The sequence below is a fragment of the Mustela putorius genome, unplaced genomic scaffold (assembly GCF_011764305.1).
Source record: "Mustela putorius furo isolate JIRA1106 unplaced genomic scaffold, ASM1176430v1.1 tig00000759_pilon_pilon_pilon, whole genome shotgun sequence".
Lineage (NCBI taxonomy): Eukaryota > Metazoa > Chordata > Mammalia > Carnivora > Mustelidae > Mustela > Mustela putorius.
The window spans coordinates 2,737,644-2,809,732 of record NW_025421467.1 but is presented as its reverse complement, the minus strand read 5'-3'; the positions used below and the strand labels follow the sequence as shown (position 1 = coordinate 2,809,732).

The window sequence follows — 72,089 nt, the reverse complement described above, 5'->3', positions numbered from 1 at the left end:
TATAGAGTCAGCTGATAAGAGAGTTTTTCTTTAAATTTAGGAGGTGTTTGTTTGAGAACCCTGGGATCAAGTTCTTTTTCTTGAGCTTTTAATTAAAAAATATACCATTTAACTATCCATACATTCTCATGGAAAAATAACTGAATAACTACAGTGGATTATTTTTGTGTTTCTGTGTAATTGTAGCAAAGTTTAAAATAATAGCATTGTTTATAATTTCTTTGTTTCATTATTTTTATCATTCAGAATTGTTGTATTATTTTCATTTAACATTAGCTAGACCTTCCAAGGGCAATGCTTACTAGTAATGGTGAGAGCAGGTATCCTTATTTCTAACCTTTATTTCCAACTTCCTAAGAGAGCATTTCTCTTTCTCTAAAATTAGAAATGGATGTCATCAAGAGCTACTAAGATAATCATCCTTTCACCTTAAATCTCATAATATAGCCACAAGCTATACCAAATGCTATTTCTGGGGTGAACTAATCCTGGTCATGATGTAATAAACTTTTAGTCTTTTCTTGGATTCAAACTATTAATATTTCACTTATTTTTTGAAAATTTTTAGAGATTTCATGTATTTATTAAAGAGAGAGAGATTAAGCATAAGCAAGGGGAGTGTCAGGCAGAGGGAGAAGCAGACTCCCTGCTGAGCAGGGAGCCTGATGCAGGGCTTGATCCCAGCCGCTTAACCTACTGAGCCATCCAGGCACCCCTCACTAGTTTTTTCCCCCCACATTTATTCACATATATGTTTGGGATGAAAGTTCTGTGTGTGTGTGTGTGAATGTGCATGTGCACATGTGATGTATTCATGTCCTTTGGTAGGTTTTCACAGCAGAGTAATGTTATAGCAAATTAAAAGATTAAATGATTTTTTTTATGCTATGGAATAACTGAGATGATAATAATTAACAATCCCATGAAGTTTTGATAAACCTCACCTATAAATCTACCTTGATGTGATGCCTCTTTTAGTAGACCCTTGGTTATATTTTTACATTTCTTCTGTGTTTATTGGCCTATTTTTATATTTAAGTTTTGTATTTTTATTTTCTTGGACCAACTCTGATCATTTACATTTTCATGGAAAATTTTCTAATTCATTTATTTGTAAAATATATTGAAATGAAAGTATCCTGATTGGTCACAGAATCTTTCAATACATTTATCTCCAACTTTGTCCCTGTTCCTCTTCTTGATGTTATGCCTATTCATTTTTTAATTATGTGGTCTGATTAGTAAGAAGGAAAAAGATCAACTTTTAAAAATTTTCCCATTTTATGAAAAAAATTTCTATTTTCCATTTTTATGTATATGTAATTAATCAAATTAATTTGAGGCTTTCATTTTTCCCCTAGTTTCTTGAATTACATACTTTGGTTATTACTTTTTCATCCTTCTTATTTTCTAATGTGAATATAATATGTCATTTTTCTGCTCTTCTGTCAGTTGACTAAATCTTATGCTTAGGTCATCTGGAATTTGAATTCCAATTTATTATTTACTTTTTATATAGTGAATCCACAAACTTTATACTAACTGTTATCCTCTTTGCTTCTTTTATTTTGCTGTATATTCCATACCATTTTTCTTGTAATCCATGTTTTTCTTTTCTTTGGATTCATATTTAAATTTCAATTTGTTCTGTTTTGTCACTCTTTCAGAATTGTGTATTTATTAGAAACAAAATAAATTATTTCATTTAAAAAATGTATGCATTTTATCCTTGCACTTGAATGCTGATTTGACTTTACATGGGACTTGGGATTTAAAATCATTTTCTCCAGGAATCATTGTGCCCGATGGCTTCTTATATATAGCTTTTGTCTTATAGCTTCTAGTCAGTGAGAAACCAAATATTGTCTGTTTATTAATCTTTAGTAAATAGTCTTTACATTTTTATATCAATGCTAAGCTATTAATACACTTTTTCTATTGTTTATTTTAAAATTCCACTCATGTATTTTAGTATAAGTATATTTTTTTCCATACAAATTGGTGAGCCCTTTTGATCTTTGTTATCTTTTCAACTCTAGAAAATTTTTTGACAATATTCATTTTTTTTTCTATTAGTTCACTTTTTACTTTCTTCCCTGCATTGTGTCTATGCTTTCCTCCCAGAAATCTTACTGAATGGATATCAAATCTAAATTTATCTTCTGAATCTCTTGAATTTTCATGTTTTTAAACCTTATATCTTTTTATGGTTTATTGCAGAAGATCATCTTTACCTCATTAACTAGTTCTTTTGTTTGACCATTCTGTTTTTAAATTTGTCTTTTTTCATACTCATTTTGCTAATCAAACAATTTAATTTCCAACATTGCTAATTATTTCTTGTACAATATGTCTGTATGTATTATAGATGCAATATCCCTAAAGATAACCCTTCTTTTTCCTTTTAAAATTTCTCTCTTCAAAAAATACTTTTCAGTTTTATACGTCTTTGTCATGATGCTGGCTTTCCTTAAATGTTTTTTGATGCTTGGCTGTCCGTTGGTAGTTTATTGTAAAAGACTTTTTGCCTGTCTTTGGATGCTGGTTACAATTAGAGGAATTTACCTGGCTGGAGAGAAAACACAGACATGTTTGTGGTGGGCTTTTGTAATGCCAGGAGAGTCCATGGCTACTTGAGCATGTTTATTGAAAAGTTCTATTATCTTTACAATAAAAATTAACTTAATTTGTATGTATTTAGTCAAAATATCCATTGAAGATAATTTAATGAATCAGAATACAAATAATTTACGATTTAGTTTTGTACTGTAATCAAGTGTTAAAGTAGAATTTACTATACAGTATAGTAGGTAGACAGTCTCCAGGTTTTAGAAGTGAAAATAATTAAGTCTGAATCTTAAACACTAATTCTCTCTATATTTCCAGCTCTGAAAATTTGAGCAAGTTACTTAACTTTCTTGGGTTTGTTTTCTTACTGGCAAAATGTGATTATAATAGTAATTAGTCAATATTTGGTATAAACATGAAAAGGTATGTTATAACCACAACAATGTATAAATCATATTTGGTGCTCAATGTTAGTTACCATACATTTAGGTAGATGAAAACAGCATAATCTATATAAGAAAGTGGTCTTTCTCAGCTTGGTGAGTAAGAACAGGTCTCCTATTATGAATTTAATTTTATTAAACTCATAGATACATCTGTTATTATATGGATAAAAAGGCTTAATTCTTTGACATTTATGACTAGAATATTGGGGGAAAAAAAAGAATAGCTACAAAATTACCTGTCAAAACCTGGATGTCAATTTATAAAAGCTAGTTTCTAGATATAAGAGTTATTCAGCAGATATTTAGTGAATGACTAGTATGTTCCAGGCACTGTTCTGAATTCTGGAAGGGTGATGTATGAGTGCGTGTTCTCCTTGATTTAATTAAGATACTGTTTAGAAAAGTTAAAAAGTAGATTCCAAGTTTGCCGTTATTCCTATAAATAGTATGTGATCAGATTTCCAGTATCATATGAGGGATACTGGAAATGCCCCCTTCCCTAAAATATTATCCCATATTGTACATAGATATTCACCAAATATTTATGTTTTATAAATACCATGAACTCATCCTGTTGTGTTAAGCTTCGCCATTGAATGCTCACATTTATAAAATGTAAATATTTAGTGAAATGCTGAAATATATAGTAATCACAGGTTAATGCTAATTGATTTGCCATTTAATTATCTTTCCTTATGTCAGTGGAGACCTAGGGAAGCCTGAAGGCATTAAGTTATGAAGGAAAAAAAAAAAGCTGACAATCAGTAATGAAATGAACAAAGGAGATACAGCATGGCCCTATGATGGTTGCAAGAATTGTATTGAAATACAGATTTTACTCAACTCATAATTACTGAATTGTTTCAGAGATCGAGTCCATGTAAGGCTCATACATGGGTCTCCTTTCCTTACTTCTGCCTGGCCACCAAGGGATTAGAAGATCCCATTCTCATTTTTGACCTTTTATCCTCTTTCAAAGCACATGGGTTTATTTACCCCTTTAGAGTTCACTAAAACAAAAGTAACAACCTCACTCCTAGCCCTAAAACAGGGGATTTATTAGATTTATTAGAAAGGATACCATGCAGTAGAGATAAAATATGTGGTTAACTGCAGGCAAAGCAATTCCAGATGCTGTCAGATTGGCCATTTGGCCTCCTTGAAGGGTCATTCATCGGTTTCTGCCCCAGTTGTCATAGCTCTGCCACCATGTCTTGTGAAGGGCAGTCAGAGGGCTCAGAGGGTAATACTGCAGATCTAATTCCTGGTTTGGGTAGGGCCCCTAAGGTCTCTCTGCACTGGGGTCCCGCCTCTCCTCTTCTCCTCCCAACACTGTCACACACTTTGCTAAGTATGCACTGCAGTCATTCTCCAAATCAATAAATGTGTGAGAACTGGAGCAAAAAGACCATTATTTTCTGGGTTTTTGAAACATGGGAGAGCTGTGAGCAGTTACCTTCTACCCAAGCAGCCCTTCTTAAATAGATTGTGGATATAGGGAAGTGCTAGGCAGCTGAGATTGCACAATTTATCCAAGAGCACAAGATTCAGGAGGACAATAAATCATTGTTCCCATAATCTTCTCAGACTAAAGCCAGGACATTTCTCTGTTTACAAAGGCAGACTTATTTGGTAAGGGCAGAAGAATGTGGCATAATGAATGTCTTAAAGAAAAATATCAGTGTGTGTTTGATAAGTATTTAAACTAAGCCTCTTGGATGACTTCACATGTGTTGTTCGCCATCTCTCTTTGTCTAGAAGGAAGAGTGTATCAAGAACTTCCCATTCTAAAGAAGAGTGATACAACGGACCTAGGAATAAATATCTGTTGATCCAACCTTCTTAAAACATTTCCTTTCACATCACTTATAATTTTGATTTGAATGTTGTAAGATATGCCACAGATTTAAAGTACCTACGGGAATTATGATGACTCACTTTTTTTGCTTGCTATTAATATTTTTTCTTGTAAAAATATTGTTCCCTTGTTAGGTGAGTCACAATAGTCCAGATTATGCTGCATAACTGAAATCTCAATGAATTAGCACACAACAACTAAATGTAAACTTTGCTGTAAATACCAAGGTTTCCTGGGGTAAGTCCCTCATGATGGATCAGAAATCCAATTTACCCCCAAATTTGGCTCCATGATTTTAGTATGTGGCTTCCAGGTCACCACAGCAGGAGCAAAGAGTGAGTATAGACTCACCACTTCTCTTAAATGTCTGAACTCATAAGTGACACACATTATTTCTCTACACAGTAACGATTACATAATTCCACCTAACTGAAAAGGATGGGGAAATGTGGGGCAGTGTATAATTATTTGTTAAGTGATAAATGCCTCTACCTTACTTGGGCAAGATGTTTTTTGCTCCTTTGCTCCCCAACATTTATCATATCTTTAAACCATTTTTCCATGTTAGTCTCATTATTTATATGGGGAAGGATAATAAGTTGAGAAACTTGTCCATCAATCTATTTATAGAAGCCAATTATTACTGATGACAATTAGTAATGAGATCATTTAGAAAAAAAATAAAACTTTTCCATATGATTCTATTCTATAAGATATATACTTCCAAATAACAGAAATGAATGATGATCAAAAAGAACACCTGGAAATTTATTTTGAATGTTGAAGATTAAGATGATAGACCCCAAAAAATAAGTCTCCATTGTGCTCTTAAAAAAAAAAAAAAGAATCAAATTCAGTTTTAAAATTCTCTTACTCATGGAAGTCTGAGCAACTCTCTTTTACTTATCATTCTTGATGATTCACATTTATATAGATGATATCTTGGCTTTCCAGCTCCTTATTATCTCATTGTCAATGATTCTTTCCTTCAACCAAATTATGAACACATTTCTGTGGTCTCATTCAGTGGATTGTCAACACCAGAATATATATTACATGAGAGTTCATAAATGTAACATTTTTAAGGTACTCACACAACTTATTCAAACTTGGAAAATCTTGAGAATGAAAGGATGTGCTATTTATCATTTTACCAATCATATACTAGGACAGCAAGTAGAAATATCTTACATATTTGATTCCTCAGCCACATCTTTGTATCTCTTCTCTTTAAGGCTGCCTGCTATACTCTAAGACCTCATCATTGAGTTTTTTAATCAAGTAGCTCTATTTCCTTTCTATTCTTCAGCTCCTCCTGCATTTAATTCTCTCATTACTCCTAGATTCTATGTTTCATCACATTCATCTCCCTGATCCTTATTTTCCTCTATTAGGCTTGGGGAGAAAAATCCCAACTCTGTATCTTTTCAACATCTACCTTCTATCAGTATGGTCAGTTCCACTGAAGAAAATAACACATATGACCATTACTTCATGATCTCTAAGCTTGGGCCTTGACACGTTGCCCAGCAGTCCTACTTTTCACTTCTCTTCTGAGCATCTAAATAACCTTCATGCCACTAAATCCAAAGGACATTTTTCCCCTTGCCATCCGTCTTATCTTCTCTATTTCTCCCAGTGGCTGACAACTCCAAAGGGTCACTACAATTTCAGAGGTCTCTGTGGGAATCACTCATTGAGAGAACATTAGCCCGATTTCTCCTTCTGCCAATCTAGCACCCTCATTTTCATTGTACAATGCTATGCTTCTGGATGCTCATCTCCCTCCCCGTCTGCTTTCTAGGAATATACTTTGTGACACTGGCTTAACCTTTTTTTTTCAGGTCTCAGCTTCATGCTCTTTCCAATGACAGCACGTTCCTCTTTGTCCATTCTCACATATATCCCAATTTCTCCCACAGTAATCTTTTCACATGGTAATCTGTTGTTTCTGTTTACAATTCTTATCACACTTTGTTACTCTGTATTTACATTTCTTATTTATTACCTCTTTCTTTGCCTTCTGAGGAACAATGCTTGTTCTATTTTCCAGAATATCTGTCCCCAGTGCCTAGCACAGACCTTAAGTATTTGGGGAAATGATTACCTTCCCAGCGCTGATTGTTGGCACCCAACGTATTTTCTGGGTATGCAATATTCTGAAATAGGAGCTAAGAGGGAGAGGAAATAGGTAATTGGGGGGAGAAGAGAATGCAGTCTAGTTGTTTGTTTATCTCAGAACGATTTTGCACATAATGCCCATTAAAATCTTGCAGAATACCAGAGTCTTTGTAGTATAATTTAAGCAGCACTGAGTTGAATCTCTAAGTGTGTGTTATATTAGAATACTCAGACAATGGACATAACTATCATCTCTTTTGAAGGATTAAGCCTATATTCTTTCTGAGTAAAGAAATATTTCCCATATGTGCTTCATGTAGGAAAAAAAATTACAACCAGTAACCTGCATTAGTGATTAATTGGATCTTTTTGAATAATTAACTATTTATTTTCATTAAGTAATGTACAATAACAACGGCAATAAGCGTCACAGTTTGGACAAAACAGATTTTAATGAAGTAATTCGTATCTTGTTCTTCACTGATTAGATACTAAATGACACAAGAAGTTTTAGATAATTTTCTGCAGAAAAAGTGGAAAATAAAATATTCCTGATAGATTCAAATGATAATAATGTATAATTGTGTTTAGTGCTTTTTGTTACATGCTGAGCTTCTTAAAGGTGTTATAAAGATTTGACTCATTGTTGAATCTCCAAATAAGCCCAATATTTGCCCTGTAGTTAGCATGTAATTAATGCTTATTGAATGAACATACTAACAAATCAATTAAAAACTATGTAAATGTATGTGCTTTCATATGCATTATTTCATTTTATTCTAACAGTAGAACTGTGAGATAGGCAGTGCACTTGTTATTAAATCCATTTAGCAATGAGACAACTGGAGAGAGAGTTTAAGGAACTCAATGTTTTAGTCAGGAATTGTTGGGTGAAATGAACAAAACCTCCCTAAGTCTAGCTCAGGAAGAAAGGTAAGTTTTTCCAAGGACACAAAGAAATATGGAAAAATGGGGCTGGAAATAGAGTCAGGACTCATGCAGTTGGAAAGTCACTAGAGAGTTCTCTCTGTCCCTCTGCATCTCCGTCTGTCTCTCTCACTCTCTAGGTACATACTCTTTTATCTCTGCTTCTCTTATTCTATCTATTTCTTCTCTCTTAGAACAATTCTCTGCTTTCTCTTGGTTGCTATTGCTCAATGACTTTGGCTTCCTGGTATATTTATTTGCCTTGCCATGGTTCCAAATTGGGCTTTGATGGACTCCATATAACTACAGGCTACTACCATTAAAATGAAGTCTTTTGATCTAATTATGGTAAGAAAATCTGTGACTCTTAGGCATACCAATGAAAATGAAGAATGTACTATTCAGGTATAATCACCCATGAAGCTGAGTCTATAGAAGTGCCCCTTCTCTGGTCTGAGGGTAAGACACACACACTGGTCAACGTTGAAACTGCTAGGAAGTAACCAAGTAAAATTGCATGCACAGATTTCAACTCCTGGCTTAGTCCTCATTCAAAGGTAGCATGGGTTAATGAGCAGTAGCTGTGTGCCAGGAAATGTGCTATGCAACACGCTCAGCAAATGCTTGGCAAAGCCAGACTCTACTCCTATGCTCATTAATCGAGTAAAGGAGGTAGGGATTAAAAGTGAGATTAAAAAAAAAAAAAAAGGATAAATGTGATAAACGTAATGAAGAAAAGGTACTTGGGAGCTTTGTGATAAAGGCAAGAGACAACCCCAAGGTGGCTGTTATAGGATACACAGAAAGGGATGTTAGAGCTGATAGATTAGAAGGTGATGGATTTTGAATGGGGAAGTAACATGACAGTGATTTATTTTGAAAAACTTACCCTAAAGGCCTTCTGTAGGACAGACAGGAGGCCAGTAAGTGGAAGGAGAAGAGTGGAGGTTATTTCAGTGGTAACTGGGACGTTCAGATGAAGTCATGCAAATTAATGAGAGGCGTTGAATGATTGAATGATTTCCACAGGATGCCCTGGCATGCTGAGATCTAGTGCACAATCTGGTTGAGGCTCCTTTCCTCTACTGAGTGACTATAATCTTATTAGTATTATTAATAAATGTTGTAATATGAAGAATTTACTAAAACATTCTCACAGAAATCCAGGAGGCATTGAATCACAAAGTCCTTGTGGGGAGGCAGAATGTTTAATCATTGTTGATTCCAACAGAATTTTTAGAATAAAGGGTTTGAGGCTTAGTGGAAATTCAATTTTCCATAATGCCAAATAACTTTTAATAAAGTTGTGTTTCCCAAATTTGTTTGCAGTCATTGATCCTCAAACTTCTAAATAAGAATTGTGTATTTGTATATGAAACTTGAAGTTTACATTTTTTTTTGCAATTAAATCTGATCTTTTACTGAGTTAGAGTAGAAATTTACTTCCAAAAGATTATTTTCCATTAGATCAGACTTCTGTAGAGAATTTTTTCCCACTGAAGCAGAAAGCAGATTGCTCATTGTTGTTGTTAGTGAACATATTGTAAACCTTCACACTAATCATAGAAGAATTATGTCAATATTTTACTATCTAAAAAACAACAACAAAAAAGCCATTGTAGTATTTTGGGTCAAAAGCTTTCTTATTAAAAAGTGCCAAAATAGGAGACTCCACAATTAGAGAGTAACAGCTGCAGTTGAGCTTTTTCAGGCTAATGGATAAATAATCTGTTGTCAGAATTAATTCTTATATAAGCATATGTATTTAGATGATAGGCCAAAGTGACTTTGAAGAATCATCATGGTCTATTGGATAATTAATGCATTTAAAAATAAGCATGATATGCAAAATCACATATATCCCAATGACAAGAAATATGCTTTAATTCTATTTAATTTGGTACATATTAATATATTTACTGAGACCTGACCTTGTCATTAGATTACGCAGACTTGTAGAAAAGTGTAAAAAGAAAAAAAAAAAAGAACACCTTTCTATTAAAGTGTATTTAAAATGTGAAATATATCAATTGAGTTGCATAAGCTCAAGATGGCAACAGAAACGAAATATAACCAAGATCAATAAATCAATTAACAAATTTTTATTGATTAACAATTCTGTGCACAGTAGTGTTTTCTCACTATTAGGTACTATTTTTAGAACCAGAGACAAAATAGAAAGCACCGAAGATAGTTGGATTGTAATGTAATAAAAAATTAAAAAAAAAAAAAAAAAAAAAAAGAAATATGTATATTCACATTAGCTTTAAACATAAAGCTTATTTTTAGAGAATCAAGACTGATTCTCTAATTTTTAAACATGGCAAATTCAGATGAAAACTTGGCTTCAGGGATGTTTGGAACTACCCTTAAATAATAAAGATATGGTCTAAAAAAAAAAAAAAAAAAAATATATATGTGTGCCTAGCTCAGTGCTGACAAACTTGATTTAATGTAAATCATACTCTGCTGGGAGTTTATAAAAAGGGTTTGAAAATATTTTATAGGAAGGATTACTGTAACTATCAAAAGAGATATTTATGCTAAAGAGCTTTGAATAGAAACTACATATAAATATGAGACATTTTATATTAGAAAAAAATCCATGTTATATTGAAACTTAGTTTCTTCCTCATATGTTATTAGTATGACTTGGCCCTTTCATTCCTTAAATGACTGTGTTTATGCACATTTTCTTTCTTTCTTTTTTTTTTTTTTTGAGTTAGATTTTTGCTTTTAACCGTTCATTTCACATTGCTCATCATGTGCTATATTAAAGGGTTCTAGTTTCTCACTTTCCTCAAGAAAAATGAATAAAAAAATTCCTAGTTTCCTCTAGAAAATAAGAATTACTTTTTCACTGATAAGGGATTAAACACATCAAAAAATATTTAGTTTTCTGTGACATGCCCAGCACTGTGCAAGTTCTCAAGCACACAAAGCTGGAAAAGCATCTCTTTTCTTGAAGGTGTCTAATGGAGAGGAATTCTACTGTGAAACTAATCTTTCTATTAGTTTAGGTCTTAGAGAAATCTTTTTTCACAAAAACAATGGCTCCAAAATGTAGTATTTTTCTCTTGGACACCCAGTTTATGTCAACACTTGGCAAGAGTCGGGGGCTCACACTGATGTTCCTGTGGCCCTTACAGTCCTCCACCTTCCCACCCTCCAGCCTTTACTGTCCTTATAAGCTCACTTCTTGCTCATTGTTCAGAATGTAACATCCTCACCTTCCTTGTGAACTCCCAGAGCTTACTGCGGGTTTCCTGGCATTTTAAAACTGGTAATGATTGTTTAATATCTGCCTCTGCTGCTCTAATGAAACTGCATGGGAACACTGATCATGTCTGTGTTCCTGTCCACTGATTCCGGGGTTTCTAGCTCAATATAAAGCACAATGTAGATGCTCACTAAACATTTCTCAAATGGACAAATGGCATGATGGGACAGAGTAGGCATTCAGATCACATCAGTGGAAGCCAGATTTTCATAAAAGGCAATATGGTTTTTATAATCTGCAATTCCAAAGAAATTACAAATAAATTCCTAAAATAGAAGTTGAATGTAATTATTTGAGTAGTTGATTGAGCTCATTAGTTTCATTTATTTGTCTTATATTTTAATATTATTTAAGTACTTATTGAACATTCACCATGTGGTGTGCCATTCTGCTGACAACAATGATCAGTCTGAACCTTGTAGAATCAGGACCTCACCAGTCTGGCCACAAAGGAAAGTAGACTTGAAGCAGAGAGAACGATATACGTATAGGCAAAGAGATGCATTCTATTTGAGAGTTGTATGCTCAGTTTCTATATGCAAAGAGGAGCATGGCAGGAGTACATAATTTTAAAAAAGTGGATGCAGCTTACCGCATGATAAATGTAAAATGAAACTATAAAAAATAAGTATAAGAATGTTAAGATGTGATTTAAGTAGAGACAGACACAGAAAATCCAAGAAAAAGGAATTTGGTGTAAACAAACATTAAACTTAGCTCCGAATTTTCTGGCAGCAAAAATAAAAATTTAATTTTCAAAGAAGGAAACAAAATCTTTACTATAATACAGTTAATTCATTAAGAGAGGCTAGCTTTACACTAATATAAATATAAAGAAGAATCTATGGCCTAATCTTCATTCATCATTGTTTAATATAATGGTCTACATGTGTAATTAAAAATTTTAAAGTTATGTTGAAAACTTCTCAATAGGCACACTTAAAAAAAAAAAAACTTCCTTTAAAAAGTGATATCCTTTGCCATCTGAAAAGATGATACCTGCCATTTGTATCAATATGGATGGAACTGGAGGGGATTATGCTAAGTGAAGTAAGTCAAGCAAAGAAAGAAAATTATCACATGATTTCACTCCTATGTGGAACATAAGGACTAGGGCAGAGGACCATAGGGGAAAGGAGGGATGTGGTATAGGGTATTTGGGTAATGGGTATTAAGAAGTAGAAAGAGGCAAGATGCCTTCAACAGATGAAAGGATAAAGAAGATGTGGTCCATATATACAATGGAGTATTACACCTCCTCAGAAGGGATGAGTACCCAACTTTTGTATCTACATGGATGGAACTTGAGGAGATTGTGCTGAGTGGAATGAGTCAGGCAGGGGGAGTCGGTTGTCATATTTTCACTTGCTTGTGGAGCATAGGGAATTACATGGAGGACATTAGGAGAAGGAAAGGAAAAGTGAATTGGAGGAATTGGAAGAGGAGATTAAGCCTTTTGAATTTATACATCAACAAAACAATACATAATACATAACAAAAGCCAGGAGCTCCTGGGTGGTTCAGTTGGTTAAGTGTCTGACTTTGTGTCAGGTCATGATCTAAGGGGCTTGGGATAGAGCTTGTGTCCATCTCCATGTTCAGTGGGGAGTCCACTTGTCCCTCTCCCTTATGCCCCTCCCCTAGCTCATGTAATCTCTCTCTCTCCATAAATAAATAAAATCTTTAAAAAGTTAAAAAAAAAAAAAAGAAGTGTATGTGCTGGATGAGCACTGGGTGTTATATGCAACTAATGAATTGTTGAACACTACATCAAAAACTAATGATGTACTAAATGTTGATAAATTGAAAATAATTAAAAAATACAAAAGGCAAAAAAAAGTTATATCCTTTTTCTGATTCTAAACTAGTGTAGGCCTGCTATAGAGTATTTGGATGCTATGATTAAAAAATGAGGAAAAAATAATTTCCTAAAATCATACCACCTACAGATATCACTCTTAACATTTAGATATATTTATTTTTCATCATTTTTCTCCCTGAGTCATAGCTTTATGAACATTTACACTATCTACAATTTCCAATAAACTGATGGCTGACTTTTCAGACACCCCCAATTTTGATCCAAATTCAGTACTTTAAAAAATACCCCCCCCCCCAAATCTAAGTCATAGGGAACATATGTTTACAATGAAAATTTTTAGAGAATATGCAGAAGACTCTTCCATAAGAATCTTTACAACCTAACTAAAGATTGGTGGCTTTACAGGCATGAATCTTATTGCACGGAACATAGCATTTTGCTCAGTACATTCACAGTGGATGTCCTCTACCAAAATTGTTTCCCCCCTTTCCTATTGCACAATTGTCTAGATATCTGATTCAGAGGTCACAAACCATTGCTACAGAATGATTTCATACACACACACACAGATTTGGTCTATACACCAGAGGCTTGCAAAGTATGGGAAACTATACAAATGTTCATGCTTCATGTAAAAATCCACATTCTTACCTTGTCATCTTCAGACACATGCTTTTATTGTCTATACAATAGTCACAGTAGGAATATATAAAAATATATTTAACCATTCTCTTGTTCTTGGGAATAACAAAAGATTTTTATGTAGTTTTTTTTTTTTTGTCTGACAGTAATATTGTTATGAAGAAATTCTTGTATATAAACAGTTAAAACCAGCTCTGATTGTTTCTTTAAAGCTCTTGATTACTTATTAGGAAGTTAAGTCAGTGGCTAGCTTCCCACATCCTTGCCAGCATTGTGTTGCTAAAGCACTTTCATTTGTCTGTATTTTACCTACATATCATTTATCCTTTATCTTGTGTGGATTTCCTGGTTCTTCTCTTGGCATCACTCAGGCTAACCTAGTTTTCAACCACGAAAGACTTTCTTTTCTTTTCTTTCAACCACGAAAGACTTTTCTTTTTGTTTTTTCTTTTTCTTTCCTTTCCTTTCCTTTTCTTCCTTTTTCTTTTCTTTTCCTTTGCTTTTCTTTTCTTTTTTTTCTTTTCTTTTCTTTTCTTTTTAAAATTCCTGCTACTGGGGCGCCTGGGTGGCTCAGTGGGTTAAGCTGCTGCCTTCGGCTCAGGTGATGATCCCAGAGTCCTGGGATTGAGTCCCGTGTTGAGAGGGAGCCTGCTTCCCTCTCTCTCTCTCTCTGCCTGCTTCTCTGTCTACTTGTGATTTCTCTCTGTCAAATAAATAAATAAAATCTTAAAACAAAAAAAAAATTCCTGCTACTGTCCTGGTGGGTTGACTGGGGCTCTGCCCTCATCCTCATCATCATGCTGGGACCCAACTGTCAAAGCAGCTCTATCTAGAATGTCTGTTGTACATACAATATAAAATAAACATTCACTCCATTTCCATTTTTCTATGTAAGTATGTAGAATTTATATAAAAACACAAATTATAAAAATCTGTAAAATTCATTTAAACTAGAATTTTATCTCTTTTAAGAATATTTTTTACTCAGCAAAGAAACTATTTTGCCTCCTAGGAACCAGAGTGCTGATAATCTCAAAAGGGATTAGAAATGCTCTAAAAATGCTTCTCAAACAGGTAAATAGATTTCTTTCTAATCAAGAAGAAACAAAGTGGGGCACGTGGGTGGCTCAGTGGGTTAAAGCCCTGCCTTCAGCTTGGGTCATGATCCCAGGGTCCTGGGATCGAGCCCCACATTGGGCTCTCTGTTCAGCAGGGAGCCTGCTTCCTCCTCTCTCTCTCTCTCTGCCTGCCTCTCCACCTACTTGTGATCTCTGTCTGTCAAATAAATAAATAAAATCTTAAAAAAAATAAAAAAGAAGAAGAAGGAACAAAGTATGTAGGGGAGGGAACTTGCCTAAGCTTTTGAAAGACTCCTGTCACAACCTTCAGAGATGGAGCTCTCAGCAGCCTTCAGTCTGCTCTTCCACTTCCGAGCAGGTGCAAGCCACGTCAGAGTCCCTCTCCCGGCTTCCATTCCTGGCCTCTTTCTGGATTCTCCTCTTGTTGGCCCACCTGTCGCATTTCTTCTCCTTCTGCCCTTCACAATTCAAGCTTTCTCCATGTGGCTGCAGAGCCAGACCTTATAAAAGACTAAGGCAAAAAGGAACAGACATCATCACCTGGAGCCAATTACATTTTTTTCTTCTCTACTTATGGCCAAAAGGAATATGGTAAAACAATTAGAAAAAAAAAATTAACAAATGAGTTTATGTTGCCTGTTTCCTTGCTGTTCTGAGAGTCTATTGAAGAAGGTGAGATCAATTGCTCTTTGATCATTAGGCCGTGTATGTTGAACTGCCTATTTAACAGCACTCCTCGAAGGTTTTTGTTTTGTTTTGGTTTTTGGTTTTTTTCCCCTAGTTTGTAGTATTTTATATTGGTACACCTTACTTGATCAGTGTTAAATTTTTATGATTCACTTTAAATTGATTCAATTTCAGTAATTTCTCATGATTTACAAGGACTTTTTTAAATGCTTGGATACAAGTATTTAATTTCCAAAACGTACTCAATGGAAGTGACTTACACATGGGCCTTCTCCTGCAATTTTATTTTCAGTTAGTAAAGTAAGGGAAATAACATAATTACTCAAAAATAAGAACTTAGTTTGGAAAGTATAGCACATAATATACAATCACTTAGAATGACATGTGAAAATGTATCAATCAGTATATTGTTAAATGGAAATTAGTGCAGCACATACAATATGTATATATGAAGCCATATAAAAACACCTGTACCTATATGCTTAGGAAAAATATGAAAAGTTATGCATAAAATAGTAATTATTTATGTCTGAGATGCAATAATCCTTTTTCCATTTTGTAATGAAAAGCATTACTTTGGTAAACAAACAACAAAAAATAGAAGTGTTCTTAACTATAGAGAACAAACTGACGGTTACCCAAGGGGAGATGGAGGGGGATGATGGGTGAAAGAGACGATGGGATTTAAGGAGTGCCATTGCTGTGACGGACACCAGGTTGCATCACTATATTGTATACCTGAGACTGATACTACACTGGATGTTAACTAATTGAAATTTGAGTAAAAACTAAAAAAATATATAAATTCACAAAAACTTACTATTTGTGTATGTGTGTGTGTGTGTGTATTTATATAAACATATAGCAAACTTTGTTTCAGAGCACACTTTCAGAATTATGATGAAATGACACAGGAATTGTCAACATAGTAAAATGATCTTTGGGGCTACTTTACCCTTCCATTCCTCCCACCTTCCCCAGGAATATGAACTACTTTTTTTTTTTTTTAATGTTTAGATTTTATTTCTGTATTTGAGAGAGAGAGCACATCCTCATATGCATGAGCTCATTCCCATGAGTTGGGGGGAGGAGCAGAGGGAGTGGGAGAAGCAGGCTTCCTGCTCAGCAGGAAGCCCAAGGCTGGGCTGGATCCCAGGACTCTGGGCTCATGACCAGAGCCAAAGGCAGACGCTTAACTGACTGAGGCACCCAGATGTCCCAACTACACTTTTGAAACACCATGCCATAGTTTGTTCAAAATTAAAATTCCCTGGCTATGTGTATTTTTTTTCTTTTCTTTTTGTTTCTTTCTTGTTTCTTCTGTTTTTTCTTCCTCTTTTGCCCTTCCTTTCTTCCTTCTCTCTCCTTTCTTTTCTCTTTTATCCTTCCACCCTTCCTTCCTTCCTTCCATCTTGACTTTTCTTTGTCTATTTTTTATTAACTATACATAATAACTACCATAAATTGGGGACTAAAATTTTGTGCTATGTGATTTTAAATATTTAATGCATTTTCATCTTCTCTTCAAGCCTGACATTTTGATCACCCTCGGTTTATGGATTGGAGAAGGGAGAATCAGAGAGAATGGATAACATGCCAGTGTTATGCTAGTAAATAAGAGCAAAATGTTGAATTCAGATGCTATGCAACTCCATTGCCACTATTCTGTCATGACCACACTCTCACTCCTTCCCACAGCTTTCTTCTTCCTTGTTAAATATGCATCTAGGGTCCCCTGGGTGGATCAGTCAGTTAAGAGCCCAACTCTTGATTTTGGCTCATCATGATCTCAGTGTACTGAGATCAAGCCCCAAGTCAGGAGTCTGCTTGAGATTCTCTTTCTCCCTCTATCTCTGCCCCACCCACACACCCTCACTCTCTCTTTCTCAAATAAATAAATCTTTGAAAGTAAATAAGTAAATAAATAAACGACTTGACAACATTACCCCACTTGACAGACCTGACCTGTGTGCTTCTCTCATTGTATTTCTTACATAAACCATTTATTCTCATGGCTTCACCCAATGTCATAGAATCTTAAATCTTAGAATCTTAAACCTGTATGTTCACTCTTGAGCTATCTCTGGAGTTTTAGTCCCATGTGTCAAACCCTATATAATAGATACCTAACACATAATACATGGTGGTCATTGTTCTCAAATGTTACCTTACGTTTATTAATGCATCTAATTCTCACACCATTACCAATAAGCTCCATGCTTGCATGTTTTACTGATGAGGTACTGATGTTCAGACAAGTTAATTATCCAAAGACAAAAATTTTGATATTTCCCTTTGAATGACCCTACTTTCACCAAAAACAACACCTAAAGGTGTTTTTGTCTTAGGAATTTCTGGAAAAAGATACAAAGATTTGTTGGGAATTTATGGCCCCATAAGCAAAAAGAAAACATTTATTTGCCGTACCTACATACTCGTATTCAGCCGTGTCTACCTACTGACATTGAATTGTGCTTTCAGTTTGACATTGCAAACTGATGTGTTCTGGAACCTCAGTAGGTATTTAGTGAGGCTTCAAGACTCTTTGTGAGATTCTTTTCTCAAACCTCCTTTATGCCATTAGTGGAGGTCTTACCACACAGTCCAGTGTGTACTGGGATGCTTAACTGTTAATTCAAGGACCATATAAATGACAACAGACACCTCTGTAGTCTATTAGTCATGTGCTAGTTATTGTGCTAGGTACTGGGGAAACAACAGATATACTAGAATAGTTTCCTGATCTCAATGGAACTTCAATTCATGACCCAAGTGGAAGTCATTGCAGTGGCTTAATTCAATTCCTTTCGACCTCAAGGCCAAAATCAGACAAGCAAATGCTTGTGTTACCTTGATGTTCCTCTAGACCTATGACATAGTTCTGAGTCCTAGCAGGTGGCCCTTGAAACAGCCATAACTTACTTCATAGAAGTTGTTTATTTATTGGTAGTTAATGAAATTATTGTGTATTTCATGAAATTTCCCAAGCTTTCTAAATCATTGTTCTTAAAGATATATATTGTCCATAAAATAAAAAATTTACTTAAATACTTTCTCAAATTCTAATAATTGGCAGCGACTATAGAAATCTTTGTATCTTATTTCTGTTCACACTTGTTGTTCTTTAAATTATTAACAAGCAGTTTGAGAAAAAGGATTAGCCATTTATTTGGACAACTATAAGGTTATTTAGAATAATATTTAAGAGGCAACCATCTTTTCCAATAGCATAACCAGAGCAGTAGCTCAGACCCGGGACTATTTCCCCTATTTTCATATTTCACAAACACATTATTCTCCTCATTAAGGATTAATATTCCTCTTTAATATCTCAGAAGTTGCCCCTGTCAGAGACAAATGAGAAGGACCAGATTTTGCTGGTTTGTGTTTGCGTGTGTGTCTGTGTGTGTGTTTATTTGTTGTTCATTTTGTTTCTGAAAGAGCAGACAATATTCTTTATTATTAATTGATGAATATTTTGGTCCAACATAAATCATTGATTCACCCATTATAAAGCAGTTGTGCCCACTACATAGTGCTCTTAAATCAAATGAATATTGAATACTACTATAGAGTAGAAACTTGTCATTAAAAGGCCTTCTATTTGGATGACTGCAGTGGTCAATGCCTTGTTATAAACTGCTTTCTAAGTCAGTCTGAGAAAGGACAAAAATAACATTAAAAATGCTAGCAAAGGTGGTTATTTCAATCCCATATTCCCCAAATAGCTGTTTTTCCTCCCTTCTTTTCTTCTTCCCTTTCTTTCAGTAGTACTGTGACCCAAGTAGTATATAGTTCAGTTACAACAGGAATAAAAGTTTTAGTGATCATTTGCATTGCAAAACTCCTGCTTTAAAAAAAAAAAAAGTGTCCACTGGAATTTTGCTATAATAATCTAATCCTCAGGGTCGGTTCTATGGGACTTTTTAATAGGTGAAAGCTCTGGATAAAATGAATAAGCCATTGTTCCCCCTACCAGCCCACCCTTCTTCAAAATGATGAAAATACAGGTATTGTGAAAGGGAAAACAAAGGAGTTTAAAATTGTAGCCCTTGTGAAGAACAAAGGTAAGCATTGTTGTGCTGGTTTAAAAATCTAAGATGTTTTCTGAAGACGATCTAAAAATGGCAAAGCATTGTAGAATGTTTTCTAACCAGGTAACTGCTAAGTACAAAATAAGCTGATCGATGATTTATTTTGGTCTGTTTCTCAGATATAAAAATTCATTTATTTTATGGTTATCACTATTAAGTGGAAATTGCCCTATAAGTCCTTTAAAATGAATGCCGAGAAATCAGCACTTTCATAAGCATTGTTATTAATCAAATTAGTTTAAAAATGATAATGGAATGTTCTATTATGTTGATCTATTGCATATATGAAGTTGGAGGGGAGAACCTATTTCTAACTCAGCAGGAAATAGTTTGAGGCTGATGAAATATATGTTGCAATAAGTTTTTGAGGCTTGTATTTTCTGCATGTATGGTGGTGATGCCCGTAAAAACTAATCCAGACTTTATATTCTCCAGGTAAAATTCCACTTCAAGGGGAGATAAATAAAATGTAACAGCAGAGAAGTTGTTTTAGGTCAAATCCCTGATTTCTTTAGCTCCAGTCTGACTCTCTCTCTTTCTTTCTTTCTTTCTTTCTTTCTAACTCTAATTATTTGAATAGTTGTTAACGGCTCTAGAGAGGTTTGTTTTGCATTGTGTGCCATCTGCTCTTCAGGGAGCTGAGGATCAAAGCATTGCTGATGACAAAGTCCAACTACCAACTGTATATGTATTTTAGATTATATACATATAGCTGTGTATGTAGGTGTGTAAATATTTATATAAAATAAATATGTGTATATGGAGATATACATTCATGTGCTTCAACACATTAATCTTCAAAGAATTTGACAACGACTTCTAAGAATGTTCCCGCAATAATAAATATATTTGAAATACTGAGCAAAATTAAAACAATTCCATTGTCATCAGTAACACTGTGTTTCTGTGACCCCTTCCAGCAACAGTAGCCAGTCTTTCAAAGGTTTTCAAAAAGCATTTTGAAGGTAAATTGTGCCTCTGATGGAGACAAGCACATCTTCAGATTTTAACTGGGTTCATTTTAGTTTTCTGCTTTCTCAAGGAAAAAGAAACAAAGTGTTTTCTTGCTTGGCTATACACATGGTCGGGGGAGGACTTCAACGCCAGCAGTCTGGTAAACCAAATCACTGAATTTCAAGTGAAGGGGAGCAATGGGGATTACTGTGTGGTGCGCGGAAAGACATTTTTCATCTTCCAAGTTTGTCTTCTAATTAAATCAATATAATTTGTTTCTTTTTGGTTTCCTCTTCTAGTTTTCTTTTGTTTTTATTCTTCAGAAGTCGTTGATTTCCACTCTGGAAATTGGAGAAGGATGAAACCAGTCTCAGTTAAACATGGAAAATTTCTTGTAGGTAGTTTCTAATGTATAGGCATTGCTGTTTATATGTCCACAGGCTCGAGGTTTCTTGGTTTCTTTTACCCTATTGATATCACAGGAGTTTGTCATTTCTCTTTTTTAGGGAAAATAGCTTTCCCTTTGGTCATATTTTCTAAATTTGCCATGCAAAGAAATGTCAAAAGTAAAAGAAAAATTGCATTAACAACCTCTTTCTTATTTTTGATAAACTGTGAGAGCCATTTGTTTTATATTTTTGAATAAGACTTTCCTTTAGGGTTAAATTAGTTTTGAAAGGGCGTAACTAATCATAAAGGCAACATTAAATTAGGAATTTTATTTGCACTCTTTTGACCTTTATTTTGTATTAGTCTGTCCTGTTTTCTTAACTTTGGGCCTCAGCCATTTTACTAGCTGTACGACGGCATGAAAGTTAATAAACACTTCTAAGCTCTGGTTTCCAGTTTCCTAAGCTATACAATAGAGATAATATTATAAGATGCATGTAAGAATATAAAGCATGATAACTTCCATGGGTGTGTGCAAGTGCTTTATATACATGTTTATATGAGTGTGCATGTATATACATCAGGTATAGGTGTGCGAATGCATTTATATATGCACACACATACAGGCACGTCATTTATTTGTTTCATTCATTTTTCTGGGACTCTGGTCTCTAATTGTTTCCTCATGTGGCTATTTTTGAATAGGGTATTTGAAAAAAATCTCGATCTAACTGAAGAATCAATGAAACACTTTAAATATGTCAAACTAAATGTTTACTTCCCCTGTCTTGGGGGAAAGTTGTATGGCTTTGGTCCTGAGTTAGAGGTTTCAGTTTTAAAAGGTTTCCTGGGGAGTTTCAAGCTTTCGAGAATGATGGCCTGTTGGAAAAGAGAAGGAAGACTGTGCAAACTTGCAGGAGCATTTCTTCAACTTTATGTCGTCTTTCTTTCCTTTTGTCTCTCTTTTTAAGCTAATTTTATTTTATTTTTTATTTTAACAAATTAAAAAGGACAATGAAAAAGATAAGAGATAGAAATCAAAGGTTTGTTTGAAATAAGAGAATTGTGAAATAATACAGAGTCCTTTCAAATCATCACTGAAAATTGAATTACATTCTAATTTAAGTGGAGAAAATTTAGAAAGTAGCCTATAGGAATTTCCCCTCAGGCTGGCGCCAGACTTTCTTTGCTGATTTAGGCCCTTAATTAGGCATAAACTAATCATGCTGTGAGCTCTAGAGAAGAAATGACACATAATTGTTAGTGCTAATTTCTTAATTGTTAGAAAGTGATACTTCAGTTCATGCTTCATCCAACAAGAAAGATCGGCAATGTGGCATCTCTTCCCTCTACGTGTCAACAATTTACACTTATAACACTGAAGAAAGAATACTTAACAATACACTTCATTTTCTTTATGGTGTCTTCAAAATACATTTGGTGTTCTGAAATATAACCCCTTTCACTAATGGAATGATGGATGTGGCTTCCATTCTGAGAATGGGAAATTCAGTCAAAATGCAGAAAGCTATATTTCATATCAAATCACCAATGCTAAGTTATCCAGGAGTAAGCCCACATGGCATTTATGGGAAACATCAGCTCTCCAAACTTGCCAGCCCTCCACTTATGTTCTCTTGAAGACAGAAGCTGGAGTCATCATTAAAATCATTATTAATTCATATTCATTCTATGCTATGACTTTAAAAGAGGTCAGGAAATCAAACATATAATGGAAATCTGTATTTCTTCCTCTTGAAAGAGAGCTAGATTTCAGGAAGGCTATAGTCGTTAGAATAAGTGCTTTACTTGCATGTTCTTAAATAAGTAATGAAAAATATGGAATTAAAAATTCCCAAAAATGACAATTAAGAAAATGAAAGTGATATGGGAACAAAACAAGAACTTTTTTTGTTGGTTAATGGTCAATGAGATAGGTCTGTTAGGAGCCACGCAGGAATTACTCTTCTGCCTGTGGCCCACTGAGAGGGCATAAGAGAAAGGGGGGACTTACTGAAGAGAAACTCCAAGTTTTACATTGTCCATACAAATCATATAGGCTTAATATATAGTCATATATTTTCTTTTCCCCACCGCTCACTCCCATTCGTCCCACTAAATGGACCTCAAAGGAATAAAAACTGTAGAGCAGGAAGTAGGTTTATGTATTAGACTGAAATTAAAAGGATAAAACAGACTTTAAGGCAATGTTATTAGTGAGTTTTAGTATATTATGGTTTGCAAATGTAGAATTGTTGCTGTTTTCTTTTCAAAATTAATTTCAGTGAGTTTTTTATGCTAATAGGATAGCAGTATGCATCTACTTTGTGATATCTCAATATTAGAGTGCAAATAGAGAATTATGAAAGCATGAATTTTAAAAGTCTTGGGAAAAATAATCACAACCCAGCTTTAAGCAATCAAGAAAGCCCAAGAACAGCCTGTGCTTCAAGGATAGAGACACACAAATGCCTGTTTTAGTGCTGTCCCACAGGGGCTCCCAGACTAGTGATAGGACTCTTCTCCAGAGAAATTAACTATGATGAGAGCTGCATAAGACCTGTGAGCCGTCATGTTGTGGGAACAGAGGAAGAGAGAGAGACCCTTGCCCCTTGTCTTTAAGTGTCTTTATTTATCAATAGTATAACTCTGAATGTTCTTGCAATGTGCTCTACCCCTTTTCCAACTTCCTAACAAGACAAGTAACCTTGTAGGTAAAAATATTTTCATTTCAATATCTATTTATCTTTTTTAATAACTTGCCACTGGTTCATGATTTCTCCCCTTTTCTCTTAGAAAGTCTATGCTACTCTTTACAGAAGCTGAATTAAAGTATATTTCAATTTAACAGTCTTAAAATGTTGACCCATTTTCTATGAATTCATTTCAGTTTGATCTTGATTTATATTTTTCAAGGAAAAGGTGTATATTCTTTGAATGCACTACTGATAATGTCTTAGACAAGGAGGATTCTTTTTAAAGGGGTGAATGAGACTCGTACTAGGTAGCTTTTAGACTTTCATGGGAATGTAGTTTGTAATTTCCATATTCTCCTAAAAGTATTAACATTAATGACATGGCGATATCGAGTGAAATGAAATACTCCAGATTATAGCCATAGTAAGAGGTCAACGGATTGTAGCTATGCAATCGAACAGTCTTCTGTCTGCTAAAAATTAATAAACCAGGGAAAGTAATGGAGTTAAAACATAAACACTGTGACAGTCTGAGTGTAAAGAACAAAGTATGTGTTTCTGGGAAAGTGGCTAAAGCAAGGCTGCGATATAATTAATTAAATTACACTTATGGTTTTAAATAGCATGGTTGTGTCACATACTAATACCCTATTACTAGAAGCCTCGTTATCAGTAATATTTACAATATATTCAAACACTTAGCATATCACAAAATTTCTTGCCCCAAAATAGATTAGTGTGATACACACACACACATACATACATACACATAGTATTATGAGTTTATAACAAGTTCATTTAGGTTTTATAAATAAAGCATAATACACTTAATAATGATTTGCAAATGTGCATTAATTGTGTATTTATGCAAAACTCTTTACTACATTTCCATTTACTGGAGTTACTGTCAACACTACATATTTAACGCTACTAACCAACTAATTCAGCTGAGATCTGGTAAAATCATCTTTGCACACCACAAGAATGTGATTTAAGGAACTATATGCAATCTTTATTTATATCATTTCATAGGTCACTGCACTGTTCAATTGCATTATTAACCTTTATATTTGATTTTAAATCTATTTTATCTTATATCTGAAATCCATTCATTAATTGTTGACTGGCTTCATAATTAGTTGAACAGAACTCAGCTGTTATTTTACCTTAAGGACCCCAGAGTTGCACTAGCTAGTGTGGTAAATTCTAACAGCAGACATTTTAGAGAAGCCATTTCAATTAAGTTAAATTTCACCGGCAAGATGCTAGGTGAATAAAGATGGGTAAGTATTAATCTTTTCTATAAACACGTTTTTTAAAAATACATTTATTTATTTTAGAGAGAGAAAGAGAGGGAACATGAGTGGGGGAAGGGGCCGAAAGAGAAGACAGAGAGAGAATCTCAGGCAAGCTGCATGAGACTGGCATGGGGCTCCATCCCACAGCCATGAGATCATGACCTGAGCCAAAATCAAGAGTTGGACGCTTAAGTGACTGAGCCACCCAGATGCCCCATCATATTTAAAACCGTAGTGTTGAAAGTATGATACTGGACTGTTATTTAAAAGCTACAACAATTTTCGGGGTGCCTGACTGGCTCAGTCGGAAAAGCATGCAACTCTTCATCTTTGGATCTTCAGTTCAAGTCCCATGTTCGGTGTAGAGAGTACTTAACAAAAAATCTTTAAAAACAAAACAAAAGCTACAGCAATATTCTGTCTCTAGAAGTGGAAGAGTGGTATTTACCTTTGGGACAGAGGTCTTTCAACAAAATTGTGGAGCCCTTTTATTCATACAGCTGTAGAGAAAATACTACTCACGTTTCCTGGAGTTCTTCCCAAATGCGGGTGGTGAAAAATAAGTTATATACTCAATCTCTTAAGGTAAATTGAGTTCTTCTGAAGATTCAGAATGATTTTCCTTCCTTATATTTGGAATTAGCCTTCTCGACGCTTGAAAATTATTAATTATATTCTTAGAATAGGCCTTTCGCTTTTTGTCATCAGTTATCACAAAGATTGGAAACTAAAACCAGTAATGCTAGTGAGAATTAAACTTTTTTTTTTTTTTTTATCCTTTAAAAAAACCCCATAAAGGGGTGCCTGGGTGGCTCAGCCATTAAGTGGCTGCTTTTGGCTCAGTTCATGATGATAGGGTTCCTGAATCAAGCTCCTTGCTCAGCGAGAAGTTTGCTTCTTCTTTCTGTCTCTCTCTCTTTCCCTCTCTCCTGACTCATGCTCTCTGCCTCACTCTCTATCTCTGTTAAATAAACAAATAAAATAAATTAAATTAAAAAAAGAAAATTGTCTTGATTTTTGATGCTTTGTTTTCTCCTTTTTTCACAATCTGTAAGATTAATAAAGAATATCTCTTTGGGAAAAAAAGCAGGGCCCACCTGTCTTGGTTTGGGTTTCTCTAGGAGCAGACTCTGAGACAAGGTTGTCTGCAAATAGTTGACTTGGAAAGTGAAACCAAGTAAGAGAAAACACCAGTGGGAGAGTAACACATGAGGCATGGAAGAGAGAAAAGCCAACAGATAGAGTGTGAAGAAACCAGTGACCACAGATGGCAGTTAGAGCTCATTCCTTTGGCCAGAATCTGGTAGACGATTGAGAACATGCTTTAGAGTTACCCAAGGAGGAAGGTATTTGTCACTAATACTTTGTCCATTACTGGTCAAGGGCAGATCTGGGGAAAATTTACTCTTTGGCACTTACAATTTGCCCTGTGTGGGAGCTGAACATGTTCAGAAAAAGCCTTCAGGCCAAGAGAATCATAGTATTCGCAGTAAGCAGGCTTTGTTATATAGATACATATTTTTAAAAATAAATAAAGACTACAGTGACCAAAAATTGAACACTGAATGGAAATAAAAAGTTTTACTGTCAAAAAGAGAACTTAATCTATCATGGAGTTTAGGAAGGTTCTTGAAAATGAGGAATGGGGGCACCTGTGTAGCTCAGTCAGTTAAGCCACAACTTGGCTCAGGTCATGATCCCAGAGTCCTGGAATAGAGTCCCACATTGGGCTTTTTGCTCAGGGGGGACCCTGCTTCTCTCTCAGCCTCTGCTTGCCACTCTGCCTGCTCGTGCTCTCTGTCTCTCTTTCTGACAAATACACACATAAAATCTTTAATAAAAAATAAAAATAAATAAGTTAAATTTTTAAAAAGGAAGAACATGAGGCATGGGATAGGAGAAATGGAGTGGGTCTTTTCAAAGGAGAAGATTGCAATCCCCTGCTGTCTCATATTAGGGAAGCAAAGTTTCTGAATGTGGCCAAAGAGCCGACCCGACCGTATCTGAGTTTGTTATTTAAGCTGGGAGTTAACTGGAAATGGTTTGCTGTGTATGCGTGGTGCTCAATGTTGACATTATGTTGTCCAGATGCTTCTGCTTGGCACCTCAGGATTCTGGAATCCAGCTGACTCTGCTCTGTGTATGACCTGCCAGAGCTGGGATTATGGTGCCAGTCAGGTCTGCCCCGGGATCAGCAGCCTGAGTGAGTAGCCCATTCGAGTTTATCAGATGAGTGTCAGGAAAGAAAATAACACCATTTTTGATAAGTGTTGTATTAATTTCAGACAGCACTTGGGGAATAGGCCACATCTTTCTTGACAGAACTTGCAATCGGCCCTGAAGGAAAATGATGTCCCCACAGTTGATCATCGTGGGACTTGAAAGTCCCAAGGAGGAAACAAGGTGAGATTGTCTTAGTCTTAATTATGTGATTTCTAGAAATTAAATGTTGTAGTGATTATGTAAGTTGTCCATATTGTACAATTATGGGGCATAATAAAGGCAACTAACCACTTATATATGGAGAAAGATTTACCAAGGTTTGACCTAAAAGCATGTGATTATTTTTTTATATTTTTGGCCTAGAAATTAAGTGAAAAGAGATTAAAGATGATTATGGGAAGGAAGGAAATAGCACTAATGAATGTCTAACAGATACATAAGCACATCAGTACAAATATAATGGAAAGATAAACATTTTTCGTTTATATTTTCAAAAGCTCTAATTTATAAATTAGGAAATGGACATTACCTAAAGAAGGGTATTATGTACCTGTCATGCAATTCTCTGGGAAGGATACCCCTCACTATTACAGCATTTCAGCCAGCAATGCCCCTGAATCTACTCATGAAGAAACCTGATACAAAACCCAAATGAGGAATGTTCTGTGAAGTGGGCAAGAGGCTATCTTCCTCACAAGTATCAATGTCAAGACAAATGAAAGCAAAAAACAAAGGAAGTTTGTGGAAATGTTCCAGATCAAAAGAGAAAAAAAATAGGCATGACAACGAAATATAACACCTGATTCTGAACTGGATCCTAAAGGGAAATTTTACTCTAAAGATCATTATGGAGTCTATTTTTTAAAAAAATTAGAATATAGTTGTGATATCATATGAAAGTACTATATTAAAGTTAAAATTTACTGAAGTAGATATCTGTTTGTGGTTATGTGAGATAATATCCTTATTTGTAGGAAAGAAATATTGAGGAATTTAGGGTAAATGACCACTTTGTATGCAACTTACTCTCAAATGTTCAGGGAAAATATTATAGATATCTATATTATATATCATCTTACATAATGTTTTATGTTATAAATATATAGAGATCCATATATATTTTAATATATAATATATAATGTATTGTCTATTATTTATATACTAATTTATATATTATTAATCGCTCGATATTTATATATTTATAGTATACAATATATATAAATAGAGAGCATGGTAAAGCAAATGGGGCAAACTCTTGATAAGAGGTGAGATCAGGTAGGGCATTGAGATTGGTAATGGGTGTTTATATGTTTTCTTATTTTTGCCACTTTCTGTATGTTTACAGGTAATTCCAAATAATTTTTTTTTTAAATCACGGATTTTGGGGCACCTGAGTGGCTCAGTCAGTCAAGCAACTATCTTTGGCTCAGGCCATGCTCCCAGGGTCCTGGGACTAAGTTGTCCTGTCATCCCCCCAACGGAGAAACTAGGCTCCTTGCTCAGCGGGGAATCTGCTTCTCCCTCTGCCTGCATCTCTCCCTGCTTGTGCTCTCTCTCTCTCTCTGACAAATAAATAAATAAATAAAATCTTTTAATAAAAAGTGTGAGTTTTGACATCAGAAAGATGCAGTTTGAAATCCTGAGAAATCTTAGATAAGCTAGTTGGCTTCTCTGCATCTCAATGTTCTCTTTTTTTTTTTTTTAAGATTTTTTTTAATTTTTTATTTTTTATAAACATATATTTTTATCCCCAGGGGTACAGGTCTGTGAATCGCCAGGTTTACACACTTCACAGCACTCACCAAAGCACATACCCTCCCCAATGTCCATAATCCCACCCCCTTCTCCCAAACCCCCTCCCCTCAGCAACCCTCAGTGTGTTTTGTGAGATTAAGAGTCACTTATGGTTTGTCTCCCTCCCAATCCCATCTTGTTTCATTTATTCTTCTCCTACCCACTTAAGCCCCCATGTCTCAATGTTCTCTTTTTAAAACAGAGATAATCCTATCACTTTGCACTGTTATCATGAGAGCAAAATGAATCGCTATTTGGAACATAACAAATAGGTGATCAGCAAAGGTTAGCCCTTCCCTCAGAGTCCAAACTCATCTCCCAGATAAATATCTTTGCTAAATCCAGTTTCTACAGGATTGATTAAATCCTCATGTCTTTTTAATAACCTTTACATTTCATATTTTAAAAATTACACAATGGTAGAGATTTTAAGTTGTAAATTATGGTCTTACTCTGATAGAATGTGAAGTCTTTAAAGTTCAGAAATATTTTGTATTTATGTTGGCATTCCTAGCACTTTGTTTAATTTTTGGCACTTAATAAATACTCATTGCATGTTTATTGAACAGAGGTCAATAATCCACACCAGATATAATTAAAATTTGATACTACTATGGTGTCCACAGGATGATATTACAGCTGTAATATAGGCCTCTGGATGCCCTGATCACTGAAGAGCTGGTCTGAGATGAAAAGAATTGAGTGAAGCATCTCCCCTACCTCTGCTCTCACAGCCATTCTGATCTCGACCACATACCAAGCCATTCTTCTTCCCCTTGCTATCCGTAGTGTTTCTTTCAGAGATACTCAATGCCAAACATTTTATACAGCCCACAGTCTTCTTCCTTAGAGGGGCTTGGTTCTAACATTTTCTCTCAATTCCTCTATATTTTTTTTGAAGTAAACATTGTTTAAATTGAAATCAGTCTTTGTTTCCTTATTTCTCATTTTGAATCCAGGAAATGTGTTTAAATGGAACCAGTTAAGGCAAATATTGATTGAAGTCGCATGTGTGTGGTAGTTCGCTTAACACACTGGTTCTTAACCAGCATGATTTTGCCCTCAGGGAACACAAGGTAAAGTCTGGAGACATTTTGGCTGTCAGAACTGGGGGTGGTGGTAATGCTGGCATCTAACTGGCAGAAACCAGGGATCCTACAGTGCACAGGACAGGCCCCGCCAGAAGAATTATCTTGGCCCCAAATATCCATAGTGCTAGAGTTGAGAAACCCTGATTTTAAGTGAAGGAGAAAGAGTGCCATCAGAAGTATTTAGTTAGATTTGATTTTCAAATAGAGACGAAACTACAAATTATTGAATCAAAGTCAAACTTGTGTTTTGTAGACAAGTTTAATTGCATTTCAGCTTTGTATTTATCATTACAACCTGTCTAACACAGATGTTTACAGAACGTCTATGCTATCATATGACAAGAATGCTTTCCATTTATCATAACTTTTCTCTGGCTTGTCCCACTGGTTTTAGAGCCATCTTAAGTTTGTCATTCAAAATCAGGTCACTTTGGTTTTAAAATTACTTTCACTTCTCATTGATTTCTGAAATTTCCTATTCCTATATAATGATAAAAATATATTTCCTTTTATTTTCTCACCTTAGCAAAGGGGTTCTCAAGTCAGGATCTACACTGGAATCACCTGGGGAGCTTTTTAAAACCCAATACTGGGAGTGCCTAGGTGGCTTAGATGGTTAAGCGGCTGAATCTTGGTTTTGGCTCAGGTCATGATCTCATCAGTGGTGGGATTGAGCCCCAAGGCAGGCTCTGTGATCAGTAGGGAGTCTGCTTGAGATTCTCTCCCTCTGACATTCTCCCTCTCAAATAAATAATTCTTAATAAAAAAAAGTAGAAGTAAAAATTCTAATGCCTTGGTCCCACCCCAAAGATTTTGATTTGATTGCTCTAGGGTGTGGCCTGGGCATTAGTCATTGTAAGAGACCCCTAGGTGATAATATGTAGTTCAATTTTAAAAACAACTTTGTCTATTCTTTTCAGCCAAATTCATCAATGATAGCTATTAACATTTTAATTTTTAAAATGGTTTATTTAAAAAATATAATGTGAAAACAACATCATAAAATAATGTTCTGTGAATAGGTTCTAAGAAATAAGTCCTTAGCTACTGAACCAGTTCTGTTCTTGCTTCAGGAAAACTTTGTTTTTGTTAGACTTTTTTCTTCATCACATTAATGAATGTGGGAATGATCCTACTAGACCGAGCTTGTAAAGGGACTATAATTTTCTCCAAACCTTTAGTTTTTAGCTCTATAGTTAACAACTGATACTGACAGTCAATATCATGGAGCTTACATGCCATTGCAATTTCATTTATTATTCCTTATGGTGTTCCGGAACCTATGGTAAACACTTACCAACATCATGCCATCTAATTCTCAGAATATCAGAGTGAGATGGAATAGGAATTATTTTTCTCCTTTGTGGATGAGAAAAATGGCTTCAGATATGAAGTAACTTACCCTGAGGTTTGAAGCTAATAAGTGGCAAACCTAGAATTTGAACCCTAGTCTATCTTTACAAAGCCCATGGTTGTAATGACTTGGGAATCCTCCCTATGAGGCTCACTGACTAGTTAATGCTGAGTATCTCAGAGGCCAGAGGGAAAAACAAAGATGGGCAGGATATGAGATGTTCTCCCACTCCTTGTCACTTCTTAATCCTTCTGCATTTCTTTCATTTCTCTACTAGTCTGGCTGGAGAAGCTCCAATTGGAGTGTTTTGGTAGAGCTGAGTTTGACAGTTCTCAGGGAAAACATCTCCACTGAATACAAGTGGAAATTGTGCAGCAGCACCCTTTGTAAAGGGGCTGAAGACCTTGGTTATAAGCACAAAAGAGCAGACCTACCAAAGGGTGAATAGGATTCTGAGTGGAATGTCTTCCTCTTCCACACTGTTCTGTTGATTCCACTGGGAGTACAGTGGCTATGACTCTTTGGTTGCAAGCAACTGAAATAAACTTTGGGGGGAACTGGGGGCCTGGAACAGATTATTCTTTCTCTCCCTCACTTTTTTTTTTTTTTTTTTGAATATGGCTGGAAGAGAAGGCTGAAGAACCGTGAGAAAGGCAGAAGCCAGATAGATACCAAAGGTCTTCACAGAAGAGATCATTTAATAGATTCACGAGGGCTCAACATTTATTTTTTTATTGGTTTGTTTGTTTATCATCTTTACATTACTAAGTTGCAAAATCTCAGGACAGAAAGTTGAACTGGCTAGTTTGAGGTAAGATGTTCACCCTTTACCTATTCCAGGGCAATGAGAGGGTGAGTGATAGGATCTGGTGGAAGAAGCTTTTGGCCTTTCATCAGATGAGGCCAAGGTGGTTTGATTTATTCTCCCACCAAAACTATTTGACACAGTGTAGGTTAAGCCGTTACCCAAAAAGAAATAGGGATGTAGGCAGAACTGATGAATACACTGCTGGGTCTCAGCAGAGGGCACCAGACAATAAAAACAGCTCCAGAATTGAAATTGCTGAGGGCATGGTTGATGTTCTGGTAATGTCCTACCAAGGGCCCACTGATCCAGACCCCACTCACTCTCCTGGGCAAAAATAATACCCTTTCTAAACAGCAGTGGGACAGCATTATGGTAACCCTTGTTCAATGCTCATTTTGGGGAGGTGATTTATTTCTCCTGCACAATGTTGGAGAAATAATTGTATTTGTGCATTTTTTTTTTAAACCACATAAATAGGGGCACCTGGGTGGCTCAGTTGGTTAAGCATCTGCCTTTGGCTCAGGTCATGGTCCCAGGGTCCTAGGATCAAGCCCCTCATCGGGCTCTCTGCTCCTCGGGAGACCTGTTTCTCCCTCTCCCACTCCCCCTGCTGTGTTTCCTCTCTCGCTTTCTCTCTCTGTAAAATAAATGAATAAATAAAATCTGTTTAAAAAAACCACATAAATAAACAATTAAAACAAACAAACAAACAAACAAAACCCACAGAGAACAGGAGCTTTCACATCCAGAGACATATTTCTTCTCCTGAGAGAAAGAAAATCTGCCAACTGTGTACAAAAATCTGTTGGATCAGAAAAGAGGCTGTTATTTCTAGACAGGCATGAGCTTTCCAACTCATCTTAGGGACCACCACTTACCTTGGCCCACTTCCCTCATTTTCAGTACCTGCATAGTCCCTGGGGTTGTCCCTGAGGTTCTTAAACTTTTCTATGAGGGGTATCTCGAAAGCTTCTTGCCAATTTGTCAAACTCAGAAAAGTCAGAATTTTCTGCCAGCGATTACTCATTTAGTTGCAACACCTTTGCATCTGACAGGATCCTTCATCCCTTTTCACTCTAGTTCTGTCCACTCCTGTCTTTCCAGAAGTTTGGAACTAGTACATCCAGATCCACAGCTGAGATTGTGAAACTGTGTCATTATGACCTCTTCTGGAGCTGAATTCTGAGCTTCCACACATTTCTTCAGGTCAAGAATCTCTAAAAGATCCCTTCTCTGAGCCATGCATTCTCCTTGGCATGGCCTCTTCCTAGGCATTCATTTTCTACCATTCTGCAAAACTACCAATTCAGTTCATGAAGACACTCACCACTTGCTCTGACCATATGTGTCTGGCGACCCCTTAGACTCTGGCACTGACCTTTCCCCCATAAGTGAAGAGGGAATTCATTCTCCAACTGGTCCTGGGAAGAGCAGTGATTCCACTCAAGGCCATGAAGACACTTACCAGTGATCACCTGCTCTTACTGCCCCAACTTCACCTGATCAGTGAAGCATCTATCACCAATTCTGTTTGGCTTTTGCAGCTGTCCTGGAGAAAAAACATCAGAGAGATGTTTACTCTTTAGTTGATTCTACTGCCATACACCAGTGAGTTTCATACATCATTTTTTATCCGGCCATTAGGCAGGCTTTCAAGAGATACCTGAATATTAGAGCAAATTCCATGATGTCCTATCCATAGAATATTTTTTCCTGATAAACAGAGTAAAAATACTAAAAAAACCAAAGAGCTACAAAGAAAAGTGAGCGATGCATTTTAGAAATGTATCCCTTAACTACTTTCTCACTGCTGTGCCTGCTTTACAGCATGAGTAGCTTGCTTGCTTTCTTTCCTTTTTTTTTTTTTTTTTAAGATTTATTTATTTATTTGACAGACAGAAATCACAGTTAGGGAGAAAGGCAGGCAGAGAGAGAGGAGGAAGCAGACTCCCTACTGAGCAGAGAGCCTGATGCGGGGCTTGATCCCAGGACCCTGGGATCATGACCTGAGCTGAAGGCAGAGGCTTTAACCCACTGAGTCATCCAGGTGCCCCTCTTTTTTATTTTTCTTTAAGATTTTATTTATTTATTTGACAGAGAGAGATCACAAGTAGGCAAAGAGGTAAGCAGAGGGGGGAGGGGGAAGCAGGCTCCCTGCTGTGCAAAGAAACCGATGTGAGGCTCTATCCCAGGACCCTGAGATCAGGACCTGAGCCGAAGGCAGAGGCCTAACCCACTGAGCTACCCAGGCGCCCCAAGGAGCTTTCTTAACAACTGTCCAAACTTAGACCACGAGGCATGGAATGGGAAGCTCTCTCCGCCCAGCGAGGCCATCGAGCTTCATGTTCACTTCTGGGTGGCCAGCTCAGTCCCAGTGGTCCTTTGGTATCTCCAGAGATTGTGTTACATGACTCTGTGAGGACATGGAGACACATAGGCAACTCTGGGAAGGCAGTTTGTGCAGGAACCCTGTCATTGGGGTCCACTGAGTCTCAGGGAAAATTAGGTGACCGACCTGATTTATGCTAGAAGTTACCTTGCTCTCTTAACAGTTTTTTGAAAGTCATGCTAGAGAATGAATCACTGATACATCACGGAGCACCAAAAGCAGCAGTTAGGTGGTATGTAGGGGCCATGCTTTCCGAAAAATGGCTAATTTCAAATTTAGATTCATCTTCAGAGAGCAAGATGTTCCCAATGATACTGGAACACATGCTTGTGGAGAGGAATGGAGAGAGAGGCAGACTGAGACTATGCTTAGCATTTTATCTCTTATGTAACCTTAAAAAGTATTGAAGATATGTAAATTATATATTGTACATGCATGCATATATAACTGTGTTGAGAAGTACCATTCTCTTAGTTGGTAACGTTTTCTTAATCAAATTTTTAAGAATGTCTTTTCCTCTAAATATGTTTGGTGGTCATTTTAACATGAAATAGTTGTGAATGTTTTTAAATTTTAGCTCTCTGGAGAGCACTGTATCAAATGTGTATTGGCTTTTGTACATAAAAAAATGTGATAAAATAATTTCATTTGCACTGTGCTCCAAATTAGGTTAGTTCATGAAGAAATGAGAAATGACTAAACACTGCCTCACCTCCAGCCCCGGCTCAGACCTGTAAGAGCAAAGGGTAGGGGTGGGGCTGATCCAATGTGAGGCCATGTGCCTGCTCTATGCTGCACAGGTCAGTTCATCTTTACGGCCTCTGACTGCAGGTCTCTGGGTAACTTTCTTCAACTGTACCCACATTTCAGCATTTATATTGAATGAACTATTGTTTGTTCCCCACTTCCTACCCAGCTCCCCCACATATGTTTTAGTTTAAAAAATTGTCCGTTCAGATTAGGATGCCAAAATAGAATTTTTATTTTATGTTTGGCTACCACTTTATCCTCTCTTTGTGCTGTGCTTTATTTTGGTCTTTTTGAAAACAAGCTTTATTCTCATTTTTCTACTATTTTTAGTGGCTTATAGATTTGTATTCAAGCTATTTGGATAATACCTTATTATAAAACTGGTTTAAATGCAAACAAAAAATAGCAACAGCAGCCCCAATTCTTTCCTTAGAATTTTTGTTCCAGAAAACTGTGGCCCAGAAGAGACTATGACATCTAGAGAATGTTTTAGATCCATATTCAAAAGGATAGAAAAGAAGGATATAAGGAGGAACAAAGCAGAATTTCAAGAGGGCAATGGAGAAAAGGTCTGGGAGGGCAGAGTGTCTTGGAACCCTTTCAGAAACCTGTTCCCATTTCTTCCTGATGACAGTTATGGTCCCTGCACATATGTGAGTACGGAAGGCTCAATCTATAATTACACCACAGACACAGGCTTATAAAGAGATTCCTTTTAACTATTCCTTGGGATTTGATTAATTACTTGCTTATTGCTGAAAACAGAATAGAGTGACCATAACTGGGATTTTAATGGAGAAAATGAGACAGTAGTTAGAGAGTTCTTAGCAGAAAGAAGTGATGCACTAAAACTGTAAATGTTTTGAGTTGAGTCTACCTCCTCTTCTTGCCCAGCTGTAGGAGACCTTGAGGTTTCCCTGGCTGCCCTGGAGAGCAATGAGACATTTAGTACTCAGATGAGAAGGCTAATCTTGTTTGTTACATTCCACTTTTGAGCTATTTGGGCAGGTAGATTACCGGACAATAATCGTGCACAGTTTACCACCATGTGTCTTTAATAACCCAGACATTTGTGCTTAAGGTTTTAGTGTGGATTAGAATATATATTAGCTGAAGCATTTAATCAATCTTTTTTTTTAAATTCATGAGGTTTTGTTTTATTTTTTCACCTGTACCATTTAAGGTTTCCATTTTTGTTCACAAACACTAGAAGTAAAAAAAAACTAAGAGGAATAATTTTATTTTATTGTCATCATCATCATCATCCAATGCCATTTAATTTATAATTAACATCAATATCAGTACACTGTTTTAGGTGCTGTATGAACAAATTTCTTTTAAAAACAATTTTGTTTTTATTTTCCTTAAATCATGAACAGAGGCTTCACTCATATTTCTGGTCAGGCATCAAATAAATGTGAAATATTGTCGTAAAGCAAGAAATCCTTTACTTCTACAGAAGAAAAAGCCACAAATATCCTCTGATGACAGGAGTGGATACGCATATACATTCACACGCACCCCGCTAACCATACACATGTAAGAAAACATATATCATATTAAGAACGATGGAACAAAAAGTTTTAGAAGAAATACTGTTCACTTTTATTACCTTGTTAAATTGAGTGCAACAAACTTTGAATGAGACCTTATTCAGTGCCATAATATGTGCTAGGTTTTAGGAGTAGAAAGAGGAATAAAGTATGAACTCTAGCTTTGCAGACCTTAAAATCCAATGCATACTTAGAAAACTAGAAACATGGTTCACTGATCAGGAATTGTGCACACAATGTAGGTTATTGTTATAATTTGTAGGTTTGTTTTTTTTTTTTCAAACTAGTGACCTAGTGAAAGTAAACAGAGCACTTTGTTGATAGAGATGAAAGATTTTTTCCTTTTATCCTACCATACTTAGAACAATGTGCAAAGAATATACAGTGGATACTATCTTAGCTATTTCCTACCGAAAAATTGGTAACTAGCATTAATCAGTGATGTGATAGCCCTGGTCTGTGTGTATGCATGTGTGTTTGTGTGTGTGGGTAAGAAAGTGTACACTCAAGCTTTTCTTTTTTTTCTTTCTCTCTCCCTCTTTCTTTCTTTCAGAAAGAGTGACAGTTAGAGAGCACAATCAAGGGGGGAGAGGCAGAAGGAGAAGAAGACTCCCTGCTGAGCAAAAACCCAATGTGGGGCTCGATCCCCAGACCTTGGGATCATGACCTGAGCCAAAGGCAGATTTTTAACTGGTGAAGCCACCCAGGAGCCCCCAAGCTTCTTCTTCCTCTTCTTTTTTAAAATTTTATTTGTATTTATTTGACAGAGATCACAAGTAGGCAGAGAAGCAGGTGGGGCGGGGATGGGAGGAAGCAGGCCCCCAATGAGCAGAGAGCCCCATGCGGGACTCTACCCCAGAAACCTGAGTTCACAACCTGAGTCGAAGGCAGTGGCTCAACCCACTGAGCCACCCAGGTGCCCCCCAAGCTTCTTTTCTTGATGGCCAATTGTGTCAGTTTGGTACTGCAGCTGTAACAAATTACCAGAAATTCAATGGATTCAACACCTTAAGTTTATTATTTTATGGATCTAGAGACCAGAAGGACTAAAACCAAGGTGTCAGCAGGGCTATTTCTCATAAAGGCTATAGGGGAGAAGATGCTTTCTTGATTTTTCTAGCTTCTAAGAAAGGGGATCCTGCAGACCATAGCTCATGACTACTCCTCATCTTCAAAGGCAATTGTAACATCTTCAGTTTATTCTCTCTTGGACTCTTCTTCCATCACATCACCACATTGCTTTCTCTGACTCTGATCCCTCTTTCCACCTCTTATGAGGACCCTTGTGACTGATGATGTCAGGCCCACATGAATAATCCAAAATAATCTCTCTTGCAGTAATTGGCAACTTGTCTTCATTATCACCTCGGTCCTTATTAGGAGAATGAAACGTTTCTGTTTGGAAATGGATCTGATCCTCTACATATTTCATAACACTAGGTTTAGAATTATTGACTCTTTCCTCCTTGATTCCTAACTCATACCACTTGCAGCATTCAAAAGGAGAGTCAACAGTTACCAAACAGTCAATACTTCCCATACACTGCTCATCAGCAATATGAACCCATGTAATCCCTAAACCTCCTGTGAGGAAAGTACTGTGGTTGTTTTCCTCTTATGGATGAGCAAATCCAGATAATTTGGCTCAAAGGATCATACTCTGGACTGCTATAATCTACCATCTCACTATGTTAAAGTGTTACCATTCAATCAGTTTATGCCCAATTTAAAGTCACTTTGTTTTAATAACAGGAAAGCATATCCATGGGTTAAGCTTATAAATTTAGAGCAATAGTCCACAGTTTGAATACTTGTCAGAAATCATAGAACTTGGACAGAAGACATGAACAGACATTTTTCCAAAGAATACATATAGATGGCTAGCAGACATATGAAAAGATGCTCAACATTACTATCATCAGGGAAATGAAAGTCAAAATCATGGTGAGATACCACCTCACACCTGTCACTGTGGCTAAAATTAACAACACAGGAAACAATAGATGTTGGTGAGGATGCAGAGAATGGGTAATGTTCTTACACCATTGATGGGAATGTAAACTGGTGCAGCCACTCTGGAAAACAGTATGGGGGTTCTTCAAAAAGTTAAAAATAGAACTACCCTATGACCCAACAATTGCACTACCCAAAGGACACAAAAATACTGATTTGAAGGGCACATGCACCACAATGTTTATAGCAGCACTATCAATAATAGCCAAATTATAGAAAAAGCCCAAACATCCATCAACTGATGAATAGGTAAAGAAGATGTGGTGTAAGTATACAAAGGGATATTATTCAGCCATCAGAAAGAATGAAATCTTGCATGGATGGAGCTGGAGTGTATTTTGTTAAGTGAAATAAGTTTATTAGAGAAAGGCAGATACCATATGATTTCACCCATATGTAAGATTTAAAAAACAAAACAGATTAACATAGGGGAAGGAAAAACAAAATGGAAAGAGAGGCAAGCAAACCATAAGAGACTCTTAACAACAGAGAACAAACTGAGGGTTGATGGAGGGAGATCAGTGGGGAATGGGATAAATTGGTGGTGGGTATTAAGGAGGGCACTTGTTGAGATAAGCACTGGGTGTTATGTGCAAGTGATGAATCACTAAATCTATACCTGAAATCAATTTTACCATATATGCCAACTAACTAGAATTTAAATAGAAAATTGAATTTTAAAAAATGATGGATCTTGGAATTAGTTGCCAAAATCACACTGTTAAGTAGAATTTTCCTTTTTTCTAAACATTTTCTTTAAACTCTATTTATACTTCACAGAATTAGAGTGAAAACATTTAACTTTGATACTTCTAATGAAGAACCAGAAATCATGCACATATATTAAACTTCAAATGAACTTAGCTGTTTCTTAGCCATGAATATAATGTTTGCTGTCACTATTGCAAACCACTTTGCTATGATTATATTCTCTTTTGTACACTTCCTTTTATAGTGGACAGAGTAGCATCTCTTTTATCCGCACCTCATAAGAAATGACCTTAACCAAAGACTCGCTTGGCAATTTCTTTGTGTAGGAAATTCATTGGCAGAAATTCTGTTAAGTATTACATTGTGTAAAACCAAGTAGGAATTTAAGTAAGAGATTGGGAGGCTATCAAAACTTTGGAACGGGGATAAAAAGAAAACTTGGCAAAATTCTACACTGCTTTAGACATTCAGTATTTGTGGATTTTGAGGGATTTATTGATGGTATAAAAGACCTCTTCATATTAAAGATATTAAATTTATTTGAGTATAAATAAATTTTAATAAGTATCATATATTATATATATTTATATATATCTGATATATGTATAAAATAAGAATAAATACAAGGGGCTATATGAGAAGAGGAGCCACCTGCTAATCCAAGACACAGGTGGGAAAGAAGATGGTAACTTTAAATGAGTGACAAGAACTGAAGATTCATGTCACGTGGACTGATAGGAACCAAAGAATTGTCTTGGTATGAAATTTTCTTTGCAGTTCTCATTCATAAGTGGATTTGGTGACATCAAAGATGGCAATTATGAAAAATAAAAACAAGTAAGGCCTTATTTTTTTCTGTTTGTGAAATGTGAGGTAAATTATTAAAAAGTTTTAATTTTTAAAACTTCAATTTTAACATAAAAATAATATGTTAAAATAAAATAAAACCTTGGAACATTAATCTATGCCAAATACATTTGGAGTTAGAAGCATCAACTGGAAAATAATTATACATCATTGTGCAAACATTTATTTGTGATCAAGAATCATTAAAATACATACTAAAATGTAGACGAATCCACAATCATAGTTGGAGACTTCAACATGCCTCTATCATAAATGGACGTATCTAGCGGGCAGAAAATCAGTAAGGACATAGTTGAGCTCAACAATAGTACCCACCACCTGGATATAATGAACATCTATAGACAACTTCATCCAGCAACAGCAAAATGCTCATTCTTCTCAAGCTCATATGGAATACTCACCAAGACAGAGCACATTTTGGTCCATAAAATATACAGTAGCGAATCCAAACAAATAAAATCATACAATGTTTGTTCCCAGACCACTGTGGAATTAAACTTTAAATCAATAACAAAAGATAACTGGAAAATTCTCAGATTCCTAAAGATTAAAGAACACCTTATAAAATAACACATGGGCCAGAGAATAGATTTCAAGATAAGTTTAAAAATATTTTGAACTAAATTAAAACAACACAACTTAAAAAAAAGAAATTGTGAGATACAGGAGTCTGGAGGGTCCTTGACTGAGGCCAAAAGTGGATCAAGGTGGTGGGACTTGCACCAGGGACGTACCTCTCTAGCCAGTCCAGATGGGTGCTCACTCTCGCTCTCCTCTCCCTGTCCCCATAGGGAAGACAGAGCTGATCCAAAAGGCAAAACTGACTGAGCAGGCTGAGCACCAGGATGATATGGCCAAGTGCATGAAGGCTGTGATGGAGTGGGCCACTGAGTTGTCCAACGAGGAGAGAAACCTGCTTTGGGGGCCTACTAGAACCTGATAGTGGACCACTGGTCCACCTGGAGGGTCATCTGGAGCAGGGAGCAGAAAACCTCTAATAAGAAGTTGCAGAGGATTAAGGATTTTCAGTAGAAAGTGGAGTCTGAACTAAGGTCCATCTGCACCATGGTGCTGTAATTGTTGGATTAGTATTTAATAACCAATGCAACTAATCCAGAGAGTAAGTTCTTACATCTGAAAATGAAGGGACATTACTTCCAGTACCTCACTGAAGTTGCATGTGGTTATGGTACAAAACAAACTATAGATAATTCCCAAGGAGATCACCAAGAGACTTTTGATATAAGCAAGAAAGAGATGCAACCCACACACTCCATCTGTCTGGACTGGTATTTTACTATGAGATCCTTAATTACCCATATCTTGCCTGCACACTGGCTAAAACAGCTTTTGATGAGCCCGTTGCACAAGTTGATCTGTTGAACGAAGACTCATACAAAGACAACACCTTCACAACACAGTTGCTTAGAGACAACCTAACATTATGGACCTCAGACAGTGCAGGAGAAGAAAATGATGCTGGGAAAGGGGCAGAAAACTAAATGCATACAGGGTATCGACCTTCTTCTCTTCAAGAAACCTTTTTACTCATCTTCATTCCTTTTTCAATTTGGATTTCTTACAGCAAAGAAGCCCATTCACATGGATGGAATCAACTGTTCATAGTCTTTTCATACTGCAACTTTGGAAAAACTCCATTGTTTGATTTGTGCTTGTCTTAACCTTCCTAGTGTGTGGTTACTGTTGTAGAAAAGTATTAATATCTTCATTCCATATAAACATAAGTAACTTTCAAACACTTATGTAAAGGACTAAAAACATACCCAGTTTTTAAGTAATCTGAACCAGTTTGGAAAGTGTCTGTGTTTTGTATTATGGTAAAGATATGAAAATGTAGCTCATTACTTTAAAAGTTATTCTACATAATTCTTAATTTCTACATTCTCTCCCATACTCTTCTTCAGGAGTTTCCTTTCAGTAAGAAACTTCCCCATGCTCTTACAGTATTCCTTTTGGTTAGGAAGCCAGAAGTATTAGATTGAATGGAAAAGCATTTGGCATTTCTGTGCTAGGGGTCACAAGCTGAAATGCCTCCCATATCATATATGATGGAGGTCTTGTGTATCTGTGACAACAGGTATTTTCCTTATTCATTCTTTCTTTGTTGCTGCTTAAGTTGACAACTTACTTTTCCAATAAAAATTCACTTACACCCCACCCCCCAAAAAGAAAAAAATTGTGGGATGCAGTGAAAACAATGCCTAGAGGAAAATTGATACCGTTGAATGTCTATATTAGAAAAAAATAAAACCAATAATCCACATTTATACTTTAAGAAAATAGTAAAAGTAAAACAAATTAAACTCAAAGTAAGGAGAAGAAAAGAAATAATAATAATCAGCACAGAAATCAATAAGATTGAAAAACAAGTTATCAATAGAGAAAACCAATGAAACCAAAAGGTATTTCTTGGCAAAGATCAATAATATGAATAAACATTTAGCCAGAATAAGTAAGAAAAGAAGAGAGGGGACACAAATTACTAATATCAAAAGTGAAATGCATAAATTCCTTGAGAGATACAATTTGTCAAAATTTATATGAATAGAAATAAATAATCTGAATCCATTTATATCTGTCAAAGAAATGGCAGGATACAAAGTCAATGTGCAGAAATCAGTGGCTTTCTTATACACTAACAATGAAAATACAGAAAGGGAAATTAGAGAATCGATTCCATTTACTATAGCACCAAAAACCATAAGATACCTGGGAATAAACCTAACCAAAGAGGTAAAGGATCTGTACTTAAGGAACTTCAGAACACTCATGAAAGAAATTGAAGAAGACACAAAAAGATGGAAGACCAGGGGCACCTGGGTGCTCAGTGGTTTGGGCTGCTGCCTTCGGCTCGGGTCATGATCTCAGGGTCCTGGGATCGAGCCCCGCATCGGGGTCTCTGCTCCGCAGGAAGCCTGCTTCCCTCTCTCTCTCTCTCTCTGCCTGCCTCTCTGCCTACTTGTGATCTCTGTCTGTCAAATAAATAAATAAAATCTAAAAAAAAAAAAAAAAAAAGATGGAAGACCATTCCATGCTCTTGGATCGGAAGAAGAAACATTGTTAAAATGTCTATACTGCCTAGAGCAATCTATACTTTTAATGCCATTCCGATAAAAATTCCACCGGTATTCTTCAAAGAGCTGGAGCAAATAATCCAAAAATTTGTATGGAATCAGAAGAGACCCCGAATCGCTGATAAAATGTTGAAAAACAAAAGTAAAGCTGGGGGCATCAAGTTACCTCATTTCAAGCTTTATTACAAAGCTGTGATCACCAAGACAGCATGGTACTGACATAAAAATAGACACATAGACCAGTGGAACAGAGTAGAAATGGAATAAATAATTAAAACCTTCCAAACTAGAGAGCACCAAAGCCATATGGGTTCATTAGTAAATTCTACCAAACATTTAAGAATAAAATTGTATCAATTCTCTATCTTCTCTTTCAGAGAATGGAGGGAATGCTTCCTAATTTATTCTGAGCCCAAAACTACCCTAATGCCAAAACCAGACCAAGCCATTAAGAGAAAAGTACACATCTATATTTCTCTTGACCACAGATATAAAAATTTAAAATAAAATATGAGCAAATCTAATAATGTATGAGAAAATTATATACCATGTAAGATTTATCCCAGGTATGCAAGGCTAGTTCAGCCTTCAAAAATCAACTAATGTGATTCATCATATCAACTGGCTAAAAAAGAAAAATCACATGACCATAGCAACAAATCCAGAAAAAAACATTTAACAAAATCTAATAGCCATTCATGATAAAAACTCTCAGTCTGCTAGGGATAGAGGGGGACTACTTCAACTTGATAAAAGATATTTACAGAAGCATCTGGGTGGTACATTTGGTTAAGCATCCAGCTCTTGGTTTTGGCTCAGCTCATGATCTCAGGGTTATAAGATTAAACCCCATATTGGGCTCCTCACTCAGTGTGGAGTCTGCTTGAGATTCTCTCTTGCTCTTCTGAACCTCCTGCTCCTCTAAAATAAATAAATAAATCTTTTGAAAAAGAGAATATTTACAAAAAACCTGCAGCTAACATCATACATAATAGTGACAAACTCAGTTTTCCCCATTAAGATCAAGTCCTGGATAAGGATGTGGTCTCCTGACACTCCCTTTTAACATCACATTGGAAGTTCTGACTAATATAATAAGACAAGAAAAACAAAAGAAAGGTATACAGATTAGGAAAAAAAAAACTATCTTCGATTACAGATGACATAATTGTCTACATAAATAATCCAAAAGAATTGACAGAAAAACTTCTGGAACTTATAATTAATTATAGCAAGGTTGGAGGGTACAAGGTTAACATACGGAAGTCACTTGCTTTTCTATACATCAGCAATGAACAAGTGCAATTTGAACTAAAAAAAAGAATATCACTTACATTAGCATCCTCTCAAGTGAACTACTTAGATATAAACTAACCAAATATGTACATGATCTAGATGAGGGAAAGTACAAAACTCTGATAAGTGAAATCTAAGAATAAATAAATGTAGAAATATTCTATGTTCGAGGATAGGAAGACTTGATATTATCAAGATGTCAGTTTTTCCGAATTTGATCTATAAATTCAATGCAATCCCAGTCAAAATACCCAGCAAGTAATTTTTTGGGTACCAACAAACTGATTCCAAAGTTTATATGGAGAGACAAAAAATCAGAAGAGCTAGCCCATATTGAAGGAGAAGAAATTGGAAGGTTAATACTACCTGACTTCATGATTTAATATAAAGTTATCATAATCAAGACAAGGTGATATTGGCCAAAGAATAGACAAATAAGCCAATAAAACAGAGTAGAGAGCCCAGAAATCGACTAATATGTATACCCAACTGATCTTTGTTATCGGAGCAAAGGCAATACAATGGAGCAAAGATAGTCTTTTCAATAAATGCTGCTGGAACAATTAGACATCCACATGCAAAAAAGGAATTTAGATACAGACTTTACACCCTTTACAAAAATTAACTCAAAATAGATCATGAACTTAAATGCACAATGCCAACCTAAAATTTTTAAGAAGATAAAATACCTAGAAGACTTGGGGTGCAGTGATAACTCTTTAGATACAACACCAGGGACAATAATCCATAAAAGAAATAATGGATAAGCCAGACTTTGTTAAATTTAAAACTTCTGCTCTTCAAAAGACGGTATCGCGAGAATAATAAAACAAGTGACAGACTGGAAAAAAAATATTTGCAAAAGACAAAGGTCATAAAAGATGGTTACCAAAACCATACAAAGAACTCTTAAACTCAACAACAAGAAAACAAAGGACCCTATTAATACCCAGACCAAAGCCTTTAATAGACTCTTCACCAAAGAAGATACACAGATGGCAAGTATGCATATGGAAAGGTGCACCATGTAATTTGTGGGAAATGTACATTAAAACAAGGAGATACCATTACCTACGTATTAAAATGGCCAAAATCTGGAACACTGGCCTTACCAAACACTGGTGAGGATGCAGCAGGAATTCACATTCAGGGTTGATAAAAATGCAAAACAGTATAGTTTGGAATACACTTTGTCAGTTTTTACAAAATTAAGCATACTCGTACCATATGATCCAACAATTGCATTCCTTGGTGCTTACCTAAAGAGAGTTGAAAACTTATTATCTACACAAATATCTGCGCACGGATGTTTATAGGAGTTTTAATTCATAATTGCCAATACTTGGAAGCAACCAAGATGTCCTTTAATAAACTAAAGAATGCATCATCTGTTGTGCATTCAGATAATGGATATCATTCAGAGATAAAGATAAGTAAGCTATCAAGACATGAAAACATATGAAGGGAACTTAAATGTGTATTACTGAGTGAAAGAAGCCAATTTGAAAGACCATGTATTGTACAATTCCAGATATATAACACTGTGGAGAAGGGAAAACTATGGATACAGTAAAAAGATCAGCAGTTGCCAGAGATTGGTGGGTGGGAATGGATGAACAGATAGAGCACAGAGGATTTTTAGGGCAGTGAAAACACCTTGTGTGACACCATAATGATGAATATATGTCATTACACATTTCTCTAAACCTACATATTCAATGTTGGAAATCAAGGGTGAAACGTAGTGTGAACTGTGGTCTTTGAGTTATTATGATGAGTCAGTGTAAGTTCATCAGTTGCAAGGAATGCACCACCAAGTGAGGGATGTTGATAATGAAGGAGCTAAGTATCTGGGGGGTGAGGAATATGTGAGATATCTCTGGGCCTTCCCCTCAATTTTGCTTTGAACTTAAAGCTGCCCTAAAAAAAAATTAAGTCTTAGAGAAAATAGATACTGTATTTTGACACAAAGAACACTATTTTCCCCCTCGGAGGTTGTGAATGAGAGTTCAAAGAACTGTATATTCAGGAATTAAATACAGCCATAATTGCCTCTGGCAGGGGTGTGAAGAAAATCACACTGTTTCTCTTGTAGGAGAAATCAACCTCCTGACTTAAGCTTCAGTTTCCAGCTTTGTGTAAGAAATTGGTGAGAAAAACATTTATGGCATCCTCTACAAGGTTTAGTTATGTTGAATACTTAATAACCCAGACATAAGTGTTACATAGCCTATGAAGGAAATTGTAAGAAAACATTCATCTGAATTCTATCTCTACTGTCATTTGATTAGCACTTACCACCAGCTGATTACATTTGATTCACTACCAAGTGAGAAAGAGATACTAAGGTTTTAAAGGAACAAATTAGTAGTCTAATTATAGAGATTGTTTTGGCAAGTTTTATTTTTGTTTTGTTTATTTGGTTTTGTTTTTGGGAAATTGAGTTGTGTTTGTTGGCCAGGAAATAGATTATTCATCTAATTTAATATGTCCTTACATATCTAGGACAGCTAAATATTTTGCAAAATGAATAGCTAGATATGAGCAAGTTCATTTCCAAACCATTCCTATGTTAACTTGTATTTAAGAGAAGAACTGAACTTAAAATGATTATTTTAGGAATTGAAAGATAATTATATTGAAGATACTTCTTTCTAGTATGCAACTTTTTCAACTATCAAATAATTATTAAATGCAGATTAAGTAGATATTAACCTCAGTTTAAATATGTGTATATGCATACATATATATATTTATATAAGAAAGTATTGCAGTGTTACTAATGACTTTAAGTAGTAAAATGAGAACAAGCCATATTTCTTTCTCTACCCCTGCCCCTACACTTGGCTTATTGTTTCTGCAAGGCTTGTGAAATAATAATAGTAAATTATTAAAGGAAATTTCCTAAATTAAGACCACCATATTTTGGCTACTGCAACTTTATATTATTTCATAGAAGAGACTCATTATATAAAATTATTTATATAATTATTATATATTATTATGTAAAAATTATTACATAAAAAGAGCTAGACTGGATGAACCCAGGTTTATGGCACAAGTGAGTGCAGGATCATCTAGATAAGGGCTCTGATTCACCTTGACGTTTCAGGGACAGAGGTTGGCATTCAGTGTCTGCAATTTCCTAGCTGTGCAACACTAGGTTATGTGTTAACATTCTTTGATTCTTCTTTTGCCCTTTGTAAAGTTCTAACAAAATACATTCTCTTTAAGGATGTTGGGTAGATTTTAATTAGCTAATGTCTATTAAATGCTGGGAAGCACTCAAATAATGATATTCCTGGTCTTAGAGGCAGAAGCATCTTTCCACATCCATTGTCCATGCATGAAAGTGCAGTTGCTGATAACTTTTTTTAAAAAAATGAAAAAGAATATGATTTTCTTACTGTCTTAAATCGTGCAAGTCCCTATACCTGAAGACAATGACAAATTTCTTATTTCAGAATTCTGTTTTCACTACAGGTTACTGCTGGAACACTGATATTTTAAATTGGATTTCCTTTATTTAATCTTTTCATCGGCAGCAGCAAAATATACTTGAATTTCCCTGTTGAGAATAATGTACACTTGCTCTGCCATTTACTTGCCTAGAAAAGACATTAAAGTACTTTTGCTTAGCAAATGTTATATTGTTGGATTGATGCAACCCTACAGATACACTATAAAGCATAATTTAATATCAGAATGCAATAATACCTACTCCAGTTCATCACCATGTGGCTGTTTCTACACAAAGCCTCTTAACATGCTTTGGAAATCAGCAGACATTACTAATGATCATAAACAACACACTAGGCATTTGTGACAACCGACTTCTACCTACTCTGAATAAGCTGTCTTCATTTTAGAACTTCTTCAAATACAACCTTCTGTTGGAAGCCGCTATGGCTCTTTGAATTTGAGGATAATACCTCACAATTTATAGTATCTCAGTCAATAAGTTCTGGTAATCAGTGTCCATATTACAACTCTTGACTCAGAAGACATGTGTCTTTTATTATTTTTAAGATTTTATTTATTTATTTTTCAGAGAGAGAGAACACAAGCAGGGGGAGGGCAGGCAGAGCAGCAGGCAGAGCAGGTGCTAGGCAGAAGGAAAGGGAGAGGCAGACTCCCCGCTGACCAGGGAGCCTGATGTGGGACTCCATTCCAGGACCCCAAGATCATGACCAGAACTGAAGGCAGATGCTTAACTGACTGAGCCACCCAGGCAACCCAAGATATGTGTCTTTTAAAATTATTCTCATTTGGGGCACCTGGGTGGCTCAGTAGGTTAAGCCTCTGCCATCTATTTGGGTCATGGTCTCAGGGTCCTGGGATCAAACCCCACATCAGGCTCTCTGCTCAGCAGGGAGCCTGCTTCCCAACCCCACCGCCTCTCTGTCTACTTATGACCTCTCCCTCTCTATCAAATAAATACACAAAATTTAATAAAAAAATTATTCTCATTTTAGTGTTCTTATGTATTTATAAAGTAAAAGTAGTCTTTTTCATGTAATAGCATGTCCTCTACTCTACAAATTCTAAATGCTTTGTTATTATTTTAAATTGCATAGCAAAACATTTGATTTAAGCATATTTTAAAGTAATATGTATAACTTTCCAAGGACTTTGAGAGTTTGGAGGGAAATTTTAAAATTGAATTCTATATATACTCTTGCTGAAAATCTTGAGAGACCTGAATGATAACAATCTGAATACAGACCAAAATCTTTGTCTAATATTTAATTCTTGTTGTTTCTGTAACTCTCAGAATAGATTTTCCATACTTTAGTCAGAGCAGACCTGCCATCCTGAAAGAAGTAAATAGGCACCTGGGTGGTTCAGTTGGTTAAGCCTCCAACTCTTGGAAGCTGGATTTCCACTCAGGTCATGATCTCAGGGTCATGAGTTTGAGTTCTGCATGGGGCTCTATGTTTAGCATGAAGTCTCCTTAAAATTCTCTCCTCCCTCTCTGCTCTTCCCCCCCTCCCTAACTCATGCTCACGCATGCTATCTAAAAAGAGAGAGAGAGAATACCAGAAAAAGCTAAAAATTGTATGGTTATTAACATTGTTTTATGGTTTTTTATTCATATTTCAAATTCTTTAGTTTCAAGATTGATTTTTTAAAAAATCCAGCTGTTCTTTGTGTCCCAAGAATTTGTTTGCAGTAGAATATAATGATTTTATCCATGAATAGCCTTTTCATTAGCTATGTAAGTAATTACAAGCATGAATGTATCTGTCAGAACCTATGTCTCATTGCTAACATATAATCTAGTTAACAGAGGATCTCCCTAACTCCTATCATTGGGGGAAGATCAATCCAGCCACAAAGAAGGTAATCCCATGGGGTGCCTGGGTGGCTCAGTGGGTTAAGCTTCTGCCTTCTGCTCAGGTCATGATCTCAGGGTCCTGGGATTGAGCCCTGCATCAGGCTCTCTGCTGAGCAGAGAGCCTGCTTTCCCCCTCTCTCTCTGCCTGCCTCTCTGCCTACTTGTGATCTCTGTCAAATAAATAAATAAAATTTTAAAAAAAAAGGTTATCTCACATCCATATGCATAGATTTGTTCCTCTCAGAAACAGATGCTTGCCCTAGAAACTTGCTAGCTCAGAATTTGGTGCATGCTCCTTCTTCCTTGGAAGTAATTCAAAGAATCTTACTATAAAAATTTCCAGAAAGCATTAAGAATCAATAATACTTTATCTGTAACATGGTCTTCTGTTAGTGTACTTTGTAGATTATTATATTCAATGAGGGGAAGGGGTTAAGTATGTTTATTACCAAACAGTAATTCCTGTATTGGACTTCCGTCTCTAAAACCTATCCCAAGAATTTCCCATGTTAGTCATTCCAATAGCCCTGCTAGGTGTCATGTACAGGATAGGAATACACAAGGGTGTGGTTTGCTCCTGTTGACCCAGAATGGGTTTGAATCAATTTTACATAGGATGATAGATATTTCCTTCAAAGATTTCAACTTTCTTCCACGGGTTTAGGATTTATATAGATTACTTTACATAAATCATTTCCTTTGTTGGAAATGAGAAAGGTAAGTGAACAGGAAGTGTGCAGTTGGGAAGAAAAAAAGGTAAAACATGCTCCAGGGTAACAGTATAAAAGGGAGGAAACAGACATTCTAATTTTGTCTATTATGAAGAAAAAGAACATACTGATATATTATCCCCTGGCATTCTATTGTCCAGGAATTTCTACTAGCCAATTTAATCATGTAGCTACAGAAGGCAGCGAGCCAGGTAAGGACTGGTTTCCTAAAATCCCTGACCTTAGAGAATATGCTCTTTTTAACTGCCAAAGCTGTAGAACTGATTAGAGCACAGGTAATTCTGAAAGGACACAAATGTGTTATAATAGTAATTATACCTTACTTATAATTTTGGAATCACACTTTTTTTAATGTTTTATATATTTATTTGAGAGAGAGAGAGCATTAATGGTGGGGGAGGAGCAGAGGGAGAGGGAGAGAGAGAAACTCGAGCAGACTACCCACTGAGCAGGGAGCCTAATGTGGGGCTCAATCTCAGGACTCTGAGATTGCAACCTGAGCCAAAGAGAGATGCTTAACTCACTTAGCCACCCAGGTGTTCCTGATTCATATTTAAATCCCATCATTACACTTTACCTCTGTTTTTGATAACTAGGCCAATGCTCACATTGCATCACAAATCCAGCTCATTATAATCATTGTTAGCAATTTTGCTAACATATTATTTTATCATTATTTCTTATGGATATATAATAAAAATTATATATTCTTTACATATAATTAACATTATTTTTTTTAATTTTGCAATTTTTCCAGTAACCTGCCTCCAACCTTAACTTTATACAACTTTATATCTTAACTTTATACAAGAGGATTTGACTTTAGTGCTGCTTTCCCATATGAGTCCTGTAGTTTCAGAATCATAAGATCCCAGGAATAGAATGGAACTTAGTGGTCACCTCATTCAATCAACTATTTTGAGAGAAATATTTTGGGAGAAGAGGGGTAGAAAGAAGAATATAAATCTTGACTAAATTTCCAGACATAAGTGCCTATTGGGATTTAACTCCTGAATGGAGTCAAAAAATAATTAAGCTACTTGACAATTTATACTTAACAACTAGTCAAGTAATTTAACCCTAAGCGCAATGAAAATCAATATGTAAGATGATAAATATTAGCACCTGATACATAATCATCATCGGTTATATGTGGTAAGTTATACAAAAATAATATGGATATCACCCTTGGCCTCAAGACAACTTTGCCATTTGAAGCTATTAGGAAAAGAGCTTACAGTGGGTGAGCAGTGACAACAAATGGGATAAGACTTCATAAGGAAAATCTTAGTGGTATAAGAACTTATGGGGGAAAAAAAAAGACATAACCTGGACTGTCAAGTATTAGGAAAATTTAATAGATAAATATGGTGAGAAGAGGTAATTTTTATGGTCAAATGAACAGAATAAGTTTTATATACATAAAGTGAGGCAGTTTCATTCATAGTACACTACACAAAACAGAGTAAGACTGTTATCTGTATATTAAGAGTAATGAAAACTAATATTTATTAAAAAATACGCAATGTGAAACTGTCACATATTCTTAAGCAGGGATCTGGCCCAGTAAGAAGAATTTTTTAGGAAAGTATGCCTAAGTGAGAAGTTTAAAGATATGTGACTTCAGGATACTGAAGATAAGAAAAACCAGTAAGACACCATCAACTGATTTGGACATATGATAACAAAGACCAGAATACATGATGGACATGAGTATGGAGAAGAAGAATGGAAAATAAAATTTCAAAGAAACATATATAAGACCTTGAAATAATACATCTAGAGACAATCGTATGAATTCTGAATTGAAATGAGAGGGTGAATGTTTTTCTCTTGGGATCAACGTAGTTTCTGAAGAGCTGAAAACATATTGTATGCTCATGATAATGTTAGGACCAAAATGCCCTTGAGAGTCCACTGAGTTTGAGGTGATGGTAGATATATCTAGTGGACCTCGTATACTGATAAGAGATCATGAGTGATACCTAAATTTGGGAGAAACTCAGAGGTGATAATTAAAGTCCAGTAGATAATTGAAGATACATTTTTATGTGCCTATTCATGTTTCGATGTTGGTGCCCATCATCCTTTCTGCTCCTCTGATGTATTTTACACAGTGCTCCATTTTGACATTCTCCACCCAGCCTCCACACTAGGCTAGTCAGAAATCTATCACAGCAGAGTTGAAGAGAGACCGTGGTGCTTCTGGCTTCATTTTCGAATCCACCACTGCTCCCTTCAACTATAAAAACTTACTCTTGGGGGAAAATACCAAGATCCAGAATATCATGTGCACCTTATTACAAGTCTTATCTAATATATTCCCTCAATCATGAATATTTAGATTTTAAACCTTATCTCTATTAGTACATTTAAAGATTTTTGTCCTCTGGTAAAATCATTTCAAACATTTTTGAACAGCTAAGTTTAGCCTAGGAGGTATACCTCTGAAATCACACTGGTAGACAGCCTATGTTTAACTCTGGGCCCATGATAAATGACTCCTACAGAGCTAACCGTGAGGTAGCAAGACAATGACTATCTTCTGAATTATTGAATATTTAATAAGCTCTGTTTAATGCATTTTAAGTATATGGCTATGCATTCTGCATCTCTAAAAATGTTATCTTAAAAAATTAAAAACCAAGTAATTGACCAGAAAAATCTTACTCTGTTTTTATGCCACCATATTTGCTATAATCCTTTCAAAGTTTTGATAACTATAAAGATTCAGGGATAAAGAGCATTCCCGTGTCCAAATTTTAATACACAGAACTGTTTATTCTTGTCACTGATATGTCAACTCTCTATTCCATTTATTTAAATTGTATTTGAGTCTTCACAGCCAATCTTATTAAGACACTCTTTCCCATGAAGCCTGATGTCATAAAGAAAAAAAATCAAAAAAGCATTATAGTGATATTTTGAATTGGTATAATTTCAAAAATTGACTTCTGTTAGCATACAAATGGTCACTACTGAAAAAATATAAATATTTTCTGTTTTGGTTAATTCTGTTAGATTCAACCCTAAGCAATTTCTGTTTGCATATTCATAATGTCACCATAAGAACTTAAGAAACTTTGTTTTTCCTGATCATTAGTTGCGGGAATAAACATAGATGCTATATATTTTTTAATTAAGCAATTATTTTTCTTTAATTTTTCATTGAACATCATTCCAATTGATGCATGTAGAAGTTCCTCTAAATAAATTGAAATGACTCTAAAGGATGCCTGAGGCATGTGTAATCTGCAAACAAACCAACAGTTATATTATAATGCAAGCATATGGTAGCTATATTGCTTCTAAAATTATGATGTAATTTCATTACTTTCACACCAATTATACTGGCACTAACCAAGCTCAGTGTAGAATGACAATCAAAGACTCTAACCAATTTACTGACAGGCTATGCCTGGAGAAGTACAAAACAATATTGAATACTAGTTTTATTTGCTACTGATATTTATTTATAGAAAGTGGCAGCTATAATTAATGTAGTCAGAGTTCATAACATGTAAATGTGCTGCTAAAACACAGTGAAACTAGATATATTTTAAAAATTGCAGCCAAGTTGCCTCATAGAGGCAGAGTTGTATTGAGCATTCAACTCTAAAATGGCACCCCATGGAGGTTTCAGAATTCTTTTTGCATTTCCATCTCTTCTTTGTACATTCAGGATTGTCCAGCTGGAATCCAGAGGCAGTGGCACTACTTGCTCTGTCAATAGATTCAGCCATAGTTTAATGATAAGAGAAGTTTAACAAGATTTCTTCAATAAATACGGATCTAGGCTCCCTACAGGTTTTTTTTATTTCCCCTTATATAGATAAATCAAACTATGTATTTAAAGGACTGTTACCCCACCTAAGAAAGAAACAGAGGACTATGGAGTTGTTAAAGAATATACTAATGATACTAAATAATTCACCAATTATTTACTGCAGCTCCTTATGTAGAAAGACTATGGAAATAGCTGCAAATTTCAAGAGCTCAGAATGGGTTCTATGATGCAAGGTAGAGACTACAGAATATTCTGCAGCCACCACTCTGTGCATCCAGACAGATAATGATTCAAATCTTGAGTTGCCCATCCATCAGGTGTGTAGATAAAGCCAAATCCTTTAGCCTTCATGGTTCTAAGCTTGCTTCTCTGCTGAAAGGATATATAACTAATAAGGTCATAGGGTTTTCGTCTGGACTGAATATGATATTCATAATCATCCAGATCAGGGCTTGGCACATGGTGTTCAAAAAGTAATGCTTTTGGTGCTGTTACTTTTATCAATGCTATTATTATAATGACATAAATGTTTTGAAGCATCTTAACACGATGCCGAAGGCATATAAAGGGGGCTCAACTATGAAGAATGGAAAGGATTTTATAATATGGAAAAGAGTATAATTTGGGCAGCAAAATGAAGAACAATTAGAATAAGCAGAATCATGAAGACGTGAGTTTGCATATACTCTGGTTTTCCTACACAGGTGTGATCATATGACTTGCTTTTTCAATAGAGTGGGAACATAACATACGCATCACTTCTGAAGGAAAGCATACAAGAGTCTGTCCAACATGTTCCGTGCTCCTTTCTCCCAGCCATTTTCTGCAGGTGCTGTCAGCCCTCATCCCTGAGTGAGGAGAGCAGAGAGTAGGGTTCTCAGTCAACTTGTAATGATCACAAAATAAACCTTTGTTAAGTCACTGTTAATGCTGTTTCAAGTCAGTAATACAGCCTATGTCCATCCGTGGCATATTTGGGGAGTAAATGTGGTTAGAATATAAAGAGATTAGCAAAAACCTGGGAATGAAACTGTCAATGACCATAAAGGGCCTGGAAGGTTATTATGAAGAGTATGGACTTTGTTCTAAGCAATATTAAAACATCAGATTTACTCTATGCATTTTTAATTCAGACAGTTGACATAGACATAAAATACAGCATGTGGCAGGTAAAAAATGGAGGCAGAAAGAAGCTCTCACAGTAGACAGTAACCAACGAAACAGGAATATGAAGAGAAATAGGAGGGGGAAATTAAAAGCTTTCAAAGTATCAGTGAACTGCGTTAGGTAAATTTATAGGATACAAGAGAGCTGAGAAACAACAAAAAAAAATGTTAACAAAGTGTGTTACACTAGGTAACACAAAGAAAATCATTAACTGAATTTATGTGATTTCAAAAAGCCTACCCTTTGGAAATGTAGGGATACTTACACAAATCATCCTGTGTGTAGACAATAGGACATATTTAGGGAAGTTATTAGAGCTACTTTAAGAGACGCATGTACTTCATGAATAAATATCATAAATAGTCATGTAAAAATCTTAAATTAGTATCATTTATGAACTATTTGTAGTGAAATAAACAGGAAAACTAGACCAAACAGAAGTGAGAGTAAATAATTATGAAGATCTCCATCACGGGTTCTGTGCCTAATGATTCCTATAATTTCGTTTAGAAACTATTTGCAGTGAGATATTAAATCAAAATTTGTTATATGTGTGCAATGCATTTATTTTTGAAGACGTCCAATTAACAAATATAATTTTTTTTCTGGAATATATTGGCATGCTTATATAAACAATTTAAATAGCAACATATTCTTTTGTATAATACTAATTGGATGGTAACAAAATGTACTTAATCAGAAAATAAATTAAATATATATTATAAGTCCTTAATTGTTAAAATTCATCATTTGAGTATTGGTTGGTCTCTCCTACTAAATGTTGAGTTTACTGATATTAGGGGCAATATGATTTTTCTTTGAAATTTCAGCTCCTAGTAAGTACTCAATTAATTCTTCTTGGTTACAGGAACTGAGTCAGTGATACTTTCTGATACAAAGCATTCAAAGATGTTTTTATATGTCTACGATAAATCTCCTGAGAAACAATTTTATGGTAATTCAGAGCATTACCCATAAAAAGAATGACAAACAATGAATGTTCCTAGAAATACCGATAGCTTCAGAATGTAATTATGTTAAAAAACACTGGTATAAATGCTTTAGAAAAGAGCTTCAAATTGTTGGACTATTAATATGTAGTAATTTATTTCCCCCAATAATTGCCACCGACTGCTTGTGGTTACTCCCTCTCACTTTGAGTAGCAGACTTTATTAGTAGTAAACTAGTCTGACTCCCTAACTTTTCATTCTTTTTTTGCTTGTTTACTAGAACAGTATAATTCTATTTTTAAAACAGTCTCATTGCTTTGAGTTCATCACTCTAACACTTGAATCATATCAGATTTGTGATTTCAATATCTTGCACCTGAGAAAAAGCTTCTCCTGTTCTGAGACATAACACATTTCCTGTGTTAGCATCACCTGAAATCATTATCTATTTGCTTCATCTTTTTTAAAAACTCCAAAAATTTTTTTAATTTTAAAGTATTTATTTATTTATTTTTTATGAAAATATAATGTATTTTTATCCCCAGGGGTACAGGTCTGTGAATGGCCAGGTTTACCCACTTCACAGCACTCACCATAGCACATACCCTCCCCAATGTCCATTACCCCAACACCCTCTCCCACACCCCCTCCCCCCAGCAACCCTCAGTTTGTTTGTGATATTAAGAGTCACTTATGGTTTGTCTCCCTCCCAATCCCATCTTGTTTCATTCATTCTTCTCCTACCCCCTTCCCCCCACCATGTTGCATCACCACTTCCTCATATCAGGGAGATCATATGATAGTTGTCTTTCTCCAATTGACTTATTTCACTAAGCATGGTACCCTCTAGTTCCATCCATGTTGTCCCAAATGGCAAGATTTCATTCCTTTTGATGGCAGCATAGTATTCCATTGTGTATATATACCACATCTTCTTGATCCATTGATCTGTTGATGGACATCTAGGTTCTTCCCATAGTTTGGCTATTGTAGACATTGCTGCTACAAACATTCGGGTACATGTGCCCCTTCGGATCACTACGTTTGTATCTGTAGGGTAAATACCCAGTAGTGCAATTTCTGGGTAGAAGGGTAGTGCTATTTTCAACATTTTGAGGAACCTCCAAGCTGTTTTCCAGAGTGGTTGCACCAGCTTGCGTTCCCACCAACAGTGTAGGAGGGCTCCCCTTTCTCCACATCCTCGGGAGCATCTGTCATTTCCTGACTTGTTAATTTTAGCCATTCTAACTGGTGTGAGGTGATATCTCATTGTGGTTTTGATTTGTATTTCTCTGGTGCCAAGTGATGTGGAGTACTTTTTCATGTGTCTTGGCCATCTGGATGTCTTCTTTGCAGAAATGTCTGTTCATGTCTTCTTCCCATTTCTTATTGGATTATTTGTTCTTTGGGTGTTGAGTCTGCTAAGTTCTTTATGTATTTTGGACACTAGCCCTTTATCTGATATATCGTTTGCAAATATCTTCTCCCATTCTGCCAGTTGTCTTTTGGTTTTGTTAACTGTTTCCTTTGCTGTGCAAAAGCTTTTGATCTTGATGAAATCCCAATAGTTCATTTTTGTCCTTGCTTCCCTTGCCTTTGGTGATGTTCCTAGGAAGATGTTTCTGTGGCTGAGGTAGAGGTTGCTGCCTGTGTTCTCCTCAAGGATTTTGATGGATTCCTTTCTCACATTGAGTTTCTTTATCCATTTTGAGTCTATTTTCATGTGTGGTGTAAGGAAATGGTCCAATTTCATTTTTCTGCATGTGGCTGTCCAATTTTGCCAACACCATTTATTGAAGAGGCTGTCTTTTTTCCATTGGACATTCTTTCCTTCTTTGTTGAAGATTAGTTGACCATAGAGTTGAGGGTCTATTTCTGGGCTCTCTATTCTGTTCCATTGATCTATGTGTCTGTTTTTATGCCAGTACCATGTTGTCTTGTCATAACAGCTTTGTAATAGAGCTTGAAGTCCGGAATTGTGATGCCACCAACTTTGGCTTTGTTTTTCAATATTCCTTTGGATATTTGAGGTCTTTTCTGGTTCCATATAAATTTTAGAATTATTTGTTCCATTTCTTTGAAAAAAAAATGGATGGTATTTTGATAGGAATTGCATTAAATATGTCGATTGCTTTAGGTAGCATAGACATTTTCACAATATTTGTTCTTCCAATCCAGGAGCATGGAACATTTTTCCATTTCTTTGTGTCTTCCTCAATTTCTTTCATGAGTACTTTATAGTTTTCTGAGTATAGATTCTTAGCCTCTTTAGTTAGGTTTATTCCTACATATCTTATAGTTTTGGGTGCAATTATAAATGGGATTGACTCCTTAATTTCTTTTTCTTCTGCCTTGTTGTTGGTGTAGAGAAATGCAACTGATTTCTGAACATTGATTTTATATCCTGACACTTTACTGAATTCCTGTATAAGTTCTAGCAGTTTTGGAGTGGAGTCTTTTGGGTTTTCCACATATAGTATCATAACATCTGTGAAGAGTGATAGTTTGACTTCTTTTTTGCTGATTTGGACGGCTTTAATTTCTTTTTGTTGTCTGATTGTTGAGGCTAGGACTTCTAATACTATGTTGAATAGCAGTGGTGATAATGGACTTCCCTGCTGTGTTCCTGACCTTAGCGGAAAAGCTTTCAGTTTTTCTCCATTGAGAATGATATTTGCAGTGGGTTTTTCATAGATGGTTTTGATAATATTGAGGTGTGTGCACTTTATCCCTACACTTTGAAGAGTTTTGATCAGGAAGGGATGCTGTACTTTGTCAAATGCTTTTTCAGCATCTATTGAAAGTATCATATGATTCTTGTTCTTTCTTTTATTAAGGTATTGTATTACATTGATTGATTTGTGGATGTTGAACCAACCTTGTAGCCCTGTAATAAATCCCACTTGGTCATGGTGAATAAACCTTTTAATGTACTGTTGAATCCTATTGGCTAGTATTTTGGTAAGAATTTTCGCATCTGTGTTCATCAAGGATATTGGTCTGTAATTCTCTTTTTTGATGGGATCCTTGTCTGGTTTTGGGATCAAGGTGATACTGGCCTCATAAAATGAATTTGGAAGTTTTCCTTCCATTTCTATTTTTTGGAACAGTTTCAGGAGAATAGGAATTAATGCTTCTTTAAATGTTTGGTAGAATTCCCCTGGGAAGCTGTCTGGCCCTGGGCTTTTTTGTTTGGAGATTTTTGATGACTGTTTCAATCTCCTTACTGGTTATGGGTCTGTTCAGGTTTTCTATTTCTTCCTGGTTCAGTTGTGGTAGTTTATATGTCTCTAGAAATGCATCCATTTCTTCCAGATTGTCAAATTTGTTTGCATAGAGTTGCTCATAGTATGTTCTTATAATTGTTTGTATTTCTTTGGTGTTAGTTGTGATCTCTCCTCTTTCATTCATTTTTTTATTTATTTGGGTCCTTTCTCTTTTCTTTTTGATAAGCCTGGCCAGGGGTTTATCAATCTTATTAATTCTTTCAAAGAACCAGCTCCTAGTTTCGTTGATTTGCTCTATTGTTTTTTTGGTTTCTATTTCATTGATTTCTGCTCTGCTCTTTATGATTTCTCTTCTCCTGCTGGGCTTAGGGTTTCTTCCTTGTTCTTTCTCCAGCTTCTTTAGGTGTAGGGTTAGGTTGTGTACTTGAGACCTTTCTTGTTTATTGAGAAAGGCTTTCATCGCTATATATTTTCCTCTCAGGACTGCCTTTGCTGTGTCTCACAGATTTTGAACAGTTGTGTTTTAATTATCATTTGTTTCCATGAATTTTTTCAATTCTTCTTTTAATTTCCTGGTTGACCCATTCATTCTTTAAAAGGATGCTGTTTAGTCTCCATGTATTTGGGTTCTTTCAAAAAAAAAAAAAAAACCTTCAATATTCTTTATGTCAAGGGACTCTCTTTACCACTAGTGTTTCTGTGACTATATTTATTGATGAAAATTCACTCAGGAACATCATACTTTGATTCCAGGCAAGACTGCAGCCTCCAATCTTACCCACTTTCATAATCACCAAATTCATGTACAATGAGTTCCATACCATTTGGAAACTGGAATATTGAGGTGGTAGCATGGGATTTCTTTTTGTCTTTCCTTCTGAATGTGTGTTTGCAAGGTTCCTTTGTGCTTTGCATTAGTCTGCTTTGGCTGCCAAACAGGTAGCATAGACTTAGTGACTTAAACAACAGGAATGTATTTTCTCACAGTTCTGGAGCTGAAAGTCTGAGATCTGGGTGCTAGCATGATTAGGTTCTGGTGAGAGTGTTCATCCTGGCTTGCAGATGACTACCTTCTCCTGTGTTTCAGATGGTGGGGGAAGAGAGAAACAGATCAAGCAAGAGAGAGAGAGCTCTTTGGTGTCTCTTCTTAAAAGGGCACTAATTCCAGTGAAGCCTACCTTCATGATCTCATCTAAATTTAATTAATCTCTAATCCCATTACATTGAAGGTTAGGGCTTCTACAACACATACATTTGGGGGACATAATTCAGTCTATAGCACTGTGCCAATAGCGGCTTTGGCACCCTAGCAGTCTCCAATCAGTCAATAATTCTTGCTACAATTACTTCCTAAATTTATGACCAATTCGTTTTCTTATAGGCTCTGTACCTGGCTCCATTATGTGGAGGGGATGTAGCACTTTTCCTTCTATGGCAGGGATGTGAAGGGAGAGGGCATTCTCTTTTCAAAAACACTGCATTTACTTAAAATGTGATTATGTCCTGTCTTCTCCCCAGTCATCCTCTTGTGTTGCCTGGGGAGTGTGGTGTGCTTGCTCAAGCACTGATTACTTTTAGAACTTGGTCTGTGGTGTTCCTCATGTTCTCTGTGTTGAGCTATAACTTCAGCCAGTAGTGATTCTTAAAAAAGAGGATCCCACTTAGAATTTAACATGTCTCCTCCTGAATTTGAGCTACATGACATTGCTTATATTTGATATAAAAATGACAATGCTACACAGTGTAACATAGTCCACTGTGCCCATAAAGATTATAACCTGTTCATGTTCTGAACTATGGGGACCAGGTAGAGAGAGGTTATCTTCAGAATATTTTTCTTGTTTGGTGACTGGAGGTACAATGCTATTGCTGTTCATGGTAATACACTGATCTCCTCCCCATACCCTGGTCTCTAATGAAGTGGGGAGCATCAATTTGCCATAGTTTGACTGTAGCTGATTTGCTACATGTGACAAATGACAAACATATTGGAAATTCTCTATTAGAACAACATTGCCTCTGTGCTCCGAATTTACATCCTAAGACAGTGTCACCATCAATAGGAAGTGGTATAATAATAAAACAACTGCATTCTATCTGTCCATTTAAATCGTATCAACTTTAACTCAGTTTGACTTAAAGACTTTCCCATACCCAAGGCACAACCTACTTTCTAAGTTATTCCCAGATGCCACTTTTAGTTGCAATGTGAGTGAATCAAACATGCTGGTGTCCTTTTGGAGCATGCTGCCCTCACTTCATTGGCATGCACCTTGAGGACATCTCTCTCACAAGGCAGAAAACAGGCCAGTTTGACCGCTAAAATGGTTTCCAATTATAGTATCGCTGGGATTATCCTCTTTCTAATCACTCATTCATAAATGGCTTTTATGATTTCTAATTTACAATAAAAACCCAAATATTTTATGCCATATTTCAAAAAAACAGTATTTCTTGAGGTAGGTTTAAATTACAATAATTTGCTTCGAAAAGAAATCCTATTCAGTGAACATATGAAGTGTACCTCAGAGCATAGGGAGTTTACATTGTGAAGTTATTGACACTTGCTCTCATGAGATGATGCAAAAGAGGGGCGACTGTGCGGCTCAGTCGGTTAGGCGTTTACCTTTGGCTCAGGTCGTGATTCCAGGCTCCTGGGGCCTGGAATCAATAGCCCAACTTTGGGCTCCCTGCTCAGCAGGGGAGCCTGCTTCTTCTCCCTCTGCCCCTTCCCCTGTGCCTTCTCTCACTCTGTCTCTCAAATAAATAAAATCTTTAAAAAAAAAAAAAAAGACATGATGCAAAAGAATTAAGAAATCTTGGAAATCTGTGAAACCTCTGAGGACACTTACGCTTTCTTTTAATCTTTATGATTCATTTTGCATTGACCAAATAACATTCGCATTTAGCCTAAATTCATAAAAAATTTACCAGTGTTAAAAAATGGGAAGAATTCTAAATAATTGTAGTTAAAGCTGCTATTTGGTATTATGAAACAAATTATTTTCTTGTTTATGTACAAAGACACACCAAACTTAATAACTGTTGTAAAGAAAACATTTGTGGTAGTATTAAGCTCTGGACGCTCCGTTCCTCTGGCTTTGTAATAGGCATTGTTTTTCCTATACAGATGTCTTTAATGATTGTTTTTCCATTCTGAGGTAATTTCATATAATTGGGATATATCTGTTCTGGACAATGCATTTCAAGAACCACACAAACTAATGCTATGGATATTTTAATAATGATAAAAATAAAGGTGTGCTTCTCAAACGGGAAGAGATTTTTTTTTTAGGTTTAACCAAAATAAGCTGCCAGAGTGTTTTTATAAGTTAGTATGTAATGTTAATGGAGATGTAAGGAAATTAATGGCTTTAAAACCAGACCTCTAGTGTCTCTAAGAAAACTCTTTTAGCTGAAGTTTATTAGATAAGGGTAAAAGTAGTTCATTTATCTTTTATAGTAAAGGATCATCCCGTGTATAAAAGTTTTTCCCTGTTATTGCATTTAAGGATGGTATTTTTATGATTATTTTATCCAATAAATTATCACTGGGTCTGAAACTATTTATAACATATTTAAATTAAAACTAAGCATTCAAGTATACAGAGAAACAAAGGTTTTGTCCTATCTCAAATACATGCCTATATAAGTCCAATGTCTATTCTTGCTATTCCTTATATTAATTTTTTCTTATGATATTTTACTAATACTCTGGCCTTATAGGGAATAATTGATTTCTTAAGAAATAATTTGTTTTATTAAAGCTCATTAATAAAGAATGTATTGTGATTTACTTAGAGGTCATGGGCAAACAAATTAAATAATAAAACTCTAACAATGCAGCTTACATACCTGCATTGTATGATGAAATAATAAATAACCAGATATTGAATTGATAATCCTTAAGGACATTGAATTTTGAGATAGTAACAGAGACTGGTGAACTCTATCCAGCTAAAGAAACAGATTTGGATTTAGAAGTGTATCTCAGAATCGAAAATGACTGTGGGATTGGGATTCAGATTCTTGGCATTGTTGCATATTATTATCTTTAAAATTAGAATAATCCACTTTAAGTTTTCCTCACATAATTGATAATTCTGCGAGTATCCAAAGTCACAAAATTCTGCCTGGTAAATACAATTCATTACAAACTGCATTTTGACATTGTAGAATCCATTTTAAGAAATGCAATCTAAAATTGTTCACAGTAGCAGATGACATACTCAATTTTTTTACGTATATTCACCATATTTGGTCACTGGAGGGTTTTACAACCCATGAAAATTCAGAAGCAAATACTGTATGGAAAAAGAAATGTAAAAATGCCACAAGTTCTTAAAATATTATACTCTTTTTATTCAGGATTAATGTCAATACTGAAGATACATTTGAAATAAACACAATTCAATAAGGTTTAACTGCAAAATAAATCTAGTTCACTTCTTTCTAGTCTGAAGCAAAATTATCATCGTTACAGAATCTGAAAATAAGGAAAAGGATGTGAATATCCTATTCAAAAGTTGGTTTAGCCTTAGATGTTGACAGATATTGGAGGAAAAACTCAATCAATAAGAAAAGAGCAAGGTAGCCAAGCTGTGTCTAATTAGACACTTCTGGTAACACCTTCTGGAAAAACAGTTCTGCATAAGAATTCTAAAACAAACTACTGTTTCTATTTGCCTTCTACCTATATTTTTTACTTTTATCCACTCAGGCCATGGTACTTTTATAAATGCAAGTATGAAAAAGGCCTGTGAGTTAGCTCCAAGTCAAATAAAGAGATATCATTACTTCGATTTATCACAGAGAACTCCTAGGAGCAGAACAATGTTAAACCCTAACATGATCTCAAGTGAGTCAATGCCCCTCCCACCCAGTTTCTGGTTTTTAAGCAGTTTGAATGTTAAGAATATTAATGATACAGCTCTAATTGGAAAAAGCCCAGAGCATACACAAAGGATATACAGAGCATACCAATATTCAAAAAAGACTATTTTGTAATATAAAATTACAAAGGCTAGATCACTTAAGAACATTTGTAGATGCAAAAAACCCTTAAATATTTTCTTAAAGATTATTTATGCCCATTACTAAATGTCTTTAAATTCAACATCTTATACAGAAGAATAAGTTTTTTAAAAATGTCCTGTTTGGAGGGGAGGTGGTTGGGGGATGAACTTAATGAGTGATGGGTATTAAGGAAGGCTCTTGTGATGAACACTGGGTAAGTAAGGTAACATGTAACATGTAAGTCATGAATCACTAAATTCTACCCTTGAAACCAATGTTACACTATATGTTAACCATCTAGAATTCAAATAAAAACTTGAACCAAACAAAAAAAGCCACTCCCTGTTCACGATCAAAAAAATAAAAATAAATAAAAATGTCCTGCTTATACTTATTTTAAAAGCTCTAAGATCTTTCAGTGAAGGGCTTCAGAGTTTTTTTCTCATTAATTTGCTTATGGCTATAAATTATAAAGCTTCACGAAAAGTAAATTTAAGTAGACCAATATCTCATAAATTTAAAAATCACACTTGATGGCGCCTGGATGGCTCAATGGGTTAAGCCTCTGCCTTCAGCTCAGGTCATGATCTCAGGGTCCTGGAATGGAACCCCGCATAGGGCTCTCTGCTTCGCAGGGAGCCTGCTTCCTCCTCTCTCTCTGCCTGCCTCTCTGCCTACTTGTGATCTCTCTCTGTCAAATAAATGGATAAAATCTTAAAAAAAAAAAGAAAAAAAAAACACACACACACTTGGTAAATCACAGGTTTGTGCTATCTATTTATAAAATTTATGTGTAATGGGCATTTACAGTTGTCAACTTAAAAAATTACACTTTAACTAATCAGATGTTATAGACTCAGAGTTGACGGTTTCCTTTTCAGTGCAGTGCCTGGGTGGCTCAGTCAGTTAAATGTCTACCTTTAGCTCAGGTCACGATCCCAGGGTCCTAGAATGGAGCCCCATGTTGGGCTCCCTGCTCACCATGGGAGTCTGCTTCTCCCTCTCTCTTTGCCCCTGCTCTTGCTCTCTCTTTCTCAAATGATTAAATAAATTCTTAAAAAAGAAAAAAAAAATTGGCAAGTGAGAGACATAGAGAAGGCCATTTTCAATGCAAAGCACCATTTTATTACTATCCTACAGAGATATTGAATTCTTTATTATAAGTATTTCATACAGTTTTCCTTTCACCTTTCATGATCATTCATCTTTGAATAAAAGCTACAACATTTTATTCTTACAATTTTCTAGGGAATAAAAAATACAGTCAATGTGGTAAACTCTGAATTAAACTAGAGATGGCAAATATATCTTCTAATTTAGGGAAACTGTTGATATTTGCAATGGGTTATAGTGCCTTGAGTTTGATATTTTTGTAGATATACGTTTGTAATGCATCTCCTTTAAGAAAATGTGAAAATGATTTTTTGTCATTTGAAAGAAATAGTTTATTCTGACTAGTAGTTGTAGCTTATTAAACTTCAATACATGGATTCTAAAGCAAAAAACTTGCATTAGTTTTTCTTGAATAAATTATATAAATACAGAAAATGGAAATGGGGAAAAACATTACAGTTTAGCTAGCCTATCCCCAGAGGCTAAAATAAAATTGTCCATTGACATTTATTCTGTACTGTGTTATTTTTTCCATTGTAAGCCATTAAGTGGCCCCTGTTCAAAATACATTAAGTAATTGGAATAGTTGACTCATCACAATTTGCACACATGACAATTCTAATCTTTACAAGCACATTTTGTGGTGGTTGGATTATCACGCATACAAACAACATAACCAACACTTTCATGAAGGACTTTTGTTTTTCAAGTGCTAAATTAAACATTACATAGAACAGGGATTGGCTAACTACGGCCAGTGTGCCAAATTCAGACTATTTTTGTGAATAAGGCTTTATTGGGACACAACTACCTTCATTCGTATTTATATATTTGTCACTGGCTACTTTTGTACTCTAGTGGTAATGCTGAGTATTTGTGACAGAAACTGAATGATTTACAATGGTAAAATGTATGTAATGTGGTCCTTTACGGAGAAAATTTGCTAACTTTTGGTGTAGCGGTCCTAATTGAAGAGCGTCAAAAGACTGGTTTGTTTTTCCCAACCAAAATACTGTATCTGTGTGTATATACTACAAAATATCATTGTCTGTCAAAATATGTGCCTTCTTGATATTATTTGTTCCTTTTGTTTTTCAATGATCTATTGGTATACATTAAGTATTATAGATTGATTATTTATTGTTTGTAATTTTAACTAAAATATTACAGGCTCTGCTTTCTTGCCAATTAGGTAATATCCAAGTGAGGAACACCGAAGGCTAAGCCTTATTAAGCTTTGCCACCTTCCCTCCAGTGCCTAAGATTGTGTTTTATACACAACAGGAACTCAATGTGTGTTGCGTTTATATCATTTACATTTCAAATCGATTGCTCTAATGAATGGAATTCTGGCAAATTTTGAAAAGCAAATGATTTTATTTCTGCAATTTCACTAGATTTCCATCAACTGTCTGGTACTTAAATGACTATTTGAAATGCAAATATCCAACTGAACAAACCCCAAATAGTGTGATAAGAATATGAGTCTACAATAAAAACTTTTGGGGGTAATAGGGTAGAGAAGTTCTGTTGTGACCTACTCTGCAACCCACTATTCATTAATTCTCACAATCCCCTTAGATCATTGAGATCAAGAATACTTAAAAGTAGTCTTTCAAGTACTGTTGAATCCCCACAGGTTTTACCTATACTGTGATGTTGTATTTTTTTTAAGAACAACTTTTCCTTTCACTTTCCTGCAAAGTTTAATTCTTTTATTAAAAACACAAGAAAGCCCTCACTGTGGATATACATGCATATAGCCATTTTAACATTGTAAGGATGAAAGTTCAGGCTTAGTTTTCCCAGCTGGAGCACTTGCATCCAGAATGGGAGAGAGGCTGCTGCTCTAAGTCTAGAACATTTTCTATAACAGTCTTTCACATGGAGTTGTGTCATTTTTTACTTCAAATGTGAATGCTAATAATTTAGAGAGTTTAGTTAAAATGTCTGAATGTTAAGGGTTTAAATTGTGACTATTAACACAATTCCAGTGATTCCAAATCAATGATGCAAATATATCATTAACTTTGCAACTTAAATTTGGCTTATTATATTATTGTGATTGCCTGGACACTTATATTTTACATTTTCTGTTTATTTTAACAAGGCAGAGACTTGTCCTGAGTAGATGCAATTATGGCCAGTTTCTGGTTTCTCAGTACGGTCTAGAAGTCATCTCCTCTTGCTAGAAGTGCGAGGTTCATGAGGCTACATTGCAAAGCTCCGGCAGTCTAACTGCCTAAGAGGATTAGAAAAGGAGTCTGGGCTTGCTGTAGTCTCAACCCACCCAGGTAATGAGAAAGTGCGGTACATGATCACATGCTTACAAACCCAAATGGATTATTCCTGACATGGATACTTTCTACAAGTTCCACTCCTCAAAAACTGCTAACTTTCCTAGTTCACCCTCCTCGCAGTAAACAGAGAAAGAAACAGACTCTTAGCCATCATTTATAAGTTCAATTTTCAGTTTAGAAAATATGTTTAAAATCCAAGGAAGTCTTCCCTAAATAGTAATTATAGGGACCCTTTCATTTTTTAATGAAAAAGATTAACAAAATGTCTAGTAATAAAGCATAATTAAGGTGAATATCATAGACTTATAATATACCATATGTTCCCAGAGCTTCTCCAATTATTGCCCAGTATCACTTTGGAGATAGAATATTAAAAATAGATTTAGGAAAGAATAAAAAAGATAAGTGGTGGAAAGTCCAATCGAAGATATACTTTTCTCAGATTTAATAAGCAGTTTTGTTATATTTTGTTCTAAAGTCACAAATCCAAGTACTACCAGAGGAATTGAGAAAACAGGTAAGCCTGATGCTTAAAGGAGAATGTGTTTGCCTTGTCATGCTCTTTACTCACTTTGGAGCATGGCCTGGTGACATTCATATTCTAACTAGATGTCTCTGCCAAAAAGCTCCTGAAATCTGCCTATAAATGATTCCCAAAGAAAATGACTTTCAGGGGTGTTTTCTATCTTGTGGCTCTTTGGGGGAATAAAAGAGCACATTTATGGTATTTTTCTCAAATCGGACCAAAGTAGTTATTTGTTGTGAATGATGCTTTTAGAATTGCACACTGGATTGCTTAGTATCACAGGACATAGGACATAGAGAGCAGTAGACCAAAAAGCAACAAAAATAAAGATGCAGAACTGCGGGGCCACCGTGAATAGTACCATCCCTTTCGGAAACACCGGCAGGCTCTGTAGGGAAAGCCTTAGAAACAGAACTGTTTCCACAAATGTGCAGGTTCTTGGGGAGGCAACAATTGGGAGGTCCTTCCAAAAGCAAAAAGTCTTCTTTTGAAGACAATGTCTGTGTTTCAACTCCAGAATGGCTCGTTGAAGAGAATAAATCACAAATTTAAAGAATTAACCATTGTTTTCACAGATGTCATTATTGTGTTTCACAGCAGAGTATCTACTTTTTCTAAGGCTTTTGCCTAGGAGAAATACGAGAAAGCAATGTTTTTAAAACCATGATTTTCAAACTTTAATGTAACCTGCCCAGGTAATTCTGATTCAGAAGAATCAATTTATTGCTTATTTGGTTGGGATTTTTTTGTTTGTTTTTAATTGCCATGATTATTATCTAAATGACCATTGCCTACATGGAATATTGAATTGATTTTCAAGTTCTTCTGCCTGACGCTCTTTTGCTATTCAATTTGGGGCCTAGATATTGCATTTTTATAAGCTCCCAGAAGATGTTGGAACGAGTTTGAATAGCAAGACCAAAAGGTCTTAATGGTTAAAATTAGATGCTGCTTAATGGATATAAAATTTCAGTTATGCAAGATAGAAAAGTTCTAGAGTTCTTCTGCACAACATTATGCTTATAGTTAGCAACACTATAGTGTACACTTGAAATTTTGTTGAAAAGTCAGATTCCCCCGTCATTATTATTATTTTTGTCACAATTAAAAAAAAAAAGAAATGAGTGAGCTGCAGGTCATCTCTCTACAACTACATATCAATGTCTTACCTGTTCTTGGAACTTTCTTTTAGACTGCCAAAGCAAACTGCACTAGTTTGTAGAACAGCTCTGTGTCCTATTGACTATTTCCTAGAGGATTTCTTAGAAATCTTTAGACATAAACAAAAGAAGTCATATGACTTCAATATGGTGATTTAATCTGGGAAACATCCTTGACCACTTTTTGCCTTTTTTCTTCTTCTTACCCCCGCCGCCCCAGGTTGACTAGTGTCCCCTTAGGAACACAAACCCTAAACATGTTGGTTGTGGGGGTAGGATCAAGAGATCACATGTTGATACAGATCAGAGTTCAAGTTCTCTATTTGGTGAGTAGCATATTCACAAAACAAGTTTGTTGACTCAATTGTTTTAAAGGAAGATTTCCTAGATGGGGAAAATCCTTCCAACCTGTACAGAAAAAAAGGCCAGTCTTGATATAACCTTAAAATGATAATGATAGAGAGAGTAGATAGCTTCTTTTTGTTTTGTTTTGTTTTTCATTTTTTGAAAATTTAATTCCAGTATAGTGACCATACAATGTTATATTAGTTTCAGGTGTACAATAGAGTGATACAACAATTGTATACATTGTTCAGTGCTCATGAGAATAAATGTACTCTTAATCCCCTTCCCCTACTTCGCTGATCGCCCCCCTTGGTAACAAACAGTTCTGTACAATTAAGAGTCTATTATTTTGTTTGTCTCTTTTTTACTTTGTTCATTTGTTTCTTAAAATTCCATATATGAGTGAAATCGCATGGTATCTGTCTTTCTCTGACTTATTTCACTTAGCATTATACTCTAATAGATCAATAAAAGTTGTTTAAAGTGGCAAGATTTCATTCCCCCCCCCTTTTTTTTTTTGGTGAGAGGGAATGGGTGAGAGCAAGAATATGAGTGCACATTGTGGGGGATGCACAGAGGTAGAAGGAGAGAGAATTTTAAACTCCACTCAGGACATAATCTCAGGATACTGAGATCTTGATCTTGACCTGAACCAAAATCAAGAGTCAGATCCTTAACCAACTGAGCCATCCAGGTGCCCTGATTTCATTCTTTTTTAAATCAATGTTCTATTGTGTATTGTATATGTATATACATTGTTTTATATATGTGTGTGTGTGTGAGATATATATATATATATATATATATATATATGATAGATCAATGGATAAAGACTCTGTCATATATATATATGTTATATATATATATGTATATATTATCCATTGATCTATCAATGGACACTTGTGTTGCTTCCATATCTTGCCTATTGTAAATAACGCTGCAATAAACATAAAGATAAATATATCTTTTTGAAGTAGCGTGTTCATATTTTTTGTGTAAATAGCCAGTAGTAGAATTACTGGATCACATGATAATTCAATTTTTAACTTTATGAGGAACCTGCATACCGTTTTCCAAAGTGCCTCCACCAGTTTGCATTCCTATCAACAGGACATGAGGGTTCCTGTTTCTCCACATCCTCACCAATACTTGCTATTTTTTATGTTTTTGACTTTAGCCATTCTGACAGGTGTGAGGTGATACCTTATTGTAGTTTTGGTTTGCATTTCTGTGATGATGAGTGATGTTGAGCATCTTTTCCTGTATCTGTTGGCCATTTGTATGTCTCCTTTGGAGAAATATCTACTCATGTCTTCTGCCCATTTTTAACTGGATTATTTTGTGTATACTGAGTCATATAAATTTTTTCTTATATGTTTTGGATACTCCGCCTTTATTGGATATGCTGTTTGCAAATATCTTCTCCCATTCAGTAGGTTGTCTTTTGTTTTGTTGATTTTTGCTGTGCAGAAGCCTTTTATTTTGATATAGTTCTAATAGTTTATTTTTGCTTTTATTTTCCTTGTTTCATGAGACATATCTAAAAAAATGTTACTACGGCTAATGTCAGAGAAATGACTACTTGTGTTCTAAGATTTTTACAGCATAAGGTCTCACATAGA

At 35.6% G+C, this 72,089-nt stretch overlaps 1 pseudogene; it reads left to right on the top strand.

Annotated features, from left to right (window-relative positions):
* The first annotated feature begins 41,166 nt into the window (after positions 1 to 41,166).
* LOC101674764 lies at positions 41,167 to 41,917 on the top strand (annotated as a pseudogene).
* The last annotated feature ends 30,172 nt before the right edge of the window (positions 41,918 to 72,089 follow it).